This window comes from Nerophis lumbriciformis, linkage group LG17, assembly GCF_033978685.3.
Source record: "Nerophis lumbriciformis linkage group LG17, RoL_Nlum_v2.1, whole genome shotgun sequence".
Lineage (NCBI taxonomy): Eukaryota > Metazoa > Chordata > Actinopteri > Syngnathiformes > Syngnathidae > Nerophis > Nerophis lumbriciformis.
The window spans coordinates 35,663,535-35,735,623 of record NC_084564.2 but is presented as its reverse complement, the minus strand read 5'-3'; the positions used below and the strand labels follow the sequence as shown (position 1 = coordinate 35,735,623).

Genomic DNA, 72,089 nt, shown 5'->3' with positions numbered 1-72,089 from the left:
TTCAATATTTTTTTTAAATGTTTAGTTTGACAGCATTACTAATAACATCTCGATAATAATAAATTCATTACATTTTTACAATCTGCCGAGGGACATTAAAAAATATGCGGTGGGCCGTAATTGGACCCTGGGCCCACTTTGGACACCAGTGATCTAAATCTCTGTATGAATGACACAGAGTTGAATATGTATAATGATGAATCATGAAATGTATTCTGTGTTTTGTACAGGATTCAACATACAACCAAATGCTTGCTATCCCCATGGCGGGCCTCTCTCTGAAAACCAGAGTGTTTGCTGCAGTGAAGGCCACAAACCTGGACAAACGGTAACCGTAGCGCAGTTGTTTTTTTGCCGACCCACGGACGTGACGCGATTGAAAATATCTCAACGACCGCCCTTCTATAGCTACCCTGCATTAACGGCGGCCATTATGATATTATACGACACCGAGGCGCCAGACCGTGACAGAGAAAGACCCACCTGTGCTCTGTAGTTTGATGTCTATCTTTTGTCCCGATCTCACAGTTTTGTCCTCCTATAGTTGGAACATCTTGATGGACTACTGTTACACAACCCCCTCAGGGAATCCTAATGATGAACTCCGCTACGACCTTTTCCTGGGGTAATCCAGCGTCTTTCTCCTGACGATAAAGGCTGGATAAAACCACAAAAGGGCCGCTATTACCCATTCAGTCAATGCAACAGTGTCTTCTGAACATGTGCAGGTCATATCAGTGGTTTCTCCCTTCCACACAGCTGCTACAAAGACCCGCAGACTACCGTTTTCGAGAATGGGAAGAGCCAAATGGGCCGCTTCTCCTTTGAGGTGTTCCGTTTCGTGAAGCACAGACACCAGAAGATGTCCACGGTGTTCCTGCACTGCGTCACCAAGCTTTGCAAGACGGACGACTGCATCATGCTCATGCCGGTATACCTTCAAAGCTGAGCCGTGTCACTCAAAGTGTCCTATGGTCCGGTCTCGAGACTGCAAAGTTGTCCGACTGTTTGTTTGGCAGATCTGTGGGCGGCGCCGTAGGCGGGATGAAGGGGCGAGCAGCGGTTCCTCCCCGGCTGCGAGTGGGAACGCCATCATTAGCGCCGGACCCATTATTACCAGGAGTGGTATGAAGTAACTTTTCTTCTTGTTTTGGTCAAAAGCCAATCATATTGTTCCACTTTTCGATTGGGTACTAGCTGCAGTGGCACAGTACAAAAACGAGAGAGGAGCTACGCACATGGATGGTTGAATCGCCATTTCTGCCGTTTTTTTCCGGACTATAAAAACCTTTCTTTTTCTCAAACTCGACAGTGCGCCTTATTACCTAATAAAGCATGGCCGGAATAATTCTAGTTTTGCTTACCAACTTCGAAGCTATTTTATTTGGTACATGGTGTAACGATAAGTGTAAATGGTAAATGGGTTATACTTGTATAGCGCTTTTCTACCTTCAAGGTACTCAAAGCGCTTTGACACTATTTCCACATTCACCCATTCACACACACATTCACACACTGATTGTGGGAGCTGCCATGCAAAGCCCTAACCACGACCCATCAGGAGCAAGGGTGAAGTGTCTTGCTCAAGGACACAACGGACGTGACGAAGGGTTGTAGAAGTTGGGGATCGAACCACAAACCCTCAGGTTGCTGGCACAGCCACTCTCCCAACCGCGCCCCGCCGTCCCCCGTGTGACAAGTCGATGGCAGTCAAACATAAGAGATACGTCTACACTGCAATATGATGGCAGTCACACATAAGAGATACGTGTAGACTGCAATATGACCCATGTAAACAACGTGACGAGGTTGGAGGAGGTGGGGATCGAACCACAAACCCTCAGGTTGCTGGCACAGCCACTCTCCCAACCATGCCACGCCATCCCCCATGTGAAAAGTAGATGGCAGTCAAACATAAGAGATACGTCTAGACTACAATATGACTCAAGTAAACAACACCAAAATGTTATATGTTCCATTGAAAATATAGAACATTACACACGGAATTCAAAAATCTATCAAAATGTTTTAGTACGACTTTGGTAAGCTATGAAGCCGTACCGCTTAATGGATTGTACTGTGCTTCAACATAGGAGTATTATTATGGTGTGTGTATAAGGTAAGACATATTATCTAGCGATTTGTTTCGCAATATTATGCAAAATCAACTTTTCTTACCTTCTGGTACCTGCTGATCTGTATTTGGGATCTGCATAAGTCGTGAAAATTTCAATAAGCATCTTCGTTTTCTCTATCTTCTTTTTACCCATAAAAAGAAGATATTGCCATTTCTAATATAAAGTAGTGTAAAGTTCTTACTTATATCTGTCAGTAAACTCGCCATGAAAGCGCTAAAACATACCGGTGTAGTGAGTTTACATTATTCACCCAAGGAACTTAAGTTATTAGAGAGTTCTGGTCGGACGATTTTTTAACGGGACACATTTCCGGCGTTGTTGCTCCGTTATTGATTGAAGTAAAGTCTGAATGTCATTCAAACAGTTAGCTCCATCTTTTGACACTTCTTCCACACCCGTCCTTGCACGCTACACCGCTACAACAAAGATGACGGGGAGAAGACGCTGTCGAAGGTGAGCCACGTAAATAGGACCCGTCCACAAAACGGCACGTCAGAAAGCGTCTTGAAGATGATCTGTAAAACATCACCTATGCAACATTTTGACCAAAGAACTACCATTACATGTTATGTAGACCACAAGGAAGTGTTTTACATTTCGAACAAAAAATAAATAAAATGACACCTATAATGTGCCTTTTGTATGAAAATAGACCTGACTAGACCCGCTCATCGGCAGTGCGCCTTATATTCCGGTGCGCCCTATGGTCTGGAAAATATGGTACACAGGACTACACAATTCTCATTCTATTTATATTGCTTGTATTCAGTCACATGACGTTTTCTGACGCGTTCACTTTCAGTGGACAACGTGGTGGTCAACTTAACAAACATGGCTCCTGTGTGTGAACTAGATTTGTCGATTGATCTCATGGATTATCTGTCGGTAGCGTTCCCAGAAATTTCGAACTAGCTAGTGCCCCAGATGTCAATCTACAAGACTTGAAAAAGCATGGAGGTCTACAACTTCTATGTGTGTGGCTGGGTTAAGAAAATTGGTATCAAGACTCGGGTCTTTGCTCGAGTAAAACTGCATTTCATGATTTAACTTTGCGTCTTGCAAATATGCGTCCTTGTAGACAAACTGCGAGTGGCACTCGACAACCTTGATTCACTGTTTTTCATTGGTATGAATGAACTTTTCTTCTTGTTTTGGTCAAAAGCCAATCATATTGTTCCACTTTTTTGGCACCCTCTCATTGGGTCCTAACTACAGTGGCACAGTACAAAAACGAGAGAGGAGCTACGCACATTGATGGTTGTTGATAGTTCAACATAGAATCGCCAATTCTACACAGGACTACAAAATTCTTATTCTATTTCTATTGCTTGTATTCAGTCATGTGACGCTTTCTGACACGTTTACTTCCAGTGGACAAAGTGGTGATCAACTAAACAAACACGGCGACCGTGTGTGAACTATCAGAGTATGCAGTCGGCCTAGAACTTACCGCTAAAAGCAGATAGGAGGAAAAAAAAATCCAACAAAGCAATGGAATCGATCCCTATACTTTATCAAAAAAAGATTTGTCAATAGATCTCAAGGTTTGTCTGTCGGTAGCGTTCCCAGAAATGTCCAACTATCTGGTGCCCCAGATGTCAATCTACAGGACTTGAAAAAGCATTGAGGTCTACAACTTCTATGTGTGAGGCTGGGTCAAGGAAATGTGTATAAAGACTATATCGTTTTTGCTCGGGCAAAACTGCATTTCATGATTTAACTTTGCGTCTTGCAAAGATGCGTCCTTGTAGACAAACTGCGAGTGACACTCGATGACCTTGATTCACTGTTTTTCATTAGTATGAAGTAACTTTTCTTCTTGTTTTGGTCAAAAGCCAATCATATTGTTCCACATTTTTGGCACCATCTCATTGGGTCCTAACTGCAGTGGCACAGTACAAAAACGAGAGAGGAGCTACGCACATTGATGGTTGTTGATAGTTCAACACAGAATCGCCAATTCTACACAGGACTACAATATTTTTATTCTATTTCTATTGCTTGTATTCAGTCACATGACGCTTTCTGACACGTTTACTTCCAGTGGAAAAAGTGGTGGTCAACTAAACAAACACGGCTACCGCGTGTAAACTATCAGAATACGCAATGGGCCTAGAACTTACCGCTAAAAGCAGATAGGAGAAAGAAAAATCTAACAAAGCAATGGAATTGATCCCTATACTTTATCAAAAAAAGATTTGTCGATTGATGTCACGGTTTGTCTGTCAGTAGCGTTCCCAGAAATGTCCAACTATCTGGTGCCCCAGATGTCAATCTACAAGACTTGAAAAAGCATGGAGGTCTACAACTTCTATGTGTGTGGCTAAGTTAAGAAAATTGGTATCAGGACTCTCCCGGATAAATCGTTTTTGCTCGGGTAAAACTGTATTTCATGATTTAACTTTGCGTCTTGCAAATATGCGTCCTCGTAGACAAACTGCGAGTAGCACTCGACAACCTTGATTCACTATTTTTCATTGGTATGAATGAACTTTTCTTCTTGTTTTGGTCAAAAGCCAATCATATTGTTCCACATTTATGGCACAATCTCATTGGGTCCTAACTACAGTGGCACAGTACAAAAACGAGAGAGGAGCTACGCACATTGATGGTTGTTGATAGTTCAACACAGAATCGCCAATTCTACACAGGACTACACAATTCCTATTCTATTGCTTGTATTCAGTCACGTGACGCTTTCTGACAGATTTACTTCCAGTGGACAAAGTGGTGGTCAACTAAACAAACACGGCTACTGTGTGTTAACTATCAGAGTACGCAAGGGGCCTAGAACTTACCGCTAAAAGCAGATAGGGGAAAGAAAAATCGAACAAAGCAATGGAATTGATCCCTATACTTTATCAAAAAAAGATTTGTCGATTGATCTCACGGTTTGTCTGTCGGTAGCGTTCCCAGAAAAGTCCAACTATCTGGTGCCCCAGATGTCAATCTACAAGACTTGAAAAAGCATTGAGGTCTACAACTTCTATGTGTGTGGCTGGGTCAAGGAAATTGGTATCAAAACTCTCCCGGATAAATAGTTTTTGCTCTGGGGAAAATTGTTGTGGGCTCAAAAAACAACAAGAATCCAAATGCAGATCCGTAACAAATCTCTATTTAATAACAAAAAATCACTGGAGAAAATAAAACAGTTGTAACGAAAGATTAGCTTCAGGAAAACCGGGTCAAAAGTCTGTCCTCCACCAGAGGAAACACAAAAAACAGTAATTACAAAAGGTTCAGGGCAAAAGTCAAAGTTAGTGAGCTCAGGGCTAGATTCTACCGCAGGCAACGGACAAACTGGCACCAGCTGAGAGGGGATCCAGGGTTTAAGTCTGGTGGTTGATTAGCAACAGGTGGGCTCGGATGACTGGCAGCACACCTGGAACTAACGACAGGGTAGGAGACTTACAGACACAAGAGGGGAAGGGCGTAGAAAAACAAGAGGGAAAAAAGCAGGAAAACTGCCCTCATGACAAAAATTGCGATTCATGATTTAACTTTGCGTCTTGCAAATATACGTCCTTGTAGACAAACTGCGAGTAGCACTCGACAACCTTGGTTCACTGTTTTTTATTGGTATGAATTAATTTTTCTTCTTGTTTTGGTCAAAAACCAATCATACTGTTCCACTTTTTGGCACCATCTCATTGGGTCCTAATTGCAGTGGCACAGTACAAAAACGAGAGAGGAGCTACGCACATTGATGGTTGTTGATAGTTCAACACAGAATCGTCAATTCTACACAAGACTAAAACATTCTTATACTATTTCTCATTGCTTGTATTCAGTCACGTGACGCTTTCTGACACGTTTACTTCCACTGGACAAAGTGGTGGTCAACTAAACAAACACGGCTACCGCGTGTAAACTATCAGAATACGCAAGGGGCCTAGAACTTACCGCTAAAAGCAGATAGGAGAAAGAAAAATCTAACAAAGCAATGGAATTGATCCCTATACTTTATCAAAAAAAATATTTGTCGATTGATGTCACGGTTTGTCTGTCGGTAGCGTTCCCAGAAATGTCCAACTATCTGGTGCCCCAGATGTCAATCTACAAGACTTGAAAAAGCATGGAGGTCTACAACTTCTATGTGTGTGACTGGGTCAAGGAAATTGGTATCAAAACTCTCCCGGATAAATAGTTTTTGCTCTGGGGAAAATTGTTGTGAGCTCAAAAAACAATAAGAATCCAAATGCAGATCCGTAACAAATCTCTATTTAATAACAAAAATCACTGGAGAAAATAAATCAGTTGTAACCAAAGATCAGCTCCAGGAAAACCGGGTCAAAAGTCTGTCCTCCACCAGAGGAAATACAAAAAACAGGAATTACAAAAGGTTCAGGGCAAAGATCAGAGTTAGTGAGCTCAGGGCTAGATTCTACCGCAGGCAACGGACGAACTGGCACCGGCTGAGTGCAGATCCAGGGTTTAAGTCTAGTGGTTGATTAGCAACAGGTGGGCTCGGATGACTGGCAGCACACCTGGAACTAACGACAGGGTAGAAGATTTACAGACACAAGAGGGGAAGGGCGTAGGAAAACAAGAGGGAAAATAGCAGGAAAACTGCCCTCATGACAAAAATTGCGTTTCATGATTTAACTTTGCGTCTTGCAAATATGCGTCCTTGTAGACAAACTGCGAGTGGCACCCCACAACCTTGATTCACTGTTTTTCATTAGTATGAAGTAACTTCTCTTCTTGTTTTGGTCAAAAGCCAATCATATTGTTCCACATTTTTGGCACCATCTCATTGGGTCTTAACTGCAGTGGCACAGTACAAATACGAGAGAGGAGCTACGCACATTGATGGTTGTTGATAGTTCAACACAAAATCGCCAATTCTACACAGGACTACTATATTTTTATTCTATTTCTATTGCTTGTATTCAGTCACGTGACGCTTTCTGACACGTTTATTTCCAGTGGACAACGTGGTGGTCAACTAAACAAACACGGCTACTGTGTGTGAACTATCAGAGTACGCAAGGGGCTTAGAACTTACCGCTAAAACTAGATAGGAGGAAGACAAATCTAAAAAAGCAATGGAATCGATCTCTATACAAAATATTCCCAGAAATGTCGAACTCTCTGGTGCCCCAGATGTCAATCTACATTTATCATATTATTTTATCGTTTTTTTGTTTGTTTTTACAAAAATGTGCATTTTTTCCATTGGTTCAGGCAGTGTTTAAATACGGATTTGCCTATTAGTATTGGTTAAAATCTACACGATATCCATCCCTAATCATATGTGACCCAACTTACACTATTTTGTACAAATTGTACAATCAATGAGGCATAACAATGAAGATGATCAATTGCACATTGATAACAAAGAAGCAAGAGAATGGCTAAATGTTTCATTTCTTTCAGATGACACTCCTGTCAACAACTCTCAACTTGGTAAGTCAATTTATGCAATGTCACAAAATCCCAAAAAATATTGACAATTTCTCAGGGTTGGTGGTAATGATGATACAAAATATGATGATATACGTTAGGTGGAGTATTTTAAGTTTCTGCTGTTCTACATATCCCCCGTCCCACAGCATCAGGTGACCCCTCCCAGGTGATGAACCCAGTGACCACTTCGCTGATCTCAGGCGTGGTCATCCTAGGCGGGCTCAGCGTTGGCTTCGTCCTGCTGTCGCTCCACCTCCTGCAGAAGTCCCGCCTCCCCTCGGGCCCAGCAGCCTCAGGAGCTTGGAACCCTGGTTTTAAATGAATAAGTTAAATTATCAACATATCTTAGGGATTTGTACACACGCGATGAAATATGTGTCATATTGTTCCATGTGTCATCCGCTAAAGAGTTAGACTCACAGTAAATAACAGTTCTATAAGTGAGATAGATAGTTTAAGACAATTTTTTTTTTATAGAAAGAAGTCAGAAAAAATAAGACAACATTGCTTGTTTGGATGGGTGCATTCAAGTATAGCGATACCATATTGATTCATGAAATAAACAATGTGGCAGAAGCTTCTAAATACAAACTTTGCTGCAGTGCAGTGATTGTAGAACTATATTTAAGATGAGATTATGTTTTAGACTTTTAAATTTGTAGATTTTTTTTTTTATCCCAATAACACATTTGATTACAGTTGAATTGTAATACATGTTTTTTGAGCAAATAATACAAATAAAATACAAATACAATAAAATAGTGAAAAGCTTTTTTTTACTTAAGTTTTCCAGTGAATATCACAACGTTAATTAAATAAAATCATAATACCTACTTTAAAAAAAAAAAAGTATATATATATATATATATATATATATATATATATATATATATATATATATATATAGTCAGGTTCAAACACTGATTACATCTATTAAACAAGACAAGAAGCAAGGAATCAAACAGACAGAATTAAATTTGACTCAGTGAGGAGAAACGCGTACATCTGTACCCTTGTACAGTGACACTACGCTCTGCCGAAAGATTGTACGCCTCCTCTTTTATTTGGACGTTCCCTGATTACATGGCAACAGCTGTTTCTAAAGGGACGGGGGTCGTAAACAGCCATCACCTTTGATTACAAAACAGTTCAAAGAAAAGATTGGTTCAAAGAAAAGGTCGTAAATGAGTTCAAAGAAGAGGATGTAAAACAGTTCAAAGAAGAGGTGCCTGGAACTTTGGCAGATTCTGCTTTCTCTCCGTTTTCTAGTTCTCGGGTCAAAACAAAATTTTTCTGTGGATTACAATACATGAAACAGAACACCTTCATGTTGCTTCCCATCCTACACAGTGGAGTTTTACAAGCCTTCTTCCTGGTAGGTTTAAAGACAGCTTTTGTCTTCTCGCCGGGAACTCATGGCAACACAAAGTTACAATTATATATATATATATATATATATATATATATATATAGCTCTCAATTTACTGGTCGATCTGCGTTCCCATCCTCACCTATGGTCATGAGCTTTGGGTTATGACCGAAAGGACAAGATCACGGGTACAAGCGGCCGAAATGAGTTTCCTCCGCCGGGTGGCGGGGCTCTCCCTTAGAGATAGGGTGAGAAGCTCTGCCATCCGGGAGGAACTCAAAGTAAAGCCGCTGCTCCTCCACATCGAGAGGAGCCAGATGAGGTGGTTCGGGCATCTGGTCAGGATGCCACCCGAACGACTCCCTAGGGAGGTGTTTAGGGCACGTCCGACCGGTAGGAGGCCACGGGGAAGACCCAGGACACGTTGGGAGGACTATGTCTCCCGGCTGGCTTGGGAACGCCTCGGGGTCCCCCAGGAAGAGCTGGACGAAGTGGCTGGGGAGAGGGAAGTCTGGGCTTCCCTGCTTAGGCTGCTGCCCCCGCGACCTGACCTCGGATAAGTGGAAGAAGATGGATGGATGGATGGATTGATGGATATATATATATTTGTGGAAGCCTCTTGCTTTCGGGTTCTTCAGACCACCAGTTACCGACATGACAGCATGATACAAAGATTTATTTTTCAATAAATGTCTTTCATCTTGCTTTTCAGCCATCGGGTTGTGTCAGTCTTCTCTTTCTCGCTCGAGCACATGAGTGGTCTCTCCCAGAGTGTCGTCTGTCTTGTTCTCGCTATCTCTTATTCGTGCCCGTGTGTCACCAACCGCCATCACCAACAACAACAACCCCTCTCCTTCCCGACTGCTGCCTTTAACAGAGCGACAGGTGATCACACAAACACTCACAGCTGTGTCATTTACGCACCTGTCGCTGATCTCGAAGCCGGTCCTGACACGCCCCGCTTCACTGCAGGCCCGCAGGCCACGCCCCCCCACAATATATCTATTTTTTTTGTCCTGTCCAGCTACTCAGGCAAATCATATTGTTGATGGAGATGCCCATATTTGCTGTACAGATTTACTTTAAGTGTGTGATACTTCTTTTGTTGCCTTATTTGTATCTGACTTTATTAAATTGATTTATTTAATGTTTGGTGCAGCTGGACTGGAGCGGGAGGGGATAGAAAGAAGAAAAAAGGAAGCCAGAGGGGAAAATTGTGTGCACAAGGGGAGTATAAGACAAAGAGACAACAACAACCACAACATTAACAACAACAGAAGAGCATCAGTAAATACGATATGAACAAATATGATACGAAAAGTGATAGCAAAGAAGCGGTTAGTGAGGTAAATATTAATATTACAAATACCCATAGAAATAGCACTATTGACAATTAATAATAACAATAAATACCTCTATTATCAACAATACAATTGTTTCAAAAGCAACAAAAACATATATGTAATGATAAATTTAAATACAAAAGAAAGCAGATAAATGGAGGAGAAGAAAGAGAAACGAACTGTATTAACCTTGTAGATTGTTATAGTAACAATAGGTTAAGCTTTGTGAGTGTGCCATGTGTTACGTTAATATATGTTTGATGAAACGTGATTATATGCACGAGTGTATGTATGTATATGTACTTGTATATGTACAGTATATGTATATGTACATATATGTGTGTGTATGTAAGTACTGTATTTGAGTACGGTATGTATACAGGAGTGTATGTACCTATGTATGTGGGTAAGTACCAATGTATTAATGAATGAATATACATATGTGTGTATATATGTATGAATAATTGTGTGTATGTGAGTATGTATGTGTATTTGTATGTACAATATATTTGTCTCCCAGTGCGTGCGGGAGCCAAAGTACGGCCCCAACCATCCAAAGAGCCCAACCCAAAACAGCAGGTGCGGTGACCAGGGAACAAGGTACCACCGGCCCCATGCAGCCAGGCCGGCCAGCAATAGGGACCCCAGAGCCGGGCTTATTGTGCCGCCTGGCAGGGCCAGCAGCAGGACATAGACAGACGCGCCCAGCAGAGGACAAGGCACAGGACAAGCAGGGGACAGCCAGCCCCCCAAGCCAGCGAGAGACCACACCCCACACGGGCATAAAGGCCGGACGCCCCTCCCCGAGAGGCCCAGAGACTTCCCGCAGCCGGACGGGAAGACCACCCCCGCCCCACTATCAACCGAGCCCCCCGGAGAGGAGAGCGGGGTCCGCACCAGGCCACCTAACCTAAGTCGGCCGCCGTAGGACCGCCCAGCACGGGGCCGCGGGAACCACCCGCCACACCTGCAGAGACCACAACGATGGAGATGGAACGTCCAGCAACTGCCCTGACAAATCCTCTCCCTGAGGAAAGAGAAAAAATTATAAAAAAAAAAAAAAAAAAAAGATCACAGACATGCTGACACACAAGGTCACTAACCTAGCAGCTGGCCGACTTGCAGCACTGCAGAAAATTGAAAAAGTACTTTCAAATGTTAGTATTAAAAGGAATTGAATTGTTGTGTAAATTACTATTATTGTTATTATGAATATTATCAACAGCATGTTATTAAAATAAACACCACTTGAGTTAGAATGGGATAAGGATAAGCCTGTAGACAAAAGGTGGATGGAAATGATTAATTACAAATATTATAATGATTGGTAGTGGGAGTAGTAGTATAGCATTGTTGTAATTATCATTCTGTATAAAATTGTGCAAATTAAAAGTAGTGTTTTAATCACTTACCGTAACATACTCTAAAGATATTCCCCTTGCTATACTTACTGTCAAACTAAGCTAAAAAATGTCATTTTTAAAACTTTTTAAATCCTTTTTTATAACCCCCTCAAATTAGCTGCAAAGCAAATTGTACATATACATTTGAGTCTTGAGTAACTGACATGGTATAATAATGATTTCATTTGGGAGAATTTCTAACATTCTGTCACCATTTAGCTGTTTTGCGGCAGTTTTTTTTGAAAAGTTGCAGCAAAAGTTTTGTTTTGAGGCTTTTTTTTATTTTTGCTTTTTTTTTTTACTTCAGCCTTAGTAAAAATAAGCAGCATTGAAATGGACAGACACATTATCAATGTTGGTGTCCCTTGTAACCTTGACCTCAAAATTCACAGGAATTTACGGTAACAAAAAAATGGAAAACAAATACTTTATTGATGTTTGATGTAGACACTGGATGTAGTGATGCAGTAAAGGCACATACTTAGAGCTGTGCGTCAAATTACTGTACTGTTTTAATAATAATAACAATTAATAATAATTACAGAAAGAAACACTGCCAAAGTCATTATTGTCTACACTGTTGTCCTCAAGTTGCAGACATTTTTGGTGTTTGCCTTACACTTAAAAAGTGTTTATCCATCCTAAACATTCATTTATGTTCCAACACATTCTGTATTTTCCGGGCCATAAGGTGCACTTAAAATCCTTTTTTCTTTTTCGCGAAACTCGACAGTGCGCCTTATAACCCGGTGCGCCTAATGTACGGAATAATTCTGGTTTTGCTTACCGACCTCAAAGCTATTTTATTTGGTACATTGTGTAATGATAAGTGTGGCCAGTCATCGGCGGTCACTCGAACGAGTATGACGATCCTCTTGGTAGGGGTGTATCCCTTTATGGAGGATGTCTGTGCGTGACTTTGTTTAATGTGGGGAGACTGGTGCACAGACAGTCACCACACGATCCTTGACAGAATCGGGTCAGGGTCCAGTGGCATGGAGTACAAGACGACTGGGGACCCTTTTCTGCTGCAGCCTTCTTCCGCCATCGCGGCCGTTGTGGTAGTTCTTAAATCTACCGTCTTCCGCCTGCTCCGCCGTTGAGATCTTCACCGTATCCCTGGCTAGGGGGCAGTCAGGTACTAGGCCTTTGCCAAGGGCCACCTGGGGTAACAGTAGTAAAGGGGTTAACCTCCTAGTGCCCCAAGACCCCATAGAGGAGCCTCCACTACCGGATGTACTTTAACGTCATGACCAGTAGATGGCAGTCACACATAAGAGATATGTGTAGACTGCACTATGAGTCAAGTAAACAACACCAACACTCTACATGTTACATTGAAAATATAGAACATTACACATGATGCTCAAAAATCTATCAAAATGTTTTAGTAGGACTTTGGTAAGCTATGAAGCCGCACCACTTTATGGATTGTACTGTGCTTCAAAATACGAGTATTATTATGGTGTGTGTATAAGGTAAGACATATTATCTGGCGTTTTGTTTCGCAATATTATGCAAAACAACTTTTCTTACCTTCTGGTACCTGCTGATCTGTATTTGGGATCTGCATAAATCCTGAACATTTGTGCGCTTCCGCCTTTTTAGTCCGTGCCGACACTGTAGTCGATAAGCTTCTTCTTTTTATATCTTCTTGTTATGTGACATTCATCCTCCACTGTTGCCATCTCTAGTATAAAGTAGTGTAAAGTTCTTACTTATATCTGTCAGTAAACTCGCCATGGAAGCGCTTAAACATACCGGTGTAGTGAGTTTACATTATTCACCCAAGGAATTTTAGTTATTAGAGAGTTCCGGTCGGACGGTTTTTCACAGGACACATTTCCGGCTTTGTTGTTGCACTAGTGAGCCACGGATGAGGAGATGCTGCTCCGTTATTGATTGAAGTAAAGTCTGAATGTCATTAAAACAGTTAGCTCCATCTTTTGACACTTCTTCCACTCCCGTCCTTGCACGCTACACCGCTACAACAAAGATGACGGGGAGAAGACGCTGTCGAAGGTGAGCCACGTAAATAAGACCGCCCACAAAACGGCGCATCCTGAAGCGACTGTCAGAAAGCGTCCTGAAGATGATGTGTAAAACATCATCTATGCAACATTTTGACCAAAGAACCACCATTACATGTTATGTAGACCACAAGGATTAAATTAAATTACATTTAGAAAAAAATCATAAAAATATGACTCCTTTAATGCGCCCTATAATCCGGTGCGCCTTATTTATGAAAAAAGATCGAAAATAGACCATTCGTTGGCATCTTATTTTATAATCCGGTTTGCCCTATGGTCCGGAAAATACAGCACCCTTACATGTTTACAGCATTTGTGAACTGTTAAAGGGGAACATTATCACAATTTCAGAAGGGTTAAAACCATTAAAAATCAGTTCCCAGTGGCTTATTTTATTTTTCGAAGTTTTTTTCAAAATTTTACCCATCACGCAATATCCCTAAAGAAAGCTTCAAAGTGCCTGATTTTAACCATCGTTATATACACCCGTCCATTTTCCTGTGACGTCACATAGTGAAGCCAACACAAACAAACATGGCGCATAGAACAGCAAGTTATAGCGACATTAGCTCGGATTCAGACTCGGATTTCAGCGGCTTAAGCAATTCAACAGATTACGCATGTATTGAAACGGATGGTTGTAGTGTGGAGGCAGGTAGCGAAAACAAAATTGAAGAAGAAACTGAAGCTATTGAGCCATATCGGTTTGAACCGTATGCAAGCGAAACCGACGAAAACGACACGACAGCCAGCGACACGGGAGAAGCGAAGACGAATTCGGCGATCGCCTTCTAACCAACGATTGGTATGTGTTTGTTTGGCATTAAAGGAAACTAACAACTATGAACTAGGTTTACAGCATATGAAATACATTTGGCAACAACATGCATTTTGAGAGTGCAGACAGCCCAATTTTCATCAATTAATATATTTTGTAGACACACCCTTTTCCGCTGATCTGTCCACTTTTGGAGTTGATGTCAGCAGGCCAGGGAAGCTAGGGTCGATATTCTTCTCTTGATCATCTTCGGTGGCATAAGGGACGGTGTGAGCCAAGACATCCAGGGGGTTTAGCTCGCTCGTCTGCGGGAACAAACTGCCGCCATTGCTTGCCGTGCTACCAAGGTCCTTTGTCCCTGAATAGCTCACACACTCCGGCAGATTCAATGGGGGTCTGGCGGCAGATTTCTTTGACTTTATCGTTGGAAATGCATCTGCTTTGAGTGTCGCAGGATATCCACACATTCTTGCCATCTCTGTCGTAGCATAGCTTTCGTCGGTAAAGTGTGCGGAACGAACGTCCAAGTTCTTGCCACTTTCGCATCTTTGGGCCACTGGTGCAACTTGAATCCGTCCCTGTTCGTGTTGTTACACCCTCCGACAACACACCGACGAGGCATGATGTCTCCAATGTACGGAAAACAATCGAAAAAATGGTAAATAACAGAGCTGATTTGACTCGGTGTTTGAGAAAATGGCGGATTGCTTGTTGTGACGTCATCGCTCCGTTATTTAGAATAATAGAAAGGCGTTTAATTCGCCAAAATTCACCCATTTAGAGTTCGGAAATCGGTTAAAAAAATACATGGTCTTTTTTCTGCAACATCAAGGTATATATTGACGCTTACATAGGTCTGGTGATAATGTTCCCCTTTAAGAGTGATCTACGACTCCAATTGTTGTTGGTAAAAGAGAAACGATGAGTGATTATCATCACACATCAACATCTTTAACATGTAAATGCTGCCTCTTGGTAGGACAACATTGCAAATTAAAATATGTTCTTAATTAAATTACCGTGGTTGAATTCAGATAAAATGAATATATACATACAGTACAGACCAAAAGTTTGGACACACCTTCTCATTCAATGTGTTTTCTTTATTTTCATGACTATTTACATTGTAGATTGTCACTGAAGGCATCACAACTATGAATGAACACATGTGGAGTCATGTGTGACGATCTGTCACTTCACTTCTGGTGAAGTGTTTTTTTTTGTTATTTTTGTTAAGTTTTTTTACCTGAGCGCTCGTTTTGAAACATAGTTTATCTTCAATTTCGACTCTTTAAAATTCAAAATTCAACCGACAAAAAGAAGAGAAAAACTAGCTAATTTGAATCTTTTTGAAAAAATTAAAAAATAATTTATGGAACATCATTAGTAATTTTTCCTGATTAAGATACATTTTAGAATTTTGATGACATGTTTTAAATTGGTTAAAATCCAATCTGCACTTTGTTAGAATATATATAACAAATTGGACCAAGCTATATTTATAACAAAGACAAATCAGTATTTCTTCTAGATTTTCCAGAACAAAAATTTTAAAAGAAATTCAAAATACTTTGAAATAAGATTTAAATTTGATTCTACAGATTTTCTAGATTTGCCAGAATAATTTTTTTGAATTTTAATCATAGTAAGAAATATTTCACAAATATTCTTTGTCGAAGAAACAGAAGCTAAAATATTTATTATTCTTTACAATAAAAAAATAAATAAAAAATTACTTGAACATTGATTTAAATTGTCAGGAAAGAAGAGGAAGACATTTAAAAGGTAAAAAGGTATATTTGTTTAAAAATCCTAAAATCATTTTTAAGGTTGTATTTTTTCTCTAAAATTGTATTTCTAAAAGTAATAAGAAACAAAGTAAAAAATAAATGAATTTATTTAAACAAGTGAAGACCTATCCATCCATCCATTTTCTACCGCTTATTCCAAGTGAAGACCAAGTCTTTAAAATATTTTCTTGGATTTTCAAATTCTATTTGAGTTTTGTCTCTTTTAGAATTAAAAATGTCGAGCAAAGCGAGACCAGCTTGCTAGTAAATAAATCAAATTTAAAAAAATAGAGGCAGCTCACTGGTAAGTGCTGCTATTTGAGCTATTTTTAGAACAGGCAAGCGGGCAACTCATCTGGTCCTTACGGGCTACCTGGTGCCCACGGGCACCGCATTGGTGACCCCTGCCCTAGTATATACAATAATATAAACCAAGTCATTGTATTTCATTTAGGATTATTTCATATCTTCATTTAAATAAAAATATATTTTTATCTTTTTTAGATACAGTCAATAAATAATGTGAACATGTATCATAACATGGAAATCTAAGAGAACATGTTGTGGATGATTGTGGTCTGGGAATTTTTTTAAATGTATTTTTTTACACATTTTTATAAAAAAATTAAAAAAAAAAAAGTTTTTCCGACGTATTACATTTTAGACGCTTTCTCTTCTTAGTTATTATTTCTCCGGCTGTAGAAAAGACCCGCTCACAGGGCACAGAGGAGGAGTCAGTGCGACACAGTTCGCGTATCGGTCACGTGACCGAAACAGCTCATGATCGGTCACGTGACTTTCTAAAAGTGGTACGCGCACCGACACAGGGTTTTGCTCTATGAGCTCGACGCATGCGCCGATGCATCGGTGTTGCCGGACCCATCACTACCTGACATTATGTACTTAACAAAAAGGTGAAATAACCGAAAACATGTTTTATATTCTAGTTTCTTCAAAATTAGCCACCCTTTGGCTCTGATTACTGCTTTGCACACTCTGGGCATTCTCTCGATGAGCTTCAAGAGGTAGTCATCTGAAATGGTTTTCACATCACAGGTGTGCCTTATGCCGGGGTTGATTAGTGGAATTTCTAGCTTCATCAATGGGGTTGGGACCATCAGCTGTGTTGTGGATGAGAAGGTGTGTCCAAACTTTTGACCTATACTGTAAATGTAAATGCTAAATGTTTAAAAAGTGCATAAATCTGAGATATGCGTGAAGAAAATTGTGAATTATATTTATATAGCGCTTTTCTCTAGTTACTCAAAGCGCTTTACATTGTGAAACCCAATATCTAAGTTAAAACATTTTTAAACCAGTGTGGGTGGCACTGGGAGCAGGTGGGTAAAGTGTCTTGCCCAAGGACACAACGGCAGTGACCAGGATGGCAGAAGCGGGGATCGAACCGGGAACCCTCAAGTTGCTGGCACGGCCACTCTACCAACCGAGCTATACCGCCGCAATTGTGCCATCTGATCACACTTTGCTGTACCTGTTTCGTCTAAGAAAAAAACGTACATTTTAGGTGTGGTGAAATTATCCTCTGCATTTGACCCGTCCCCTTGTTCACCCCCTGGGAGGTGAGGGGAGCAGTGAGCAGCAGCGGTGGCCGTGCCCGGGAATCATTTTGGTGGTTTAACCCCCAATTCCAACCCTTGATGCTGAGTGCCAAGCAGAGAGGTAATGGGTCCCATTTTTATAGTCTTTGGAATGACTCGATGAACTCACAACCTACCGATCTCAGGGTGGACACTTTAGACAGCTTAGACAATTAGACAGTTAAGTACTGATCCGAGACTAATTTAATTGTCAAAAATGACAAACTAGCATAATTCGCAGGGAGTAGTTGAATATGCGTGTATTGGCGCAATCGGAAAATCCTGGAGGGACTGAGTTCTTCCTGAATGAGGGCAGGTTGTTATGGTTGGAGGAGGGAGTTGTGACGACAGAGTTCCACCGGGGGGCAATATTGCTCTATGTATTTATTATATGTATATCAACAATATAATATAATAAATAATGAACAACAATTAATGAAATTAAACAATGGATGTCCGCTAACTTCTTGCAACTCAACGCCAAGAAAACGGAAATGCTGATTATCGGTCCTGCTAAACACCGACATTTATTTAATAATACCACCTTAACATTTGACAACCAAACAATTACACAAGGCGAATCAGTAAAGAATCTGGGTATTATCTTCGACCCAACTCTCTCGTTTGAATCACACATTAAGAGTGTTACTAAAACGGCCTTCTTTCATCTCCGTAATATCGCTAAGATTCGTTCTATTTTATCCACTAGCGACGCTGAGATCATTATTCATGCGTTCGTTACGTCTCGTCTCGACTACTGTAACGTATTATTTTCGGGTCTCCCTATGTTTAGCATTAAAAGATTACAATTGGTACAAAATGTGGCTGTTAGACTTTTGACAAGAACAAGAAAGTTTGATCATATTACGCCTATACTGGCTCACCTGCACTGGCTTCCTGTGCACTTAAGATGTGACTTTAAGGTTTTACTACTTACGTATAAAATACTACACGGTCTAGCTCCATCCTATCTTGTCGATTGTATTGTACCATATGTCCCGGCAAGAAATCTGCGTTCAAAGAACTCCGGCTTATTAGTGATTCCCAGAGCCCAAAAGAAATCTGCGGGCCATAGAGCGTTTTCTATTCGGGCTCCAGTACTATGGAATGCCCTCCCGGTAACAATTAGAGATGCTACCTCAGTAGAAGCATTTAAGTCCCATCTTAAAACTCATTTGTATACTCTAGCCTTTAAATAGACCCCCCTTTTAGACCAGTTGATCTGCCGTTTCTTTTCTTTTCTCCTCTGCTCCCCTCTTCCTTGTGGAGGGGGGGGGCACAGGTCCGGTGGCCATGGATGAAGTGCTGGCTGTCCAGAGTCGGGACCCGGGGTGGACCACTCGCCTGTGCATCGGCTGGGAACATCTCTGCGCTGCTGACCCGTCTCCGCTCGGGATGGTGTCCTGCTGGCCCCACTATGGACTGGACTCTTACTATTATGTTGGATCCACTATGGACTGGACTCTCACAATATTATGTCAGACCCACTCGGCATCCATTGCATTCGGTCTCCCCTAGAGGGGGAGGTTACCCACATATGCGGTCCTCTCCAAGGTTTCTCATAGTCATTCACATCGACGTCCCACTGGGGTGAGTTTTTCCTTGCCCTTATGTGGGCTTTGTACCGAGAATGTCGTTGTGGCTTGTGCAGCCCTTTGAGACACTTGTGATTTAGGGCTATATAAATAAACATTGATTGATTGATTGATTGAACAATATAATTAATAAACTATGGAATGGAGTGTGACTAAATTCAAGAGTGTGCATGGTGTGAGACTATGTGAAGCAGTTATCTGTTGAGTGTTACCGGGAGGCGTTGTTCCAAACTGGCAGTCCAAGAGGGCGAGGCAAAAAGGATGTAAGCAGACGAAAGATCCAGGGGCGAGAGAAAGGCGTAAGAGTCCGTGTCCATGCGAAGGGGCGTCGAGGATTGAGGGAGGCAGTCAGAATCCAGAGGGGAACGACAGGAGTAACACTCGGGAAAGCACTGTGGGAGGACAACAAGGACATCAGAACACGGTGGGAAAACGCAGAGAGAAACAGAGAGAGCATAAGGCTTGTTGGCTTACGGTACACAAACGGTAATTAAGTTTCCGCCAGGATCCTTGGTTCCACTGGTCCTTATACAGCTTGCCCTCATCAGTCCCAGGTGTGCAGATTGCCGATCGCCCACAGCCTTGCCGGCATGTGGGCGTGATGCGAGCAGGGGCGTGTCTCGGCGCGTTGCCAGCGGAGGTGCTGGTAGACCCAGCTGCCGGGGAAATGCGAGTTTGAGCCCAAGCCGTGACACAGGTCTTGTCTTTAGATATTAGATTTTAAAACACTTGATGCCTGCCATAGTGATATTTTGCCATTTTGGCTGCATTGGTTTTCTTTGCAGAAGTTCAAGCCTTACATGCATGTCTGCTTCTGGGACAAGCACATCTCAGACCCCCCATTAATCCTAACTTTCAACAGCCATTATGTGAAGTCTTTCCAAGATGGCGCCGCTGTAGTGGCTGCTGGTGGCAGGAGCTCTGTGCTCTTGTGTCATCCTTTTGTGTTCCTGATGTTTCCCTCTTGTTTCCATGTGTTTTATTTTGCCTTTCGGTTGGGAGACCCTTTGGGACTGCGACAAGGGGTGGCATTTTGGGTGACTTCTGCGGTGCTTTTTTGTGAACTTCTGGATCTGCCTCCCGGGAGCCTTTTGGCCATGGAGACCAGCTGCTGGGTCTCTGCCACACCAGAGTCCGTTTGGAGACACTGGAGGAGATGTGGATGAAGAGACAGGGCTGCGGAGCTGGGACGGACAAGCTTCACAGTGTCTTGGCTGAATGAGCAGGTATCGGACACCTCGGTGTCCTTGGACGTATCCTAACTCATCCATGCAGACTGGACACAGGCTGAGAGTTGGTGGGCGGCCGAGGTTGGAGTCGGCTCTCATGGTTGCTTTGTTGGGTCTGCTCCTGTCTCTGGTCATGCTGCCTCCACCCCAGCAGACAATGGCGTGGAACACCGCAGAAGCCACCACAGGGCCTATGTTTTGTTGTTGTTGTTGTTGTTTTACTTTTGTGGCTGTGTGTAGAAGTGGCTGGTTGCATCAGCTCTGCTCTTTTAATATCTGTAATGTCCTTAATGTTTTCTTTGATGTTTCCCTCTTACACACGTTTATGTGTGCTATGGCTATGAGTTTGTTTTTCCTTGGCTTCCTTGGCTTCAGGCTTAAACTGAATTTGTATTATTTTTTTCTCACCCCGCCTGTCCCCAGCGTTTACCTGTTTCTCACCTTTTGTGTAAGGGGCGCCGGAAGTTGGCAGACCCGTCAGCGATCCTGTTCTGTCTCCCTGTAATGTTTGTCTGATCCTGAATGGGAATGTACTGAAAACCTTAATTTCCCCTCGGGGATTATTAAAGTATTTCTGATTCTGATTCAAAATTTTTTCTCTTTCTCTCTTTTTTCTCTATTTTCGGCAGAGGAAACTCATTTCGGCCGCTTGTACCCGTGATCTTGTCCTTTCGGTCATAACCCAAAGCTCATGACCATAGGTGAGGATGGGAACGTAGATCGACCGGTAAATTGAGAGCTTTGCCTTCCGGCTCAGCTCCAAAATGAGTTTCCTCCGCCGGGTGGCAGGGCTCTCTCTTAGAGATAGGGTGAGAAGCTCTGCCATCCGGGAGGAGCTCAAAGTAAAGCCGCTGCTCCTCCACATTGAGAGGAGCCAGATGAGGTGGTTCGGGCATCTGGTCAGGATGCCACCCGAACGCCTCCCTAGGGAGGTGTTTAGGGCACGTCCGACCAGTAGGAGGCCACGGGGAAGACCAAGGCCACGTTGGGAAGACTATCTCTCCCGGCTGGCCTGGGAACGCTTCAGAATCTCCCGGGAAGAGCTGGACGAAGTGGCTGGGGAGAGGAAAGTCTGGGCTTCCCTGCTTAGGCTGCTGCCCCCGCAACCCGACCTCAGATAAGCGGAAGAAGATGGATGGATGGATGATTCTGTTTCTGATTCTGTTTCCGTCATGCACAAGGAGAGAGGGAAATGAGTGGAGCAAGTACCAATAGCAACATCTTCCCGTAAGCGCTGAAATCTTACAAAGTGAGCACGTGAGGACTCTCTGCATTTTTACGTGCACACGTCATTGTGTTAATAACGTGATCAGGCTTTACACAAAAGCATGACAATCATCCTCCAACTTGACCCTAATCGGAGGGTTCCCTTCCCATGTGTGGATCATTTTACCATAGTCTTAAATTTAAACCTGCACAGACACCATGGATCACATTTAGAGCGTGAGATTAAGCGGAACAAAGAGCTGAGACATGATCATGTCATCCTCGAGATGATGCCAGCTTTAAAAGCCATCCCAAACACGTCCTTCTGGTCACATGAGTCACACAAAAAGCTCATCCGGGCCACTTTAAATCATCAGAAGACAACTATTGTGTGACGTATGAATAGCATCCATTCCCTCACTTTACAGAGTTTCATATTAGTGGGTAGAGGGGTGCATTCATGCACTCACTCACTCACTCACTCACAAAGACATTGTTCCAGCTTGTAAATTTAAAGAGGTCTGTGTTGGGTTTCATTATTTGCCTCCAGGAGACGACGACCGAGCCTGGGCCACAAAAAGGGAATTGTTTACACAAACCCCACCAATGTATCATTGACCCTTTTCCCGTCCAATCCTAAAAGAGTCGTGGCGTATATAAAACCCTCCGCCATGCTCTCTCATCACCAACCAGGCTGAAAGACTGAGGTAGGTCAATAGACGGCTTGGAAAAGTGGATTTTGCACCGTAATCCCAGATGCCTTTTATGGATTAATCTCCTTTTAGAAGTGTTTTGGGGTCTGACATTTGTGTTTCTCACACAGAGGGCAGAGCTGGGAGATGGCTTTAATCAGCTTCCTCGTACTGACATCCTTGTGTATCGCGGGCCGAGAGGCCCTCAGTTTATCTGACTGCGGGACGCACGCCAGACAACCCGGTGAGACAATGAGACCACCTGACCTTCAACCTTACTGCTTTGACTGCCTTCCCAAGGGTCATATTGGTTGGAGTCTAGATGCACGCCTTCAGGGAGGCTGTTGCAACACATACAGTCGCGATCAAAAGTTTACATACACTTGTAAAGAACATAATGTCATGGCTGTCTGGAGTTTCCAATCATTTCTACAACTCTTATTTTTTTGTGAAAGAGTGATTGGAGCACATACTTGTTGTTCACAAAAAACATTCATGAAATTTGTTTCTTTTATGAATTTATTATGGGTCTACTGAAAATCTGCTGGGTCAAAAGTATACATACAGCAATGTTAATATTTGCTTACATGTCCCTTAGCAAGTTTCACTGCAATAAGGCGCTTTGGTAGTCAGCCACACGCTTCTGGTTGAATTTTTGACCACTCCTCAGCTAAATTTGTTGGTTTTCTGACATGGACTTGTTTCTTCAGCATTGTCCACACGTTTATGTCAGGACTTTGGGAAGGTCATTCTAAAACCTTCGGTCTAGCCTGATTTGTTTACCACTTTTGACGTGTGTTTGGGGTCATTGTCCTGTTGGAACACCCAACCACGCCCAAGACCCAACCTCCGGGCTGATGATTTTAGGTTGTCCTGAAGAATTTGGAGGTAATCCTCCTTCTTCATTGTCCCATTTACTCTCTGTAAGGCACCAGTTCCATTGGCAGCAAAACAGGCCCAGAGCATAATACTACCACCACCATGCTTGACAGGAGGCATGGTGTTCCCGGGATTAAAGGCCTCACCTTTTCTCCTCCAAACATATTGCTGGGTATTGTGGCCAAACAGCACAATTTGTGTTACATCTGACATCATATGGACAAAGATAAGACCTTCTGGAGGAAAGTTCTGTGGAACAAAAATTTAGCTGTTTGGCCACAGGCGGGGACCACTGGTTTAGATGCACGGCTTTAGGCAGAACACATATCCATTTACCATATTATCTTCAAAGTATTTTAAATTAGGGCTGTCAAGAGAGATATTTTTTTAAACAGATTCATCCCACTTTTGAATTTTGATTGATCTTGATTAATCACAGTAAAACTTGATGGCAATAATCAGAATCAAAAAACACAGGACGAGATGTTGAACAGTCCCTTGTGCCAAATGTGGAGAGTACTCACTCGAGATTTCCTTGTTGTTGAGAGTGGTAGACAGACAACGTGGGGGTGTGGGGGGTGGGGTGTACTTGTGAGTTGTATGGGATATGAGACTTGGTCAGGGTTAAATTCCAGGACAATTGGACAAGCGACACATCTTCAGTAGTGTGCCCTTGCATCATTGGGTGTTTCGGCCTTCCAACACTATACACCCTCTACAAAGGTGGCCCGCCGAAGGATGATCAGTTCTCAGCTTGTGTCCCGTGCTCAACTGTTCCCGAAATTCACCCTGTTACACTGCTGTTTTTGGGGCCCAACCCGGGTCCTTCTGCTTGAGCCAAATCCACTGGCTGCTTCTTTCGGCTGCCTCTGAGACTGCTCTGATGGTCCTCCGCAGAGCCTGACCGTGACTGCCGAGTTCCCTCAGCAGTCTGATGGTAGACGACGCCACAAATCCTCTGCATCCCACTTCAACTGGACATACTTTGGTGTTCCAGCCACGCTGCCTCGCTTCTTCTGCTAGCTCTGAGTAGCGCAGCTTCTTACGTTCATAGGCCTCCTCCACAGAGTTCTCCCATGGGACTGTGAGCTCTATGACGTAAGCAGTCTTCACCGAAGGGGACCAGAGCACCAAGTCTGGCCTGAGGTTGGTAGAGGCAATCTCGGGTGGGATAACTAGCTGTTTGCCGATGTCTGCCAGCATCTTACAGTCGCGGGCCCTGTATAGGTGTCCTGCTTCTGGTTTGGTGGAAAGCTGTTGTCCCTCTCGGACAAACATTGTTGTCTTCATGGGATTAGATACTCTTGGTGGCAAGGAGTTGACGGCACTACGCATGCTCTCCAGGGCTGATGCCAAGCTCTTGAGGACCTGGTTGTGCCGCCAGGTGTATTTCACCTGCGTGAGGCTCGTCTTACATCCTGTCATGATGTGTTTGAGGGTTGCTGGAGTTGGGCAGAGGGCACAGATTGGATCCTCGCCATACCACTGATGGAGATTCTTTGGTGATGGGAGAACATCATTTGTTCTCCCATCACTCATAAATTGACTAAAAAAAAATAGCCAGATATTTTGACACAATTGTCATTTTATTGTCGTAATGTCGTACAGGATTTAAAAAAAAATATATACAGTACAGGCCAAAAGTTTGGACAACACAACTGATGGTCCCAACCTCATTGATAAAGCAAAAAATTCCACCCTATTTTGCCTCATTTGCTTCAAAACACTGTTAATGTTCTTTGTTTTTTCGTATCAAAGTGAATGACTCCATGCCTTCTTACCGTCAGAATACACAGATATTACAGTAATGTGCGGCACATTCGCCATTGACCTGGCCATCCAGATATGCCCGGTTGTCTACACCGGATACAACGAGAGCCTACTGATCCTCAACCGTATCATGAGCAATTCAGACTGTCAGGGTAGGCTCGACGCATCTGTGGAGCCCCCAGTGGTGAGATTCAGCTTCCCCATCCAAGAGGGAAACGCCTGCGGGAGTAATTTCATCGTAAGTCATGCGTCCAAGTAATTATTTGGATTTGAGATTTGTGTTACTGAATCATTTCAGCCCATCTATGCCAAGTATAAATAAAATATCCCGTTTCCAGACCACAACAGGAACAGGGGACAGGAATATTCTCCGACTTCTCCAACATCCAAACAGTCAACGTCAGTGGGGTGGTGCGACCTTACGACCCCACTATTGGAACAATCACCTACAACACCGAGCTCAAGTATTTCTACTCGTGCGCTTACCCTCTGGAGTACTTCATCAACAACACCCAAGTGGATGTGTAAGTATGCGGTGCTCAAAACAACACCTTGACAAAGTGTATAAACCAAGGCCGCCCCTCCTTATATGCAGATCACGTGCTGTGTGTAGGGCCCCGGCGATCCGTGCGGGACCTGGTTTTGCGTGAAGACGCGCATTTAAAATGTAATTAACGAGCGACAGGGCGCTTCATATGAAATTTGACTGCAAAAGAATTTTGCCAAAATTGCTTAGCATTTTATACCGTCCCTTGTGGCGTTAGTGCTGAACTTGTAAGTTCTGGGTTCGATCCTGTGGCAGGAAGGCATACTTGCCAACCCTCCCGGATTTTCCGGGAGACTCCCAAAATTCAGCGCTTCTCCCGAAAACCTCCCGGGACAAATTTTCTCCCGAAAATCTCCCGAAATTCAGGCGGGCCTGAGTGATGTGTCGACAGCCTGTTTTCACGTCCGTTTTCCCACAATATAAACAGCGTGCCTGCCCAATGACGTTATAACTGTAGAATGATGGAGGGAGAGTTCTTGGTTTCTTATGTGGGTTTATTGTTAGGCAGTTTCATTAACGTCATCCCAGCGCGGCAACAACACACAACAACAGCAGTCACGTTTCCGTCTACCGTAAAGCAGTTTGTCTGCCGTAAACAGCAATGTTGTGACACTCTTAAACAGGACAATACTGCCATCTACTGTACATGCATATGTGACATTAACATCTAGGGCTTTTAGAGAGTGCAGTGCACAACTGCGCACACAACAAGGAGACGGAGCAGAATGCATCATCAGAGAGGGTGTTCAGCATGATTAGAAAAATAGTGACAGAGAATAGAACAAGGATGGACAATTCAACCCTTAACTCAACAATGAGTAGATGAGTGTTATGTGTGTGTATATGTGTAAATAAATGAACACAGAAATTCAAGTATTTCTCTTATTTATATATATATATATAGATATAGATATAATAAATATATATATATATATATATATATATATATATATATATATATATATATATATATATATATATATATACAGTATATATATATATATATATATATATATAGCTATAATTCACTGAAAGTCAAGTATTTCTTATATATATATATATATATATATATATATATATATATATATATATATATATATATATATATATATATATATATATATATATATATATATATATGAAATACTTGACTTGGTGAATTCTAGCTGTAAATATACTCCTCCCCTCTTAACCACGCCCCCAACCACGCCCCCCACCTCCCGAAATCGGAGGTTTCAAGGTTGGCAAGTATGCAGGAAGTTTTGCAAATGTAATCATGTTCATTTGTTATTTTGCACTAAAAAAGTAATCATCAAACTAATTATTTCCCCTTAACTTGTTTTAGTACAAGTCAATCAATAAATATGTGTATTTATATAACCCTTAATCACAAGGAAAAACTCAACTCAATGGGACAATGAGAAACCATTGGCATCATTTTTATTTAAATTATGTTTACGGATGACGTTTTCCCCAAAATAAACACAGTTAGGATACTAGGCTTGTTTTATTAAGTTTCAGCACATTTTTAGTTCCAAAATGTGGGCAGGACTATATCAGCCTGCTGACGTCACATACAGAAGACTAAAGGGTGTAGTATGTGCGTTGGTAGCATCTTTATCCGTGATATTTTCACAAAGAATTTTAAAGAATTATCAAATTTTCCTGCCAGATACATTATTGCAAGTAGTAGCAATAGAACTAAAAAAGCTTTCCAAAATGTGAAAAATGCCGAAAATTATCAAAAATACTTACCCAGGTTTGAGTTCCATAAGTCCCGGGAAGAGCCAGCATGACCAAAATGTCAAAAAAATGCATCCAGGAATGACACACAGGGAAGCGGGGAAGAAAGAGGGGAAAACAGCCGAAAATGTGAAAAATGCCAAAAATGATCAAAAATATCTAGAGATATATATCGAGATAGTCTTCCCAACGTGTCCTAGGTCTTCCCCGTGGCCTCCTACCGGTCGTACGTGCCCGAAACACCTTCCTAGGGAGGCGTTCCTGGCCAGATACCCGAACCACCTCATTTGGCTCCTCTCCATGTGGAGGAGCATCGGCTTTACTTTGAGTTCCTCCCGGATGACAGAGCTTCTCACCCTATCTCTAAGGGAGAGCCCCGTCACTCGGCGGAGGAAACTCATTTCGGCTGCTTGTACCCGTGATCTTGTCCTTTCGGTCATAACCCAAAGCTCATGACCATAGGTGAGGATGGGAACGTAGATTGAGCGGTAAATTGAGAGCTTTGCCTTCCGGTATTTGGTATTAGTGTTCCTGAAAAAAGGGACCCAAACACACATACTTGGCCCCTCAGACACATATTTTTCTCTCAATGTGGCCCCCCGAGTCAAAATATTTGCCCAGCTCTGCGCTAGTAAATATCAGTTTTGAAGTGATCATGGACCAGGGCAACAAAAACATGGAACCAAGTGTTCAAATAATAGTCTTACATACCTTTAACCAAACTGTCTATGCGGGGGAATAGGCTCCATTTCTATAGGTGATGTCACACCAAAAGGGCATAGTGAGTCTGGCGATGGAAAGGGGCTGTTACAAGTCATCATCATCATCATCATTATCGGCGGTCACTCGAACGAGTATGACAATCCTCCTGGTAGGGGTGTATCCCTTTATCGAGGATGCCTGTGTGTGACTTTGTTTAACGTGGGGAGACTGGTGCACAGACAGTCACCACACGATCCTTGACAGAATCGGGTCAGGGTCCAGTGGCATGGAGTCCAAGACGACTGGGGACCCTTTTCTGCTGCAGCCTTCTTCCGCCATAGCAGCCGTTGTGGTAGTTCTTAAATCTACCGTCTTCCGCCTGCTCCGCCGTTGAGGTCTTCACCGTATCCCTGGCTAGGGGTCAGTCAGGTACTAGGCCTTTGCCAAGGGCCACCTGGGGTAACAGTAGTAAAGGGGTTAACCTCCTAGTGCCCCAAGATCCCATAGAGGAGCCTCCACTGCCGAATGCCCAGGACACAAGTACAGTTAGCCATCAAAAACTAAGTGATATTATGGGAAATGACTGCCAGATTCAAGCACGGTGGCTCACAATACGAAGGTCCTGAGTAGTCCTGGGTTCAATCCCGGGCTCGGGATCTTTCTATGTGGAGTTTGCATGTTCTGCTCGTGACTGCGTGGGTTCCCTCTGGGTACTCCGGCGTCCTCCCACTTCCAAAAACATGCACCTGGGGATAGGTTGATTGGCAACACTAAATCGGCCCTAGCGTGTGAATGTGAGTGTGAATGTTGTCTGTTTATCTGTGTTGGCCCTGTGATGAAGTGGCGACTTGTCCAGGGTGTACCCCGCCTTCCGCCCGATTGTAGCTGAGATAGGCTCCAGCGCCCCCCGCCACCCTGAAGGGAATAAGCGGTAGAAAATGGATGGATGGATGGACTGCCAGATTCATTTTCAGGAGCAACAAGTACATTAAAAGAGCTTGTTGGTAAAACGTTGGTCAACCGCACGCTACGGGTCCTTTGAATTCAAGTTTGAGTAAATTAACATATAATATAAAACAATGCTACATGCTTTGGGCCCTAATATGGCCATGGACAGACGGCCCTGATATAAACATTACTATTCCTTTCTAGGTCGTCCTCCTCCATTGCCCTGAAAGACAACAATGGAAGCTTCATCAGTACCCTCAGCATGACTTTGTACCAGGTATCACCCTTCTTCCGGACCAACACATTTTATCACCAACTCTTCCTTAAAGAGCTTATGTGTTATTGGGTTTGTCAACTCGTGCCTTCTTTGTCCAGGATGAAAACTACACCACGCCTCTCATCATGCCACCGCAAGGTGTGGAGCTGCGAAAGAAGATCTACGTGTAGGTCATCGCCTCCAACCTGACGTCGCAGTAAGAACTTATCATGCTGTTGTCGGCTCTTTGAATTGATCAGTTGGTTTGATATTTCCTGATTGGCTGCATGCAAGCTTTATCCATCAATACTACACGTCTTGATATTGTAAATTTGAGGATTCCACCTGTGACCTGGAGTCTCTGACTCGGTGCTGGGGAACTCATTCTCTCTCCACAGGTACTATGTGCTTCTGGACCGCTGCTATGCTTCGGTGTCCCCGCATCCGAACAACTCCACCTTCTTTAATCTCTTTGTCTCGTAAGTCCAAAGAAAGCAGAAACCACAACACAAACATTTAGTTTATGACTGTTTTACACCAACTATTTTATTAATTACTGGATTGGTTCGCAGCCGAGTGTGAAGTGACTGGGATGAGAATCAGCACCTCCAAGTCCGAGTCCATGGTTCTCGCCCGGAAAAGGGTGGAGTGCCATCTCCGGGTTGGGGAGGAGACCCTGCCCCAAGTGGAGGAGTTCAAGTACCTCGGAGTCTTGTTCACGAGTGAGGGAAGAGTGGATCGTGAGATCGACAGGCGAATCAATGCGGCGTCTTCAGTAATGCGGACGCTGTATCGATCCGTTGTGGTGAAGAAGGAGCTGAGCCGGAAGGCAAAGCTCTCAATATACCGGTCGATCTACGTTCCCATCCTCACCTATGGTCATGAGCTTTGGGTTGTGACCGAAAGGACAGGATCACGGGTACAAGCGGCCGAAATGAGTTTCCTCCGCCGGGTGGCGGGGCTCTCCCTTAGAGATAGGGTGAGAAGCTCTGCCATCCGGGAGGAACTCAAACTAAAGCCGCTTCTCCTCCACATGGAGAGGAGCCAGATGAGGTTGTTGTTGTTTATTGAATCCCCATTAGCTGACGCCAAGGGGACTGCTAGTCTTCCTGGGGTCCATAGAGGAGCATGCAAAATTAAAATACAAAGAATACATACATTACCAAACATTATACCAGGGGTGCTCATTACGTCGATCGCGAGCTACCGGTCGATCGCGGAGGGCGTGTCAGTCGATCACCAGCCAGGCATTAAAAAAATAGTCCTAAAAATGATCGATCATAAATCTTCACTATGACGTCACTTTCGTCACTTGATTGACATTCACGGCACCCGAGGGTCTTCTGAGATGACGCTGGCCGCTGCCAGCTCATTAAAATTACCGACTGGAAGGCGAGAAACACTTTATTTCAACAGACTCTGGCGCCGTACCTGTCGTCAAAACTCCAAAGACGGACTGCACAGTTGCGCTACCAAAATAAGAGTCTCAGAAAGCTGGCGTGCACAAGCTAGCAAGCTACGGAGTTTGCCGACAATGTATTTCTTGTAAAGTGTATACAAAGGAGTACGGAAGCTGGACAAATAAGATGCCAAAAACCAACCACTTTCATGTGGTATTGGACAGAAAGGAGGACTTTTTTTTCTCCTCCATTCGAAAATGCGGACATTATCAGCACCACTGCATAATCAATGCAAGTCATCAGAATCAGGTAATACACCAACTTATATTCTTGTCTTCATGAAAGAAAGGAATCTATATGTGTTAAACATGCTTGTATTATCTTTAAACACCTTTAACTTATTAACAATATTAACTATATGTGTTAAACATGCTTGTATTATCTTTAAACACCTTTAAGTTGTTAACAATATTAACTATATGTATTAAACATTCTTGTATTATCATTAAACACCTTTAATTTTTTAATAATATTAACTATGTGTTAAACATGCTTGTATTATCATTAAACACCTTTAACTTGTTAACAATATTAACTATATGTATTAAACATGCTTGTATTATCATTAAACACCTTTATTTTTTTTAACAATATTAACTATATGTGTTAAACATGCTTGCATTATCTTTAAACACCTTTTACTTGTTAACAATATTAACTATATGTATTAAACATACTTGTATTATCATTAAACACCTTTAATTTTTTAACAATATTAACTATATGTGTTAAACATGCTTGCATTATCATTAAACACCTTTAACTTGTTAACAAAAACATATATTTCATAAATAAGTAAATGTAAATTATATATATGAATGAGGTAGATCCCCACGACTAGATCAATTGAAAAGTAGCTCGCCTGCAGAAAAAGTGTGAGCACCCCTGCATTATACAATGGAAAAATACAACATAAGATAAAAAAGCTAAAAACCCAGTATTAAAAATTCCCGTCATGTGGGCAGCTGCAATAGGTGTATATTCAAAACTGTCTTGAATGACAATTTACTTTGTAAGAGATTAATGTGAGATGGCAACCCATTCCAGAATGATTTACATCTATACATGACTGTATGTTTGAGGAGATTGGTCCTGGGAGCAGGAAGTGCCAAATAGCCATTGCTGGCATTCCTAGTGTCATGAATATGTGTGTTAGTTGATTTTAAAAACTGTTTGTAAAAGTAATCTGGTGATTGATCTAAAATGATAGTTCTAAAGAACATAAGGAGACTACAATGCATCTTTTGTTCAACAGACAACCAGGACAGGCGTGAATGCATAAATGAAATATTAGTGCGCAAAAAACATTTAAGTACCAGTCTAGCCGCTCTGTTCTGAACAAGTTACAGTTTGTTCAGGTCAGACTTAGATTAGATTAGATTTAGATTTAGATTTATTGGTCCCCTTGGGGAAATTCATTGTCACTGCCGTACATTTAAAGACTAGACATTACACATCACACACAAAAAAAAATAATAAAAAGACATCATACAAGACTAACACACATTTACAGGCTTGTCAGACGGGTCGGCCGGGCCTGCTGTTAAGGGCGGCTATAGCTGCAGGGATAAGGCTTTTCCTGAGGCGGGCCCTCCGGAATTTGATAGTTCTGTACCTGCGCCCTGATGGTAGTGGGATGATGTATTGGTGTAGTGGGTGAGTGATATCCTGGACTATTGTTTTTGCCAGTCGGGTGATGGACCTGTGGTTTAAGTCTGAAATGTTGGGTGTGGGTAGGCCGATGATTTTAGCTGCTATGTTTGTAATGCGTGTGAGTTTGGTCCGGTTGGTTACAGAAAGCATGGTGAAAAAACATGTGGAACAGTACAGAAGGATGGGTTGAACAATGCTTTGGTAAAGTAATAACAGGAGATGAGGTGCAACGTATAGTCCTTTAAGTTTTCGGATGGCTGACAGTCTTTGTTGACTTCTTTTTTGAATGTCCGTGGTGTGCTGATCAAAGGTGAGTTTATTGTCCAAGGTTACGCCCAGGTATTTGAAAGTGTCAACTGTTTTAACTGTTTATGATGATGGGGTTCTGAGGTGAGGGGGGGTTGAACCATATTTCTTTTGTTTTATTGACATTGATTTCCAGATAACTGGCTGTGCATGACTCTGTGAAATGTTTGACTGTGTTATGATAGTCCAGGATGGATTGACTGTTGGAGAGGAGTGCGAGAATGGCTGTGTCATCTGAGTATTTTAAGTATGTTGTGGTGGGTGAGATGCTACGGCAGTCATTGGTGTAGAGTGTGTACAGGAAAGGGCTCAACACACATCCCTGTGGGACCCCGGTGTTGATGGTAAGCATCGGGGATGTGCTTGAGCCCACCCTTACTGCTTGCAATCGGTCGGTGAGGAAGTTGTGGGTGAGGTGGATCAGCTGAGGGGGTATGTTGAGCTGGTGTAGTTTCCGGATCAGTAGATGCTTCTGTAGGGAGTTGAAGGCGGAGCTGAAGTCCACGAAGAGGATCCTGGCAAAGTTGCTTGGGGAGTCCAGATGCTGGAGGAGGAGATGCAGCAGGCAGGCCACAGCATCCTCTGTGCCCCTCCTGGCCCTGTAGGCAAATTGGAGGGGGTCCAGGTGTGGGGTGACAACTGGAAGGATGATGTGAAGCAGCAGTTTCTCCAGGCACTTCATAATTATGGATGTCTTAGTCGTAGCGGACCATATTATAGGACAGTAATGAAGATGACAGAAAACCAAGGACTATATGACTTGACCCATTGTTGAGGATGTTAAGAAGGTGGATCACTTCCTGACCATGGCTAAACCTCTTCCCATTTTCATTGAAATACCATCAATATGATGGGACAATGACAGTTGACAGTCTAATAGCACACCAAGCAGTTTTGCTTTTTTAACCTGACATTGAAATATGATGCTGAGGGTCATCAACAAGCATATGCCTGGATCCAAAAAGAATGCTTTTTGTTTTGTCAATATTCACGACAAGTTTACTATCATTTACCCAGCGTGACACTCTCTCCAGGTGTCAAGACGTGGACTATGGTGTGTTTGTTTTCCCGAGATGCAAGTAAAGCTGGACTGGTCATGGCGTGAAGGTGAATACATATTTATTTAAAACCATACTTGCCAACCTTGAGACCTCCGATTTCGGGGTTGGGGGTGGTGTGGTCGGGGTGGGAGGGGGCGTGGTTGGGGGCGTGGCTAAAAGGGGAGGAGTATATTTACAGCTAGAATTCACCAAGTCAAGTATTTCATATATATATATATATAATATATATATATATATATATATATATATATATATATATATATATATATATATATATGTGGGGAAAAAAATCACAAGACTATTTCATCTCTACAGGCCTGTTTCATGAGGGGGGTACCCTCAATCGTCAGGAGATTTTAATGGGAGCATTCGCATACCATGGTTTATATACATATATGGGACGGCGTGGCGCAGTGGAAGAATGGCCGTGCGCGACCCGAGGGTCCCTGGTTCAATCCCCACCTAGTACCAACCTCGTCATGTCCGTTGTGTCCTGAGCAAGACACTTCACCCTTGCTCCTGATGGGTGCTGGTTAGCGCCTTGCATGGCAGCTCCCTCCATCAGTGTGTGAATGTGTGTGTGAATGGGTAAATGTGGAAGTAGTGTCAAAGCGCTTTGAGTACCTTGAAGGTAGAAAAGCGCTATACAAGTACAACCCATATAGGGCACAGAGTGGGTGGGTACAGGCTGGCCTAGGGGCGTGGTGATTGGTTCATGTGTTACCTAGGAGGTGTTTCCGTCTATGGCGGCATGTTGTTACAATTTCGCTGCGCTTGTTGAGGGATGACAGGTCTGGACGGTAGATAATAAACAGTTTCTCTTTCAAGCATAGGTTGCATCTTTTATTACCACTATTGTAAGGTGTGCTGGATGCAAGAATTTGCCATGTTATTGAATATTCAACATTATTGTCTTTGAGGTCCCAAATGTGTTTGCTGAGTTCTGTGGTATTTCGCAGGTTTTTGTTCCTGAAAGAAGCCTTGTGGTTGTTCCATCTGGTTTTGAATTCACCCTCGGTTAATCCTACATATGTGTCGGATGTGTTAATGTCCTTGCGTATTACCTTAGATTGGTAGACAACTGATGTTTGTAAGCATCCCCCGTTGAGGGGGCAATCAGGTTTCTTTCGACAGTTACATGCTTTGTTGGTTTTGGAGTCGTTCTGACTGGGGGTCGACGGCTCATTTGCAATTGTTTTGTTGTGGTTTGAGATGATTTGTCGTATATTGTTAATGCAGCTGTAACTCAATTTAATGTTGTTCTTGTTGAATACTTTTCTTAGGTTGTTGTCTTTGGGAAAGTGTTTGTCAATCAGGTTGAGGAATTTGTGTTCAATGTTCGTTGAGACGTTTTTGCTGTATGGAGGGTTGTACCAGATGATGCCGTTTCGTTTTCTGTTCTTTTTTGGCTGGTTTCCTGGCGTGGGTTCATAGGTGAGGGTGAAATTGTATCCGCTTTCATCAAGGGCTTTTTGGTACGGGGGGGTTGCTTGGTCAAATTCAGCTTTGCTAGATGACAGCATCGATAGCCTTTTATTGATTCCGGTAGGTATTCTTTTCGTGGTGGTGGGTGGATGGTTGCTGTCATGGTGCACTCCAATACGTGCACCATACGGTATCGAGCACTATTTTTTGGATAACCTTATTAAGACATATATATATATATATATATATATATATATATATATATATATATATATATATAACAAATACTTGACGTTCAGTGAATTTTAGCTATATATATATATATATATATATATATATATATATATATATATATATATATATATATACATATGTATATATATATATATTTATTTTATTATATGTATATATATACGTATATATATATATTAATTTTATTATATATATATATATATATATAAATAAAAAATAAATACTTTAATTTCAGTGTTCATTTATTTACACATATACACACACATACCACTCATCTACTCATTGTTGAGTTATGGGTTGAATTGTCCATCCTTGTTCTATTCTCTGTCACTATTTTTCTAACCATGCTGAACTCTGATGATACCTTGATGTGTGGCACGCATCAAAGTGCTTTCATCAAATGCACTAGATGGCAGTATTGTCCTGTTTAAGAGTGTCACAACATTGCTGTTTACGGCAGACGAACTGCTTTACGGTAGACGAACTGCTTTACGGTATATAAAAACGTGACTGCTGTTGTTGTGTGTTGTTACCGCGCTGGGAGGACGTTAATGAAACTGCCTAACAATAAACCAACATAAGAAACCAAGAACACGCCCTCCATTATTCTACAGTTATAACGTGATTGGGCAGGTATGCTGGTTATACCGGGAGATTTTCGGGAAAAAATTTGTCCCGGGAGGTTTTCGGGAGAGGCGCTGAATTTCGGGAGTCTCCCGGAAAATCCGGGAGGGTTGGCAAGTATGTTTAAAACACTAACAAACTACAAAAAAAGGAAGCAAACAAAAGGTGCGCACAAGGGCGGAAGTACAAAAAACTTGGCTAATGAAACAAAAACTAGTACAAAGGCAAAACTATGGACGTAAAACTAATAAACACTTACTGTGGCATGGCATGAAGCATGAATAACAAGTGTCAGGAATGTGCAGAGCTAGACAGGGGTATGAATCCGGGATTTCGCCAGAACGACGAACTGAAAACAATGAACTTAAATACTACCGACATGATTAACGAAAACAGGTGCGTGACTCAAAACGTGAAACAGGTGCGTGACGTGACAGGTGAAAACTAATGGGTTGCTATGGTGACAAAACAAAGCAAAAGTGCACAAAAAGTCCAAAAACAAAACCGAACATAACTAAAACAAAACATGATCACACAGACATGACACCAGGTCCTGATTTCAGTTATTTTCTAGGTCATTTAAGGTAGAGGCAGTACTGTATAGAGTTGTGTCATCTGCATACATAACCATATTGGTGTTTGTTGTAACACAAGGAAGATCATTAGTAAAAATAATGAAAAGAAAATAACCTAAGCACGCCTTGAGGCACGCCGCAGTAATTGTACTTGCTACCATTAAAACACACTCTCTGTGATCTTCCTGATTGATAGCTCAACATACAAGAAAGTGACATACTATTAAAACCATATTTTCTCAGTTTGGAGATCATTATGTTGTGATTTCCGACATCGAATGCCACACTAAAGTCAATCAGGACAGTACCAACCATCTTCTTGACATCCATTTGTGACAGCCTGTTAGGAACTGGTCAAGGGGGTGACCCCGGGATGCAGAGACGAGAGGCAAGTTTGAATAACAAAAAGGGAATACATTTAATGAGTCCAAAAAAGTGTAACAAAAAGCGATGGGGGCAGAAGTGCACACCATGAATACTCAAATGAAAACAGGTTCCTCAGTGGTCGGCAGGGGGAGAAGCCAGGGCACACTAAAACACAGGGTAAAGTCCTTGTTGCCTCAAGGAGGCTAGGAAACAAACACAACAACGTTAGGAATTACAGGACTAAGGAAAAGCAACATACCAGGACTGACAAGGCGAAGCAGGCACGTGCACGTGGAAGGTGCAGGATAAATTAACCGACAAGAGCCAGCTGTGGGAGGTGAGCTTAAATAGTCCTCGGTGGAAATAGGTTGCAGGTGTGCCTTAGTGTCCGCCCCTCGCTGGAGACTAATGAGCTGCGGAAACACATCACAACACAAGAGAAGGCAGGGAAATAAAAACACAACACAGCCAATCATCAGTCAGCTGAGCTAGAGCGGTAGATGTTGAGTGACCTAAGGTGGTTCAAGCATCTGGTCAGGATGCCACCCAAACGCCTCCCTAGCGTCCGACCGGTAGGAGGCCACGGGGAAGACCCAGGACACGTTGGGTAGACCATACTTGCCAACCTTGAGAACTCCGATTTCGGGAGGTGGGGCGTGGGGGCGTGGTCGGGGGTGGGGCGGGGCGTGGTTAAGAGGGGAGGAGTATATTGACAGCTCGAATTCACCAAGTCAAGTATTTCATACATATATATATATATATATATATATATATAGAGAGAGAGATAGATATCTACATCCTGAAAATATGCAAACAAACTGTGTTTAGATAATTGATACCTCAAACTTGCATAAATAAATATTAAGGAATATAACATAACTTGGCTTCTGAGAGTTTCAAAATGTATTGAATAAAATACTAAAGTTGTTGATAAACAAGCAATTATTTTAATAATTAAATATGGTCATTTTAAATGAATTATTATGATAATTTAAAATCAATTATTTCAAATATGTTTATTTTAATGTATAATTCTATGGCTGGATGTAATAAGGAGTCACGAAAAAATACAAATAAAAATACAATTAATTTTGATGTTTTTAGCAAAATATAGTAAAAATGTATTTAGTTTTTTTTTTTTTTAATTAATAAATATCTATTTATTTTTAGGTAAGATAAACATAATAATACAATGTATCTCTAGTCTGGATGATTTAGTTCTTGTCACCCTGTTGTCCTCCCGTAGTGAAAAAAGGCTGTCCTCACTCAGGTCCGCATGGAGCTGGAGGGGGCGTGGCCTCCAGCTCCGGCTGAAAATCGGGAGATTTTCGGGAGAATATTTGTCCCGGGAGGTTTTCGGGAGAGGTGCTGAATTTCGGGAGTCTCCCGGAAAATTCGGGAGGGTTGGCAAGTATGGTTTAGGGCACGTCCGACCGGTAGGAGGCCACGGGGAAGACCCAGGACACGTTGGGTAGACTATGTCTCCCCTGGCTGGCCTGGGAATGCCTCGGGATCCCCCGGGAAGAGCTGGACTAAATGGTTGGGGAGAGGAAAGTCTGGGCTTTCCTGCTTAGGCTACTGCCCCCGCGACCCGACCTCGGATAAGCGGAAGAATATGGATGGATGGATGGAATATTTTATTAATTGTCTTCAACTTTTCTATAGACGGTTGAGTCCTTGTCTGTATGACAAACTGAGGCTTTAGGTTGAAGACTTGGGGATGAGGTTACTGTAAACCAGGGGTCGGGAACCGTTTTGGCTGAGAGAGCCATGAAAGCCAAATATTTTAAAAAGTATTTCCGTGAGAGCCGTATAATATTTTTTTAACAATGAATACAACTAAATGCTTGCATTTTTAAGTAAGAATACAATTTTTAGAGTATAATAAGTCTCTTATTTTACCATTAATGCGACTTCTGGTGGTGCATGGTTTTGCTGATGGCTTTGTAGTCTGGTTGATACGTGGTTGTTTTCAACACTGTGATTACCAGCGGAATTATTCATCACTTATCGTGTTTTGCAGTGTCAGCTAAGATTTATCTGAGAGCCAGCTGCAGTCATCAAAAGAGCCACATCTGGCTCTAGAGCCATAGGTTCCCTACCCCTGTTGTAAACCTACAGGGTTATTTAATGCACAACGTGGTAACTACAGTAGGGAAGGGATTCATACGGCCCCACTCCTGGAGTACCTAATCAACAACACCCAAGTGGATATTGCAATGCAGTCTGCTGGAAATGATGGAAAGCGCCACATTACATAGCAACTGACGCTGTCCTCAAAGTTGGAATTGCAACAATACACATTCAACACTCTACTCCCAATTGGCGGCTAAAGTGGATACTGCAACCCCCCAATTTGTCACGTTTCATGTGTCAGGTAAACAGCGACGCAATGGGATCAAATGAGTTAAATTTCTCACAGTCTTCCTATCGTTAATGCACTGCCCTGTATGTATACGTGCCACAAAGGGACACTTGTGAGGTTCACCTCTCATTTAAAGGTGCTCCATTGACCAGCTGACCACCATCCTGGAGAACGGCGACAGCCAAAAGGCCCGCTTCCACTTCTCGGCGTTCCGTTTCATCGAGCAGCAGAACGAGACCATCTCCACCTACTGTCTCCATTGCATCACTCGACTCTGTGAGCCGAGCACTTGCAGCAGCTTCAAGGTAATGGAATGTTTACAGTTTGTGTTTTAAAACCGAAAACCCCATGAGATCTTCAGCTTGAAACTGATTTTTGATCCACAGCAATGCAACAGGAGGAGGAAAAGGACCGTGGAGACGACCGAGGTGAAGGACAGCATCGCCGAGCCGTCTGTGCTCACCATGCCAATAAAAGCCAAGACTGATGATGGTGTGTACCCTTGTAATTATCTTTCTGTACCCTTGGAATTTAACCAACATTTTATTGCTGTCCGACGACAACCACGTCATTACAATTTTGTCACTTTTTATCTCCATTGAATCTCCACTCAGTACTAAAGACATACAAACCCCGTTTCCATATGAGTTGGGAAATTGTGTTAGATGTAAATATAAACGGAATACAATGATTTGCAAATCCCTTTCAACCCATATTCAATTGAATCCACTACAAAGACTAGATATTTGATGTTCAAACTGATAAACTTTATTTTTTTTTAGCAAATAATAATTAACTTAGAATTTCATGGCCGCAACACCTGCCAAAGTAGTTGGGAAAGGGCATGTTCACCACTGTGTTACATGGCCTTTCCTTTTAACAACACTTTTAACAAAACTTTTGGGAACTGAGGAGACACATTTTTTAAGCTTCTCGGGTGGAATTCTTTCCCATTCTTGCTTGATATACAGCTTAAGTTGTTCAACAGTCCGAGGTCTCCTTTGTGGTATTTTAGGCTTCATAATGCGCCACACATGGTCTGGACTACAGGCAGGCCAGTCTAGTACCCGCGCTCTTTTACTATGAAACCACGTTGATGTAAAACGTGGCTTGGCATTGTCTTGCTGAAATAAGCAGGGGCGTCCATGGTAACGTTGCTTTGATGGCAACATATGTTGCTCCAAAACCTGTATGTACCTTTCAGCATTAATGGCGCCTTAACAGATGTGTAAGTTACCCATGTCTTGGGCACTAATACACCCCCATACCATCACACATGTTGGCTTTTCAACTTTGCGCCTATAACAATCCGGATGGTTTTTTTCCTCTTTGGTCCAGGGGACACGACGTCCACAGTTTCCAAAAATAATTTGAAATGTGGACTCGTCAGACCACAGAACACTTTTCCACTTTGTATCAGTCCATCTTAGATGAGCTCAGGCCCAGCGAAGCCGGCGGCGTTTCTGGGTGTTGTTGATGAACGGTTTTCGCCTTGCATAGGAGAGTTTTAACTTGCACTTACAGATATAGCGACCAACTGTAGTTACTGACAGTGGGTATCTGAAGTGTTCCTGAGCCCATGTGGTGATATCCTTTACACACTGATGTCGCTTGTTGATGCATTACAGCCTGAGGGATCGAAGGTCACAGGCTTAGCTGCTTACGTGCAGTGATTTCTCCAGATTCTCTGAACCCTTTGATGATATTACGGACCGTAGATGGTGAAATCCCTAAATTCCTTGCAATAGCTGGTTGAGAAAGGTTTTTCTTAAACTGTTCAACAATTTGCTCACGCATTTGTTGACAAAGTGGTGACCCTCGCCCCATCCTTGTTTGTGAATGACTGAGCATTTCATGGAATCTACTTTTATACCCAATCATGGCACCCTTCTGTTCCCAATTTGCCTGTTCACCTGTGGGATGTTCCAAATAAGTGTTTGATGAGCATTCCTCAACTTTATCAGTATTTATTGCCACCTTTCCCAACTTCTTTGTCACGTGTTGCTGGCATCAAATTCTAAAGTTAATGATTATTTGCAAAAAAAAAATGTTTATCAGTTTGAACATCAAATATGTTGTCTTTGTAGCATATTCAACTGAATATGGGTTGAAAAGGATTTGCAAATCATTGTATTCCGTTTATATTTACATCTAACACAATTTCCCAACTCATATGGAAACGGGGTTTGTACTTTCAAAAACAGTACAGGCCAAAAGTTTGGACACACATTCAATACGTTTACTTTATTTTCATGACTATTTACATTGTAAATTGTCACTGAAGGCATCAAATTTATGAATGAACACATGTGGAGTTATGTACTTAACAAAAAACGGTGAAATAACTAAAAACATGTTTTATATTCTAGTTTTTTCAAAATAGCCACACTCTTGGCATTCTCTCGATGAGCTTCAAGCACACCTGTGAAGTGAAAACCATTTCAGGTGACTACCTCTTGAAGCTCATCTGGCAAAAGAAACAAATCAAAAACAAAAATATCCACTGCAGAAGATGCTGGTTATACTGTGAAAATAAGCTAAAAAAAACATGTTTTACACACAATGTTGCACTTCAGACATCATTGGGACTTCCCTTTTCCACCCCGAAGCATTTTGGTCTTGTTGAATAAATATAAGTCAAATGCGCCAGAGAATATGCATTTTTACCAATTACTCATATTAGCCCTATGGCAAACGACATAAAAAAGGAAAACATTTGTTCCTAAAGACCAACAATGTTTGATTATTGAAAGCCATCAAAAATGCTGTTTCTGATGATCGACTTGTAACATTTTTTTTAGTCGTTTAGACTTTGCAGTTTTTTGTTAAAAATGTCACACTTTAGGAAACAATGCTTTGTTTGTTGTTTTGTTGTAACTGTAAATGTCTGACCCAATTCAGGGCCTTATAGTAGTATTAATTACTGATAAATATTAATACAAATACTAATAATATTAATATTACTACTACTAATAATAATAGGCAAAAACATACAGGGGTACTAAAAAATATTGATTCACTTCCAAATTGCGATTCTTATTTATTCAAATTCTAAATCGATTCATTATTTTCAAGAATCCATTAAAAAAGCCCAAATTACGTCCTGGTCCTGTGTCCTGGTTCTAACACCAGTTAAGGTTTGTGATGTGGTTTTTGGGAAGCCTTTTAAAGTACAACTTTTTTAAATGTTTTATTATTAAAAACAAATGACATACAGTATTGCTATTAGCAGTGTACGACGTTATTTTTACTCGTAACGAAAGAAAGCAACAACCAGAAGTCAACACTAAAATAAACTTGGTATCAAATAGGAAGAGGCAACATCACACAGCAAACAACACACATGTCAGTGCACGCACACACACACACACACACACACACACACACACACACACACACACACACACACACACACACACACACACACACACACACACACAAATTCTTGTATTTGTTACCTTCTTTAGACCTCCGTACCACCCTTTCTAGATATACAAAGATTTGTATTTACAACATTAATAATATATACAAACTATGCAAATATAAAAAAGGTACGCTTTTAGTTAATATAATTTTTTTGAGTTTTTTGTTTGTAATTGTTTTTTAATCTTAATTATTTACTTCAAGTTATTACAGTATGTCTCTACATACATATTTGTTTTATTAATTTCGGCCAAAGGGGCCGCATTTCTATTTCTTACACACACTTGTTATTTCATATGTTGCTCAGAGGGGGAAGCACTTCAAATGTTTACACACACTTGTTATTTCATATGTTGCCCAGAGGGGGAGCTCTTCAAATGTTTACACACACTTGTTATTTCATATGTTGCTCGGAGGGGGAGCACTTCAAATGTTTACACACTTGTTATTTCATATGTTGCCCAGAGGGGGAGCACTTCAAATGGTTACACACACTTGTTATTTCATATGTTGACCAGAGGGGGAGCACTTTTAAAACCGACACAGTCAATTTGAAAAATCCCTCCTTTTTGGTACCACCCTCATTTTAATAGATTTCACCACCAGGTGTGCAAATGAGACATTCTCTATTAAATGCAATGGTTTTCCGTATCAGGACCATGATTTCGGTCCTAACTTGTTCACCGGTCCTCATATGGAAGGTACTTTTCCTTGTTGATGTCTCAAGAAGGGTAGAAATACAAGATCACACACACACACACACACACACACTCCTACTACTACTACAAGCGAATTATTGCAATCCTTCAATAGCCTGTTTGTGGGCAACAGCCATCAACGCATGTTCAATCTCTGTATTAACTAGCGCTAACACAATCCAGTGAAAAGATTCCACACAACTGTTATGTATTTTACTATGTACTGCTTTTATACTTCCTGTATTATGTATTATTACTTTGAACTGTTTTATATTTTAATTTTTAGCCTGTAAAGCAGTGGTGTCAAAGTCAAGGCCCGCGGGCCAGATCAGGCCCACGAATGAATGATCCATGGCCCCCGGGATGATATTTGATTAGTATTAGATCCGGCCCGCAGGCCACAGCCGCCTGCTGCTGTTTTGCACGCACCAATACTCCATCAGTGTTGGCGATAGGAATTTTCAAAATGTCATCAAGTCATAAAAATGGGGTTCCACAGTAAATTTTTGGGGTCCCACTTTTTTGTGACCGTTTCAAAAACAAATGATAAATATATGCATTATCCTTTTATATCTCAAATTCTATAATGTGTTTTGGAAAAAAAGTTGTCATAAACGTTACTTAATTCACGAAAAAAAATTATACAAAACACATTTTTACGCATATTTAAATGTATTCAGTCATAAACATTCATTCACTTTCTTCTTTCCTTCATGGATCTAAATTTTACCGCTGCCGGTATTTTTTTCTATATTTTTATTGTAATATTTTCAGAATGTGTTTGTTCTATTTTTGACCAAAGTAAGACAAAGAAAACAATCTGAAGTTGTCTTTATTTTTTAGTTTTAATGCCATGATTTTAATAGTCCGGCCCGCGTGTGTACAGATTTTCCTCCATGCGGCCCTTGAGCTAAAATGAGTTAGACACCCCTGCTGTAAAGCGTCTTTGAGTACCCTGAAAAGTGCTATACCAAATAAAATGTATTATTATTATTATAATTATTATTATTATTATTCACTGCTAAGCTAACACAGTTAAGCTAAAATGCTGCTCTCGCTGATGTCACACGTCATTTGGCAACAGGCACCGTCTTTTAAAGGCGCGCACACACACTCTGCTCTCATGAAACGTCTTCTCAACTGCATAAGACTGATATTTTAAGTATTTTAAACACGTAAATTACTTTCCCTAGTAATTCATTACATTTATTAAAGAGTAGTTCCGTTAGTAATGAAATTACTTTTGTCATGATCCGTGGTCTGGATGATGTTTTTGTTATTTTCTGTTAGTTTTGGACTCTTTTAGTTCCTGTTTGTGACACCTCTTGAGTTTGGTTTGGTTGCCATGGCTGCTTATTGTTTTCACCTGCCTCTGGTTAGTGGTCGGCACGCTCAGCTGCTGTCAACCACTAATCAGAGAGCTTTTTATTCACCCTGCTCGCCACGCTCAGTCTGGCTTCCTTGTTTGCGAATGCAACAGTTACGTTGGGTATTCCTTGTTTTCTTGACTCCAAGTTCATGTGCTAAGCTTCGCCATAGCTCCCACGCGATCAGGACGGTTTTTGGTATTCTTTTTAGTTTTGCATGATTTATGGACAATAAATCATTCCTACCTCACGCTTTCGTCCTGAGTTTTCCGTCTGCCTTCCTGGGAGAACGACATCGCATAAAGATGTGACCCCGCCGTGACAGCAGGAAGCCAGCATTCAGTTCCCTCGCAGCGGAGGTCGAGGAGATGGTTGAAGGTACAGTACGTGGGAGGTGTTGCGGGCAATGGAGGCTGAGACGCTCCGCCATTCCCCCATGGAGCGCCAGGACCTGATGTGGGGTCTTAACGGCAAGCTTGTCCCGATCAAATCATGCAACACACAAGAATACCAAAAACTGTCCTGATCGCATGGGAGCTATGGCGAAGCTTAGCACATGAACTTGGAAGTTAAGAAAACAAGGACTACCGCACGTAACTGTTGCATTGGCAAACAAGGAAGCCAGACTGAGCGTGGCAAGCAGGGTGAAGAAAAAGCTCTCTGATTAGTGGTTGACAGCAGCTGAGCGTGCCAACCACTAACCAGAGGCAGGTGAAAACCTCTCCCTGCGGTCTGGAACTCTCTCTAGGGGTGGGCGGAGGGAGGACAGGAGGGGGGCAGAAACTTCCCCTTTAAATTGTCCCAAATGTTTTTCTTTATCCCCCACCTGGGGTTGTGTGGGCGGAAAAAAAGAAAAACATTGTGACGGGGGCGGGACTTGAGTCTTGGGGGGCGGGGCATGAAATCTGGGATGTGGCTTGGACTGATTAGATCTGATTTCTAAAAACATGTTTTGATAATGTTTTATCAAAGACATGGCATTAGAGTCTTTTGCTGGAGGCGGGTGATCAAAACAAAAAGTATTGAAAAAAAAATCCTGGTCTGTGATGTCATCAGGGCGAAGCCGGGCTGGCTGCTGCTTGCTTCCGCCCGGAGGGGGAGGGGCTTGTGGGAGCGGCGTGTCCTGCCGGCTCGCGGAAGTCTTTCCTCGTCTTTGGCGACGTTTCCGGGACGGGAGCGACGTGCCGATCGGCACCAGCTTGCCTCCATTCCCCCACATCATCCACCTGCGCTCCCTGGGGGAAAAGCTCAGCGTCTCTGCCTCCAGGGCGTGCAGCACCTCCCAAGAAGCCTCATCCAAACTGTCCAACTCGTCCAACTTACGTGCGAAAAAGCTATCTTGCTGACGACATAGTGTCATGACTTGGTCCTGGGTGTTTGCTTTTCCGGGATGCAACGGAAAGTTGGCTCGGGCGAGAGGGGAATGTAAGTACATTTTTATTTAAACACTATAACTACAAAACAAGGAAGTAAACAAAAGGCGCGCACAATGGCGGAGAACCAGCTATGAAACCAAAAAGACTCTAAACATGGAACAAAAACTTACTTTGGCATGGGACATGAAGCAGGATCTACGAGGATGAAGAGTGTGTAGAGCATAATTGTGGGATGTCGTCAGAACGACAAACTGAAAACAATGAACTTAAATACTATAGACATGATTAACGAAAACAGGTGCGTGACTCAAAACGTGAAACAGGTGCGTGACGTGACAGGTGAAAACTAATGGTTGCTATAGTGACAAAACAAAAGTGCACAAAAAGTCCAAAAACAAAACCGAACATGACTAAAACAAAAACATGATCACACAGACATGACAGAACTAAAAGAGTGCAAAACTAACAGAAAATAACAAAAACATGATCCAGACCACGGATCATGACAACTTTTTGGGAAAGTAACAAGTAACTATAATTAATTGCTTTTCAAAAGCAATTTTCCTGAACGCTGGTCATTAGTCGGCCAGGACTGGAAGGTTTACGCCTCATAATGAAATACTCTCTTACTATTTTCTTGCAGCCACTGAATCCAAGGAAGAGGGTAAGCATATTTTCCTCAGGACACTGCTCGGCGAAAATAAACATTGTTAACATTTTCTGCGACGTGTTCCGTTCTTTGTTGCGGCGAGTGGGACAACAAGAGCGCGTCGGTCGGCCTGGGTATCGCCGTAGCCGTCCTTGTTGTCATAGGCGTGACGGCCATGTTGACGGTCACGACTTTTTATCGAAAGCTGAAGCGGCTCAGCTAGCAGCCGCCAGAACTTGGCCAAATTTGATGAATTGGCGAAAAACCAAAATGGGCGGAACTCCATGGTGACAGATCATGGGAGCACTATTTCCTCCATAGTTATGGAAGGTGAAGGCTTACTGTACATCAAACATGATTTGACATGAATCCAAGTGGAAATAGCTTCATGTGCATGCATCCTGACTGAGTCGCTGCTCTATTTTTTCGATGGTACACTATATTGCCAAAAGTATTTGGCTACCTGCCTTGACTCACATATGAACTTGAAGTGCCATCCCATTCCTAACCCATAGGCTTCAACATGATGTCGGTCCAACTTTTGCAGCTATTACAGCTTCAACTCTTCTGGGAAGGCTGTCCACAAGGTTGCGGAGTGTGTTTATAGGAATATTTACACCATTCTTCCAAAAGCGCATTGGTGTGGTTGGTGGAGAAGGCCTGGCTCTCAGTCTCTGTTCTAATTCATCCCAAAGGTGTTCTATCGGAGTTCAGGTCAGGACTCTGTGCAGGCCAGTCAAGTTCATCCACACCAGACTCTGTCATCCATGTCTTTATGGACCTTGCTTTGTGCACTGGTGCACAGTCATGTTGGAAGAGGAAGGGGCCCGCTCCAAACAGTTCCCACAAGGTTGGGAGCATGGAATTGTTTAAAATGTTTTGGTATCCTGGAGCATTCAAAGTTAATTTCACTGGAACTAAAAGGCCAAGCCCAACTTCTGGTGCAGCATGGCGTAGTGGGTAGAGCAACCGTGCCAGAAACCTGAGGGTTGCAGGTTCGCTCCCCGCCTCTTACCATCCAAAAATCGCTGCCGTTGTGTCCTTGGGCGGGACACTTCACCCTTTGCCCCCGGTGCCACTCACACCGGTGAACTGAATGATGAATGATAGGTGGTGGTCGGAGGGGCCGTTGGCGCAAATTGCAGCCACGCTTCCGTCAGTTTACCCCAGGGCAGCTGTGGCTATGAAAGTAGCTTACCACCACCAGGTGTGAATGATTGATGGGTTCTACATGTAAAGCGACATTGGGTACTTAGAAAAGCGCTATATAAATCCCAGTTATTATTATTATTATTATTATTATTATTATTAACTCCTGAAAAACAACCACACACCATAATTCCTCCTCCACCAAATTTCACACATCCTAACACTTTGTGGCTGAGTTGCTGTTGTTCCCAAACTCTTCCATTTTCTTATAGTAAAGCCGACAGTTGACTTTGGAATATTTAGGAGCGAGGAAATTTCACGACTGGATTTGTTGCACAGGTGGCATCCTATGACAATTCCACGCTGGAAATCACTGAAAGCGGCCCATTCTTTCACAAATGTTTGTAGAAACAGTCTCCATGCCTAAGTGCTTGATTTTATACAACCTGTGGCCGGGCTAAGTGATTAGGACACCTGATTCTGATCATTTGGATGGGTGGCCAAATACTTTTGGCAATATAGTGTATTTCATGATTTCATTTGTCTGCTTTAACTCTTAACTGGTGCGAGTTATAAGTCGAGGAGCATTTGTATTTAATCTATTAGAAGATTGCCATTCACCTGCCAACATCTCATTTAATGCAACAGCAGATCTGTTAAAGGTCCCCCATTGTGCAAAATTGATTTTTTTAAAGACAGGAGTCTGTTTTGAGCACAGAAATCCATCATATCCCTCGAGAGCGGCAACAATTATTTGAGTAAATTGATTAGAAAGAAGCTTTGTTTTTATATTCTGCTGCTTTGATAAATCCTTTTATAAATGTTAAAATGATAAAAACTGATCAAATCCGGAGTGCATGCAATGCCCGTAACATTAGATATGCTGACATAGTGTTGTGATCTGTGGTGGCAAACAGTGGAGAGTTTTTTTTTTTTATATAATTGTTTTTTCATGCAAACATGTTAAACGTGCAATTTCAATGTTGATGATGTGCATTTATATATATAAAAAAATGGCAAGCCGAAAACACGCTTTGGGGCTATATGCCGTATTTTTCGGACTATAAGGCGCACTTAAAATCCTTTCATTTTCTCAGAAATCGACATAACCTGATGAGCCTAATGTACAAAATAATTCTGGTTGTGCTTACCGACCTTGAAGCTATTTTATTTGGTACATATGGTAAGTGTGACCAGTAGATGGCAGTCACACATAAGAGATACGTGTAGACTCCAATATGACGCCAGTAAACAACACCAAAACTCTAAATGTTCCATTGAAAATAAAGAACATTACACACGGCACTCAAAAATCTGTCAACATGTTTTAGTACGACTTTGAAGCCGCACCGCTTGATGGATTGTCGGCCCATTACCGCTACCGTAGTCAGAGATACAAGTATTATTATGGTTTATGTATACGGACCGCAGACATATTATCCGGAGTTTTGTTTCACAATATTATACAAAACCAGCTTTTCTTACCTTTGCTGAAGTGTATTTGAGATCTGCATAAGTCCTGAAATTTTGCGCATGTCCTCCACTGTAGTCCGTGCCGATAGCGTAGTCGATAAGCTTCTTATTTTTCACTATCTTGATAGTCCTCCGCTGTTGCCAATTCTAACATAAAGTAGTGTAAAGTAGGGACGGCGTGGCGCAGTGAAAGAATGGCCGTGCGCGACCCGAGGGTCCCTGGTTCAATCCCCACCTAGTACCAACCTCGTCATGTCCGTTGTGTCCTGAGCAAGACACTTCACCCTTGCTCCTGATGGGTGCTGGTTAGCGCCTTGCATGGCAGCTCCCTCCATCAGTGTGTGAATGTGTGTGTGAATGGGTAAATGTGGAAGTAGTGTCAAAGCGCTTTGAGTACCTTGAAGGTAGAAAAGCGCTATACAAGTACAACCCATTTATCATTTATTATCTTACTTATATCTGTCAGTAAACTCGCCATGAAAGCACTAAAACATACCGGTGTAGTGAGTTTAAGGAACTGTCATGATCCGTGGCCCGGATCATGTTTTTGTTATTTTCTGCTGGTTTTGGACTACTTTAGTTCCTGTTGTTGTGCACTCTTGAGTTTGTTTTGTTACCATGGCTACTTATTATTTTCACCTGCCTCTGATTGGTGTTCGGGACGCTCACCTGTCTCTCGAGCACTAATCAGAGGCATTATTTAAACCTGCCTTTGCCAGTCAGTCGGCCTGGCTTCTTTGTTTCCTACACGCAACTGCTACGTGAGTATTCCTGTCTCTAGTCTATGCTAAGTGGTAGCCTTAGCTTCCAGTGCGATTGGCACATTTTTCCGTCGGCTTGTTTCCTGTTTTTTGTACCTCATTGATTTCTCAAGAATAAATCATGTTCCTACCTGCAAGTCCTGTCCGGAGTGGTCCGTTTGCATCCCGGGGGAACGAACCTTGCAGCAAGCAGCAACCCCGCCGTAACAGGAACTTTAGTTATTATAGAGTTCCGGATGAGGAGATGCTGTTCCGTTATTGATTGAACAAAGACGGCTGAGAAAAAACGCTGCCGAAGTTGAGCCACGTAAATAAGACCGCTCACAAAACGGTGCATCCTGAAGCGACTGTCAGAAAGCGGCTTGGCAATGATCTGTAAAACATCATCCATGCAATATTTTAACCAAAGAACCACCATTACATGTTATGTAGACCACAAGGAAGTATTTTACATTTAGAAAAACTAATAATAATAATATGACCCCCCTCCTCAATCTCGTTACCCTGCGTAATGACTATAAAGCTGATTCTGATTCTGATTAATACGCCTTATAATCCGGTACGCCTTTGTATGAACAAAGACCTGAATAGACCCGCTCATCGGCAGTGCGTCTTATAATCCGGTGCGCCCTAAGGTCCGGAAAATATGTGTAGTGTGTTTTACCCGAGTACTCGATTAATCCAACAAACTAATCCATATATTACTAAACTAATCGATAACTGCAGCCCTATACATCACTCACTTGTTTGCTCCACTTTTGAGAGATGAGGCGCTTAAACGGTAGCTTTTGAAGTTCCAGGTTCTCAAAAACGTCATAAAGGAGCAGCAAGTCTGTGGAACGCTCTCCCTGACCACCTGAGGGCACCACAGACTGTGAATGCTTTTAAAAAAGGCTTAAAAACCCTTCTTTATAAAAAAGCCTTTTTTTTTTAGACATATGCATACTAGTTCTAGCTATTTGGCTGTTCTAGTTTTTATTTTTATTTATTTTTTATTATCTTTTTTTTTTTTTTTAAATACACTGTAGCACTTTGAGGTTGTTTACTCAATGTAAAGTGCTTTTTACAAATAAAATCTATTATTATTATGATTATTATAAGACTTCAATGAGGACACCTTTAAAATAAAAAAAATAAAAAATAAAATAAAAAAAATAAAAAACAGGCCTCACTACACATCTAAAAAATAAAGCCTGTTTTTCTTCAGCAAATAAGATAGCCTTGCATATACTGTAAGAATTTAAAAATGTGTTTTTATTAAAGCTACACACTAAATGTTTGGCTACAAGTGTGGGACCTATGAGACATATTTGTAAATATTAAAGAATACTATGGTTTAGAACCTTTAATGTAGTAATTTATATACATAATGTGTGTTTTACAATAAGGTAATGTAATGTAATCTTGTCATAATGCAACACAAAGCTCGTACATTACAGAAAATATGTTACTGTGTAATTTGGTGTCTTTTTTTATGTCATACATGTATTGTACTATTAAAGCTTGCATAATAAAGTCTTCCAGCATCAGACACTTTGTAAATCTCTATTTTTAGTCCACACAAACATTTGCTTAGAAAATAACTTATTCTTTGGAATGATTTCATGTTTTGTGTTCTTTTATGGTTTTGTTTAAAATAAGATTTCCATTGGAAGAAGGTAAGGTCAAGCAAGTGTTTGCAGAGTTATGGTTTTATTATTAACTCTCCACTAGAGGGTGTCTAATCACCATTTTCTAAAATGTGTTCTTTGTTTTTATTGAGCTGTCCCCTCCACAGTTCACTTGATGAAAAAAAGTTGATATTATTGACCAGTGCTTTGGATTGGTAAGCAACCAAAAATCATAAAAAAAACAGCAACATAGCACCATGATGGATTTTGGAAAAATAGGGGGGATTTTTAGTGTATTTTTTGGTCTTTCTTTCTCATTTGTTACCCTAATTTATTACATTTAATAATATATATAATGCATTGAAATACATAGTTACATATATTTTTTTGTGTAATTTAAATTGATTCAAATGAAAATGATCATTTATTTACTCACTTGTTATAACCCCAGAAGGGAAATTAAATTAGATCACTAAATAATTAATCAATATTGAATTAAAAAAATAATTATCATCGTTAATAATTAATTACTGGTCTTAGATCCAATCTTGCAGAACAAGCATATAGGATTTGATGATCAAAAACTAATAATTACCTACGAATGAATTACTATTTAATATGTAAAATAATTCATTATTGGTCTTAACACAGAAAAAATACTATTTTATTAACCTTAAATTATTAAATTTTTATATATATAGTTTTTACAGCATCAAATAATTACTGTATGTGATAGTTTTAAATATAATTTAAATACATTTGATCTAATTATATTATTTGTTTTATTTACTTTTTATTATTGCAGAATAAAAATGTAATTAAATTATTTTAGAACAAGTTTATTTCTTATAAATGATTAATAATGACCTGCAAATGTATTATTATTTGATTTTGAATTAATTATCATTATAAATAATTCATTATTGGTCTTAAGGCATCAGGCTGTTTTTCTAACCTGGATTTATAACAAGTTTGAGAATATATACAATACATTGAAAGATATAGCTATGTCATGTCTGTGTGATCATGTTTTGTTTTAGTTATGTTCGGTTTTGGTTTTTGGACTATTTGTGCACTCTTGTTTTGTCACCATGACGACCGATTAGTTGCACCTGTTTTCACGTTCGGTCTCACACACCTGTTGTCAATCATGTCTGTAGTATTTAAGTCCATTGTTTTCAGTTAGTCTGCCTGGCAACATCACACGTTATCATCACTCTGCTTCATGCCATGTTCACAGTACCATGCCATGCTAAGTTTTCGTTTCATGTTTACAGTTTTTTGCCTTTATGCAAGTCTTTTGTTTTCATTAGCCAAGTTTTGTACCTCCGCCATTGTGCGCGCCTTTTGTTTGATCCTTTTTTGAGTTAAAATATTAAACATGTACTCACATGCCCGTCTTGCCCGCGCCAACTTTCCGTTGCCTTCCAGGAAAACAAACCCCAAAGACCAAGTCCTGACAAGCTATAGTTTTTTCAAATATCAGCAAATTATTAAAATTAAATTTATATTGATTTAAATTAAGTTTATTATTTACTTACTCGTCATAATCCCTGAAGGAACATTTAATTAAATTCTTATCGAACGAGTATAAGGGATTCTTTTGCATGGTTATGGTGAGAGTTTACACAATGGATGTCCAAATTTTGAGGCTGGGGCCACTTGTGTCCCCCAGCTGTAATAAAACATTAAGATGGACCACCCTGAATAGAAACATAACATAAAAGGTTTCAAGTAAAATTTTAATTACCTCAATTAATGAGCTTGATTGTTTTATGTGACGGAGCTCTTAACTGAACACACATGTATCCAGTTGATTCCTGATGCTTCACCCTTCCAGTCGTATTCATCTCCTCTGCTCTGGCTCCACTCCCGCTCCTTGTTCCTGTGGCTCTGCTCCGGTGCTGCCGTGTAGTGTTTACTTGTGTACAATTTCCGTTTCTCTGCACCTTTTGTGTGCGTCCGGAGTTGTTTTTCTTCACTCCTTTTTGAATGCGCCTTTTGTTATTATTTTTATTCTTTCGTCTATCCGTCGGTGTCCTACTACTACTACTCTTTGGCAGCTGTTTTCACTAAATTCCACTTACGCAATGCTTATCACCTGGTGAGAATTAAGGAGGGGGATAAGTGGAAGACCGCATTTAACACCCCTATGAGGCGTTTTTGTGATGATCCATTGCTTGGATCATGTTTTGTTTCAGTTTAAAGACTCCCTTAGTTCTGTTTTCAGCACCCCTTGGTTTGTGTTCTTGGTTGCCATGGGTGCTGATTATTTTCACCTGCCTCTGATTAGTGTTCGGAATGTTCACCTACTCCCAGGCACTAAACAGAGAGCTATTTATTCCTGCCTTTCGCCACACTCGGTCTGCTTCACGCAACAAGTTACATTACTATGCTCTTTGATTCCTGGATCTATGCTAAGTTTTCCCGTGCAATCGGCACACTTTTCTTGTATTTGCTTGTATTTTCCTGCATTTTTGCATTATGGACTGATTTATGGAAAATAGATAATTGTCCTACCTGCACACAGCCACCGCATCTTGGGAAAACGACCATCGTATTACCATGCGATCTGATTGTAACAGTTTTGAATATTTAATAATGCCTTTTGGCCTCACTAATGCGTCTGCGGTATTCCAAAATCTAAATAACAACAATGTCTTCAGGGACATGATCAATCAATTCTGTTTTTCTGACCTTGGTGACATTCTTATTTTTTCCAGAAATCTCCAAGAACATGTCCACCACGTCCGTCTGGTCTTACAGTGATTATTGGAGAATCGGCTATACGTCAAAGCTGAGAAGTGGAAATTTCATTGGCCATTGGTGTCGTTTCTGGGGTTCATCTCAGACCTGATCCTAGCAAAAATGTAGGCGGTTGTCTAGTGGCTATCTCCTACATCAAGGAAGCACTTAGAAAGGTTCTTGCATTTCCGTAACTTCTATCGGCCATTTATCTGCAACTTTAGTGTCACATTGGGTAGGTGACGAACCCCAAGATGTAGAGAAGGCAGGCTTTGTCCAGGAAAACATGATTTAATTTAACACTAAAACAAGAACAAACAAAAGGGTGCAAACAAAAGGCGCGCACAAGGCGCAGAACAAACTTGGCTATGAACAAAAACTAGCACAAAGGTTAACTGTGGACAAGAAACAAAAACACTTACTGTGACAAAAAGGAACCATGACATGAGCAGAGTGAACAGAAGTAGACACCGCTACAGCGACAAGTATTAATGACATTGACAATCATAATGACAATACTCCAGTCCTGACTGGAGGGCAAAGCAGGACTAAATAGTAGCTGGCTGATGGACACCAGGTGTGGCCGGGTGCCACTCAGCCACAGCTGAGCGGAAAAGCACTCAGGGATAAAAGCAGGAAATAAAGACAAAATAAAAGCGCTGACAGGAAATAAAGACAGACAAGAGGAAAAACTAAAACTTAACCAAACTGTCAGGGACAAGCATGACCCCCTTCCGATAATGGATACCAGAAGTTCTATCAACCGCCCCCCCCCCCCAAAAAAAACAGTCCAAAGTCACGGGAGGGTGGAGGGAGGACAAGGCGGTGGGCCGCCAGGCCAGGTGTCCCCGTAACCAGCGGGGAAGAGTCAGGTGGCGACGGCGAGTAGAACGCCGCCGCAATTGGCGAGGCGGTCGCCCGTGAAACGACCACATCTGTGGCCGACAAGAGTATGGTGGCAACCCCTGCTGGCCCATTGAAGAGGATGGTGGCGACCCCTGCTGGCCCACCGGAGAGGATGGTGGCGACCCCTGCTGGTCCACCGGAGAGGATGGTGGCGACCCCTGCTGGTCCACCGGAGAGGATGGTGACGACCCCTGCTGGTCCACCAGAGAGGAAGTTGGCGCCGTCTGTTGTAGACCCGCCGGAGATGATGGTGGCGCCGTCTGTTGCAGACCCGCTGGAGATGATGGTGGCGCCGTCTGTTGCAGACTCACTGGAGATGATGGTGGTGTCTGCTGGCCCACCGGAGATGATGGCGCCATAGGTTGCAGACCCACCGGAGATGATGGCGCCTTAGGTTGCAGACCCACCGGAGATGATGGTGGCGTCTGCCGGCCCACCGGACTGCATGGTGGCGTCTGCTGGCCCACCGGACTGCATGGTGGCGTCTGCTGGCCCACTTGTGTGAGGAGTAGCTGTGCCTCCTCAGTTGCACAGCTACTCATAGGCCCCCCCTCAAGGGACGGATCCCAGACGTCCCCGGATAGGCCCACAGACGACAGGGGTGGGTGGGAGAGGGCTTGAAAAGCGGCCAAACTTTTCTTTAATTTAGCCATTATCCCAAGAATCCTGTCAAGCCTCTCCGCCATCGAAGTCTCTGCGGGATTCGTGTTAGGAGGCTGGAGTATTCTGTCACATTGTGTAGGTGACGAACCCCAAGATGCAGAGAAGGCAGGTTTTGTCCAGGAAAACATGATTTAATTTAACACTAAAACAAGAACAAACAAAAGGGTACAAACAAAAGGCGCGCACAAGGCGGACAACAAACTTGGCTATGAATAAAAACTAGCACAAAGGCTAACTGTGGACAAGAAACAAAAACACTTACTGTGACACGAAGGAACTATGACACGAGCAGAGTGAACAGAAGTAGACACAGCTACAACGACAAGTATTAATGACATTGACAATCATAATGACAATACTCCAGCCCTGACTGGAGGGCAAAGCAGGACTAAATAGTAGCTGGCTGATTGACACCAGGTGTGGCCCGGTGCCAATCAGGTGGCACCGGGCTGAGCGGAAGAAGGAAATAAAGACAAAATAAGAGCGCTGACAGGAAATAAAGACAGACACAGAGGAAAAACTAAAACATGACCAAACTGTCAAGGACAAACCTGACATTTAGCAGCAAAGCTGAAACTCTGACGACTTATCCACTAACATAACTTTCAGATGGACCCCAGAAGCTGAGACCACCCTTTCTTTGCTAAAACAAATGTTTACTAAAGCACCCATTCTTTAGCACGTTGATCCTTTTTTTCACAATTTTTAGTCAAGGTTGATGCGTCGGATGCAGGAGTTGGAGCAGTTCTGCCCCAGCATTCCCCGGTCAACCAGAGGCTTCACCCTCGTGCCCTTTACGTGTCGCTTTACAGCGGCTATAAGGGAAATAGAGAGATCCTGGCCATCATTCACGTGCTACAAAAGTGGAGGCAGTGGTTGGAGGCGACTGCCACGCCTTTCCTGGTCGTCACTGATCATAAGAACTTGGCATACATCATCAGCGGTCACTCGAACGAGTATGGCGATCCTCCTGGTAGGGGTGTATCTCTTTATGGAGGATGCCTGTGCGTGACTTCGTTTTACGTGGGGAGACTGGTGCACAGACAGTCACCACACGATCCTTGACAGAATCGGGTCAGGGTCCAGTGGCATGGAGTACAAGACGACTTGGGACCCTTTTCTGCTGCAGCCTTCTTCCGACATTGCAGCCGTTGTGGTAGTTCTTAAATCTACCGTTTTCCGCCTGCTCCGCCGTTGAGGTCTTCACCGTATCCCTGGCTAGGGGGCAGTCAGGTACTAGGCCTTTGCCAAGGGCCACCTGGGGTAACAGTAGTAAAGGGGTTAACCTCCTAGTGCTCCAAGACCCCATAGAGGAGCCTCCACTGCCGGATGCACTTTAACGTCATGCCCAGGACACTTGGCATACATAGGGACTGCTCAAAGACTTAAATCCCGCCAGGCATGTTGGTCTTCATCCAGGATGTCTCTGTACTTTGCCTCTATCCTAAATAGTCTCCCAGCTCCTGCCGCTGAAAACCATCCCCACAGCATGATGCTGCCACCACCATGCTTCACTGTAGGGATGGTATTGACCTGGTGATGAGCGATGCCTGGTTTCCTCCAAACATGCCGCCTGGCAATCCCGCCAAAGAGTTTAAGCTTTGTCTCATCAGACCAGAGAAATTTGTTTCATATGGTCTGAGAGTCTTTAACCCTTGTGTAATGTTCATATTGTTGTTACTCAGCCAGCGTTTGTGGGTCTGATGGACCCGTTGCATTTTGTGGCTTTTAATGCCTCACAACCAAACACTTTTATGTTAAAATACTAAACAGATGTTTATTGGGATAAGATAAACATCTGTTCAGTATTTTAACATACAAGTGTTTGATTGTGAGGCATTAAAAGCCACAAAATGCAACGGGTCCATCAGACCCACAAACGCTGGCTGAGTAACAACAATATGAACGTTGCACGGAAAATTTCTCTGCCAGTTTCTGCATCCCACAGGGATTCTTCTCTTGTGTTTCTGCAGTTGCGGTTCCCACACAAGGTTGCAACATTGTTTGTCAACACTGTCTGCTCTCATTTTCTCGCACATTTGACCCTCTGATGTTCTGTGTACCTACACTCTGTCCTCCTCCTGTCTAGGCCTGTTGTGTGTGTGTGTGTGTGTGTGTGTGTGTGTGTGTGTGTGTGTGTGTGTGTGTGTGTGTGTGTGTGGTACACAGAACATCAATTTCCACACATCTATTAGCCCCGGGTCCAGTGGACCCGGACATCTTATATGTATTAGAAATGTGTAAGGGGGGTGTATGGTGTGTGGTCATTAAATATGTATTCTGATATATGTTCTTCACAGAAAATGAGCCAAAGTCAGTAAGTCTCAGTTTGAAAAATTAATTAATTGTATCATTTTTCTTTTAATAAAAAATGAAAACGGGTCCCACCATTCAAAGGCTAAGGTGCATTTTGGCAATCTTTTTACTAAAAAATGGCTTCTGTCTGGCTACTATATCATACAGGCATGGTTGGTGGATTGCTGCAGTGGTGGTTGTCCTTCTGGAAAGTTCTTGTCTGGTCACAGAGGAATGCTGTAGCTCTGACAGAGTGAGTTATTGGTCTCTTCCCAGACTAGACTAAGATGAATGCACCAATGTACAGAGACATCCTGGATGAAAACCAACACTTCCCATCCTACCTGATGGAGCTTGAGAGGTGCTGCAAAGAGGAATGGGCGAAACTGATCAAAGATAGGTGTGCCAAACTTGTGGCATCATGTTCAAAAATACATTTAATACATTAGATAACCTTTTCACATTATCGGTTATTGTTTGCAGAATTTTAAGAACAAAAATGAATTAATTCCATGTTGGAATAAGGCTGTAACATGACAAAATGTGGAGAAAAAAAATGAAACACTGTGAATACTTTCCAGATGCACTGTATGTATTATTGCATTCGACTTGTCTATTTTATTTCTTTATTTTTATGCTGCTGTAAAAATTGACATGCTTTGGGTGAGGTGTCTTCCTTCACTAGACCATAGGGTCTTCTTAACCTATCCCGCACATCGTTTTGCTTTACAGTGTATATTGTTCTTTTTTTCCTCCCAGTGTGTGTGTGCAAATAAGAATAAATAAAACAACTAGATGAGGCAATTCCTGAAGGAATTGCGTGTGAATGCTCCAATGCTGAAGTTGAACCGAAATGCTGGATCTGTTTTTTAGAACTGTTGAAGCAGAGCACACAATTCCCAAAGAGGCTGGATATTTTGAAGTTGGAACAGTTTGAATCAGATGAAAAATGTGGGAGTTGTGGAACTTTGAAGAATGTCTCATTGATTTCAAAGGGAAATTCCCAAAAACGTAGGATTTCAGGAAAAGCGGGAATTTTGGGGAAAATGGTAAAAAAACTTGAATGGTCTGAATGAGTTGGTGTTGGAATTGTTCAAATCGGTCAAGAAATGTTGAAGCAGTAACATGTTGAATTGAAAAATGGTATTACGGAATTCCTGACATTTCGGGAAAACGAGGAATTTTTCCAGTTAAAAAAACAACTTTGTTTTTTGTCCTAATTAAGAGAAATGTTTTGACGGTGAAACGGTTGAAGTGGGTTGAAAAATGTTGGGGGAGTAGTCGCCAGGAAAAAGGGTGGAAAAGGGGCTTTGGAAAACCAGGAATTCTGGAAAATCCTGCAATTGTTTTGAACTTGGAAAAAATGATCGTTTAAATTTCCAGAATGGTGGAATGTGTTGAAGGTGGAATGGTTTGAATCGGTTGAAAAATGTGGAAATGGTGGAAATTTAAAAAATGGCCAATTCATTATGAATGGGAAAAATGTCCCGCAAAAACCTGGAATTCTAGGAAATTTGGGAATTTTTGGAACTTGCTGAACAGTTTGAAGTTGGATGCTTTGGAGCATTCACACAATTAGCCGGGAGACAGCTCTTATCTTAAACACTCTTAAGTTGAGATATTACTATAATAGGAGAATGATGGAATGTTACCAGATATCACACTAGTACCAATTGCGTTTTTATCTGTACCGTAAATGCAGTGGCAGGCGGTGCGTTCCTCACCTAGGCCTTCACCTCTCAAAATACCGTAATTTATGTCACCACATCGACACGACTGGAGATACTATACAGAAACACACTTGTACACTACTGCGCATTGAAGCCCCTCAACAGTGTACAAAACGGTCTATTCTTCTGCGCATTTAACATTCAATAAACCCGCTTCAGCAATTAAAACACATCTTATGTGGTACTGTCAAAATTAAAATAATTGTATAAAACAAATGAAACATGAAAACATTAAGAAATAAAATATTTGAACTCACAATTTGTAGGACCCATTCAAAGCCGTATAAGCCAGAGGTACCGCTCGTAGTCGGTAGTTGGTTGTAGTCGGTTGATTCGCGTGAAAGTCGAGGGCAAAGCATTTCACCGCCGGGATAGCTTCCGGCGTCGGCCGACCTCGTCTCACAAGATGTAGTTTCTCCTAAGTATCGCTCTTGAAAATGGTCTTGCAAATACATATCTGCCACCTAATCAACATGTTGCTCTCCTTCTTCGTGAGTACCGGTGAGTTTTCTGTGGCTTTCTATGACTCGTATGGCTCCGGTGCCACTTCCTGTTTTCGCAACTTGTGATTGGATACTCACTTGGAACTCCCAAGTGAGTATCCAATCACAGCATAAGGCCAGCTAAGGCCTTAATGACAACAATCCGTGATCTGATTGCGAGTTTGTTGTGACTAAATGTAACGTGTTTATGTTTGCATTGCAAATGAGGTTTTTTCCCTTGGACTCAGTCTGGACCCCCTCCTGCGGATCCAGCCTTTGACTGATATTTTTTTACTCTCCCCCTTTTCCCAATATCAACATTTTCTCACCTTTTTTTAAGGAGCGCCGTAAAAATGGCTGCTCCGTCGGCGTTCTTGTCTTGTCTCCCTGTAACATATGTCTGCTCTTAGTGGGACTGTGCCGAAAATATACTTTTCAGTTCTTATGTGTCTTGTGCATGTTAAGAATTGACAATAAATCATCTTGAATCTATGGCGGGGGTCAGCAACCCGCGGCTCTTTAGCGCCGCCCTAGTGGCTCCCTGGACCTCTTTCAGAGATATGTGAAATTGGAAAAAGATGAAGAAAATTTTTTATTTTTTGTTTTAATATATTTTCTGTAATAAAACAAACATGACACAAACCTTCCTAATTGTTAGAAATCCCACTGTTTTATATTATACATGCTGATGAGAGTATTTGACAAGCATCGTTTTGTCCGACTAATTTCAGCCATCATTGAACTCATCGTAGTTTGTTTACATGTACAACTTTATCCGATACTGCCACAGAATGATGTGTTTTATGCCACTCGTTTGTCTCATGTTGTCCACCAAACGTTATATACTGTGCGTGAATGCACAAGGGTGAGCTTTGTTGATTTTGTTGATTTGCTGGAGTGCTTATCAGGCATCTTTTGATCAATCCATGACTGCAAGCTAATCGGTGCTAACATGCTAAATAGGCTAGCTGTATGTACATATTGCATCATTATGCCTCATTTGTAGGCACAGACAGCAGGGACATCGTTTTGGCTCTAGGTTTATTTATATATATATATATAAACAAATTATATAAATACAAAATGAAGTGTGTAATTAATCCAAAATGTGTGTGTATGTGCGTGTGTGCATGTGCGTGTGTGTGTGTGTGTGTGTGTGTGTGTGTGTGTGTGTGTGAGAGACTATGTGTTGGGATTAACTGAAGAGTGTTACCCAAAAGTGTTTAGCGAGAGGTGCGGAAGTCCGGGGGGGGGGGGGGGGCAAGACAAGCTTGGAGGTCCGTGAGACGGGCAAGAAGTCGGGGGCAATAGCGAGGCATCAAAGTCCGTGTCCAGGCGAGAGGTCGAGATCCAAGAGGCAGCCAGGAAAGCAGAGGGAATACGGGGAGACAAGACACACAGCTCGTGACGCGGGAACGGAGGTCCGCTGCTGGGAGGCGATAAGGAGGACACGAGACAAAATGAACACGACGGGGGAGAAAACACAGAGAGAGAAAGGATGCATAGAGTTTGACAGGTTTGGCTTACTGTACAGGACAGGTAGCACTGGCTTAAGAAGCCCAGGAAGCTCATCAGCGACATGTGTGACGAGTGCTGATTGATTGCAGCTGTGCACCGGCACAGCTTCTATAGGAGTGGCACGCGCAGGTGCGCTCTTGGACGTGCGCTCTTGGAGGCGCGCACAGATGAATGCGCATTGGAATGGGCCCGGGCCGTGACATATTTTAGAGATATTTAGAAAAAGTGTCACGTCGCGGGCTCGATCACGCTTGTCATCTGCAGCAAGGGCAGCCAGCACCTCCGTTGGCTTCACGCCAGGACATGCCCCTGCTCGCGCTGGCCGCATCACGCCCAGACGCCGGCAAGGCTGTGGGCGATCAGCAATCAGCACACCTGGGACTGAAGAGGATGAGCTGTATTAGGACCAGTGGACCCAAGGATCCTGGGCCGGAACGCAATCCTATGTTACGTATGCTTCCCGTGTCTTCCGTCGTCGAGCTGTGTGCCTCGACTCTCCTGTGGACTTTGGACTGCCTCCCGCGATCCTCGACCCCCTATTTCGACATGGACCCTTTGGATGCCTGGCTTCCCCGACAACCTGCCTGTCTCATGGACCTTCTTCTGCTTAGCCCCTTTGGACTTGTCTGCTTCCTCATCCAACAATTACGGTAATACACTAATCATTCATACACTTAGTCTCATGCCATACACCCCTTGGGTTTTGTCACACACCATTACCGTGTTAATTAATTTAGATTATTGTTTGTTATTATGTATATAGTGAATATACATAATAGGGCTGCGAATCTTTGGGTGTCCCACGATTCCATTCAATATCGATTCTTGGGGTCACGATTCGATTCAAAATCGATTGTTTTCGATTCAACGCGATTCTCGATTCAAAAACGATATTTTCCCGATTTAAAACAATTCTCTATTCATTCAATACATAGGATTTCAGCAGGATCTACCCCAGTCTGCTGACATGCAAGCAGAGTAGTAGATTTTTCTAAAAAGCTTTTATAATTGTAAAGGACAATGTTTTATCAACTGATTGCAATTAATGTAAATTTGTTTCAACTATTAAATGAACCAAAAATATGACTTATTTTATCTTTGTGAAAATATTGGACACAGTGTGTTGTCAAGCTTATGAGATGTGATGCAAGTGTAAGCCACTGTGACACTATTGTTCTTTTTATATATATATATATATATATATATATATATATATAAATGTCTAATAATAATGTCAATGAGGGATTTTTAATCACTGCTATGTTGAAATTGTAACTAATATTGATACTGTTGTTGATAATATTCATTTTTATTTCACTACTTTTGGTTTGTTCTGTGTCGTGTTATTGTCTCCTCTCAATTGCTCTGTTTATTGCAGTTCTGAGTGTTGCTGGGTCGGCTTTGGTTTTGGAATTGGATTGCATTGTTATGGTATTGCTGTGTATTGTTTTGTTGGATTGATTAATAAAAAAAAATAAAAATAAAAATAAAAAATAAAAATAAAAATAAATAAATAAATAAATAGATTTTTTAAAAATGAGAATCGATTCTGAATCGCACAACGTGAGAATGGCGATTTGAATTCGAATCGATTTTTTCCCACACCCCTAATATATAATAAAGTACATGGAGCTATACCGCCCCCTTATGGAACTGTGCCGTCACTACTCCTCCTGTAAACGTAACAGAAAGCAAATAAAAAAATACTTTTATCTTTAATTATGATCATGATTTCTGGTTATGGTAGGCCAGCAGAGAAGTCCTTGCTGACCCTGACGGCACACCACTGACCAGATATCACACTCAAACCATTTGTTTTGTTACCTGCACCGTAAAGGTTATGATGAGATGTTTTTTCTTTAGTCTCGACCGAAAGTTTATTGTCTCTTGGTGGACGACCCTGACTTAAAACCCCAGCTCTAATAGTTTATTGGTCTTACCTCACCGGACGATTGCGCAGTACAGGCGGCGTGTTGCTCGTCCTCTTTTTTATTTATGAGCTGAAAATGTGGACGTGTCATCTTGTGCATCACGAGAAGAGCAGCTGACCAAGTCTATGACAAGACGACCCACTCTGGAACATGAATGGGGGCTAGACCAGCTGAGCTTTGTCCATTAAGGCATCAGTGAGAGCATGTTCAGGATGAATCCCCTTTTATGACTTCCCTGTAATTTAATTAAAACAACGGGGATATAGACGCACGCTCGGCCGCTCTCCAAATGGAGCGGACATTAACCTTTGGATTCAACTGCTTTGCCCTCTAAAAGCGTTTGCGGCCTTGAGAAAGGGGAGAGTGAAATTTGTAGTGAACCTGATGCTCGTGTTGCAAACGACAGCCCATATTTTATTTTAGCGGTTGACTCCTGGTGTCTCGTCATCGTGAGCAGCATTTGAAAGGACGCCATTAAATACTGTCACTTTTTGTATCTGCGGGACACAAAATCCACCAGGATAACATCATTGCTTTTTAGGCTTGTTTTTATTCCGGTCAGCTGGGTTGAATAATTGCTCTTGTCATGTTCGCTCTAATTAAAAGGCATAAGAGTCTTTCTGTAGGCTGCAAGATGGAAGATTCATGAAAAATGAATGGACCAGCTGGAGGAGGGGGACTGAGTAAACATCCATGATGATGGGACTGGAGCACAATTGTAATTATAATGGCAATGATAACAAAGCCGCATGTACAGTAGAAAGGTGAAAAGGTTCCAGCTGAACTGCTGAGCGGGTGGAAAACCCACAAGAAGGTGTGCTTATTCTATTAACCTTTAGTGATGAGACAGAGAAAGTAGGCGGTTGCAGGTAAAGCAAAATGCCGTGTTGGAGTCGCCTTAAAGGAAGCAGAAAAGGACTTCTATAGCAGCCTCAATAGAAGGTGGACGTGCTTAGCATAAACCCGACTTATGCCAAGAGACTGTTGGAAAGCTGTTTATCAAAACATTTTGACCATTTCATTTCACCAAATCAAAGTATGGAAATAGACAACACTTAGAGGACTAATTTTAGAGCCAAAAATAAAAAGCAAGTATGCTCAAAAAGGTTAATTATGTCTTCTTTTTCATATATGTGGAGGGGAAGTGCAGTCAGCGCTGCCTGCAGGAGGAAAAGTCACCGCCGCTGTCCATGGCACTGACGGCGAGACACAGCTGGCAGGTGATTATATTTCACATGTGGTACTTGTTAGTCTAATCATCTGTTGTCTTTAACAGTAAGCGGCCGGGAGCAGAGCGGGAGAGAGGATTGGGAGTGACGGCAACGTCACGACATGCCGAAAAACATTTGGAAAGGTCTTGTAAAAAAAAAACATTAAAACTTTGTTAAACCTGCACGCTTGGCTCCTGTGCCGTGTCTACAGCGGAGCTGCTAGGAAGCGACTTCCACAATATGCTTTTTCAAATGTTCTTGTAATCACACCATATTTTTGGTATTTTAGATGCAATCTTTACCTAAAAAAAAATTGTTTTTAAATAAAAATAAAAAAATATGTTGGGCTGCATTGTACAATAGGCAACATATTCTGGGACCTCATCAAAAAAGTATCGTCTCTACACGCAGGTGTCAAACTCAAGGGCCGGGGGCCAGATCTGACCCGCCACATCATTTGCAAAAGCCCGGAAATAAAGTTAAAGTACCACTGATATGAATCACCAAATCACCAAACCGCTGCTGCTCACTGCTCCCCTCACCTCCCAGGGGGTGGAACAACGGGATGGGTCAAATGCAGAGGGTAATTTCACTTATTTTTATAGTCACACACACACACTAGGCATTTGACCCATCCCCTTGTTACACCCCCTGGGAGGTGAGGAGAGCAGTGAGCAGCAGCGGTGGCCGCGCTCGGGAATCGTTTTAAAAATGTTTTGGGGTGATTTAACCCCCAATTCCAACCCTTGATGCTAAGTGCCAAGCAGGGAGGTAATGGGTCCCATTTTTATAGACGTTGGTCCGACTCGGCCGGGGTTTGAACTCACGACCTACCGATCTCAGGGCGAACACTCTAACCATAAGGCCACTGAGCAGCATCCATGCAGACTCGACACTGGCCGAGATATGATGGTGGAGTTGGTTGCTTTGTTGAGTCTGCTCCTGTCTCTAGTCATGCTCCCCCCCACCCCAGCAGACGATGGTGTGGAACACCGCAGAGGCCACCACAGTGTATATGTTTTTTTTTTGTTGTTGTTTTACTTTTGTGGCTTTGTGTAGAAGTGGCTGGTTGCATCAGTTCTGCTCCTTTAATGTCTTTAATGTCCTTTGTGTTCTTTGATGTTTCCCTCTTACACACATGTTTATGGGTGCTATGGCTCTGAGTTTTTTTTTTATCTACCCAGGCTTAGACTGATTTTTTTTTCTCAATATTGTGGTCTATTACAGCACATTTGTCAATACAAACAAGTATCATGTCATGTCTGTGGGTATCATGTTTTGTTTTAGTCATGTCCTGTTTGGTTTTGGTCACTTAGTGCCTGCTTTTTCATTCTCTTGTTTTGTCACCATAGCAACCATTGGTTTCACCTGTTTCACATTTTGAGTCGCGCACCTGTTTTCACTAATCATGTCGCCAGTATTTAGGCTTGCAGTTGTCAGGAAGTCAGCCTGGCTGTGGTAATCTGAAATCTCCTTGTTCATTTCTGTTGTTGTTTGCACACAATGTTCACTCTCTCTCTCTCATCCTCAGTATGGAGTGCAGCTGGTGCGAGGCAGCAGCACACACCTGACATTGATTAGGAGCAGCCTATTTAACCTGGCTGCTGACGGCCTGTGAGCGCCGGAACTTTGTTACTGCTTGCTACCTGTTTATCTTGCCAGAGAACTCACTAGTTCGTCGTGTGCCCTTCATATCAGGTTTGCCTGTATATTTCCTAGCCTTGTCTAGCGTTTTCATTTTGTACTTTGTTTATCTATTTACTTCTTTCATGAAGTATGTTTTCCTAGCCTTGTCTAGCGTTTTTAGTTTGTACTTTGTTTTATATTAACTTCTTTCATGAAGTATTTTTTCCTAGCCTTGTCTAGCGCTTTTAGTTTGTGTGTTATCTCTCGTAGTAGTTTTTTTACATGGTGTGTTTTGTTGTGTTTACCACCATCGCCTTTATTTTGCTACTTTGTGCTTCCTCCTAAATAAAAGGAAGAGCTATTGTACACAATAAGTCTCTGCATCCTTGGGATCCACCCTACCAATTCCTAACACTGGCGACATTAACTCTGTTATCCCTGTTACTCCATTGATTACGTGTTCCATGCCATAGTTCCATGCTTTTCAAGTAAGTGTTTGTTTATTCATGTCAGAGTTAGCAAGTGTTATTTATTTCATGTTCATAGTTTTTGCCCCAGTGCTAGTTTTGTTTTCTTAGCCAAGTTTGTACTTCTGCCTTGTGCGCGTTTTTAGTTTGTTCTTTTTGTTATAGTAAAATTAAAATATGTATTTACCTTCAAGCCAAGTCCAGTGTAGTTGTTTTGCATCCTGGGAAAGCAATCGTCGCAGTAATTTGCGCTGCCATAGTCCACGTATTGACAGAAAGCCGCAACCCCCGGCTAGGCCACCTCCACCTGCACCAAAGCTAGCGCCAGCTCCAAAGCTAGCACCACGCCAAGACCCACCACGCCAAGCTCCGGTACCTGCTCCACGCCGCCAAGTGCCGCCAGTAGCTGCTTCACGTCGCCAAGTGCCGCCAGTAGCTGCTCCACGCCGCCAAGTGCCGCCAGTAGCTGCTCCACACCACCAAGTGCCGCGAGTAGCTGCTCCACGCCGCCAAGTGCCGTCAGTAGCTGCTTCACGCCGCCAAGTGCTGCCAGTAGGAGCTCCACGCCGCCAACCGTCGCTCGTAGCAGCTCCACGCCGCCAAGCGCCACCCGTAGCAGCTCCATGCCGCCAAGCACCGCCAAGCCAAGACCCTCCAAGCCAAGACCCTCCAAGCCAAGACCCTCCAAGCCAAGACCCTCCAAGCCAAGACCCTCCATACCAAGACCCTCCATGCCAAGACCCGCCATGCCAAGACCCGCCACGCCAAGACCCGCCACGCCAAGCTTCGCCGCCTGACGCGTCACGCCAAGCTTCGCCGCCTGACGCACCACGCCAAGCTTCGCCGCCTGCCACGACGAGGACACGCGCAAATTTCACGCCTGCCACCATGACGACGCGCCCGCCTCCTAGTCGGCCACGGAAGTGGCCGCTACCTGGTCGTCCGACACGCCAAGTGCGCCGACCTCCTCGTCGGCTACGAATGTGGCCCTTCCCGGGTCGCCCACCTCGTCAGGTACAGCGGCGTTCTAAGCATCGCCGCCACCTGATTATGCCCCGGTGGATTCAGGGACACGTGGTCTGGCGACCCAACGCCAAGTCTCCCTCCCGCCCTCCCATGACTCTTGATCACTGTTTTTTTTGGACATCTGGGATCTGTCCCTAAGGGGGGGGCTCTGTCATGTCTGTGGGATCATATTTTGTTTTTGGTCATGTCCTGTTTGGTTTTGGTCACTTAGTGCCTGCTTTTTCACTCCCTTGTTTTGTCACCATAGCAACCATTGGTTTCACCTGTTTCACATTTTGAGTCGCGCACCTGTTTTCACTAATCATGTCACCAGTATTTAGGCTTGCAGTTGTCAGGAAGTCAGCCTGGCGACATTAACTCTGTTATCCCTGTTACTCCATTGATTACGTGTTCCATGCCATAGTTCCATGCTTTTCAAGTAAGTGTTTGTTTATTCATGTCACAGTTAGCAAGTGTTATTCATTTCATGTTCATAGTTTTTGCCCAAGTGCTAGTTTTGTTTTCTTAGCAAAGTTTGTACTTCCGCCTTGTGCGCACCTTTAGTTTGTTTTTTTTGTTATAGTAAAATTAAAAGATGTATTTACCTTCAAGCCAAGTCCAGTCGAGTTGTTTTGCATCCTGGGAAAGCAATCTGCGCAGTAATTTGCGCCGCCATAGTCCACGTATTGACAATCAAGTTATTATAGTTGCATACTACTTACATATACAAAATCTCCAAGCAGGTCACACTGAGGGTGGCCGGATAAACAACTTTAACACTGTTACAAATATGCGCCACACTGTGAACCCACACCAAACAAGAATGACAAACACATTTCGGGAGAACATCCGCATCGTAACACAACATAAACACAACAGAACAAATACCCAGAACCCCTTGCAGCACTAACTCTTCTGGGACGCTACAATATACACCCCCCGCTACCACCAAACCCTGCCCCCCCAAAACCCCACCCCATCTCCCGAATTCAGAGGTCTCAAGGTTGGTAAGTATGCTTACAATGCAGTGTTGGCCTATAAAACATATTTTGTTTACATTTAGTTAAAAGATATTATTTACAAAAAGCCATGGCAACTTGTTCAGGGTGTACACTGCCTTCCGCTCAGGTGCAGCTGGGATAAGCTCCAGCCCATTCGCGACCCTGAAAGGGACAAGCGATCGCAATGGATGGATGGATGGATGGAAAATCACTTGGTGTCAACGTTAACGCACGTGACTAATATAAAAAAATGTTGCATTATCATAAATGACTGAAGATTAATCACAGTGTTGGTTTTGACCGCCCGAAGGTCAGTGATGACAGCTCGAGCGATGTGCTCTGCACCTTTCAAAACAAACTCGGACGGAACTTTAGATACATCTGAGGTACTTAGTTGGTATTGCATCAACAAACCTTCATATGTTATTGGTGCATATCAAGTTTAAAATACCATCTTAAAGCGAAACATGAAACATTTCAGAGTGTCCTATTTATTGTGTGCAGCCTAAAGCACACCTGTGGAATAATCATGCTGTTTAAAGAGCATTCAGATTATCTTTGCAAAGAAGAAATGCTCACTAACACAGATTTGTAAACAATATTTGAGAGGAATAGATGTCAGAATAATTGTATCTGAGTTATCACAAAACTTTGTGTTTCAATAAGTTCCCGGCGAGAAGACAAAAGCTTACTTTGATCCTACCAACTAGAAGGCTTGTAAAACTCCACTGTGTAGGATGGGAAGTAACATGACGGTGTTCTGTTTCTTTGATGTATTGTAATCCACAGAAAGATTTTGTCTTGACCCGAGATCTACAAAGCGAAGAGGAAGCAGGACCTGACACCCATCCAGGCACCTTTTCTTTGAACTGTTTTACAACCTTTTCTTTGAACTGTTTTGTAACCAAAAGCAGTGGCTGTTTACGACCCCCTCCCTTAAAAACAGCTGTTGCCATGTAATCAGGGAATGTCCAAATAAAAGAGGATGCGTACAATCTTACGTCAGAGCGTGGTGAGACTGTGCAAGAGTACAGTCCAGACATCTCTCCTCAATTTAGCCAAATTTAATTCTGTCTCTGTTTAATTCCTTGCTTCTTGTCTTGTTTAATAGATGTCATCAGTGTTTGAACCTGACAACAGGTCTCTTGTGTATACAGTAAAAGTTGCAGCTCTTTGAGTTCAACTCTTGAAAAATGGGAGCAAAAACAAAAGTGTTGCATTTATATTTTTGTTCAGTGTAAATGTGACATGCGACCGAATTCAATACAACTTACCACTTGCGACGGGGGCGTAGGAACGCAAAGGTTAATTTTTATCTTTATTATTAAAACGTTTTTTGGAATTTATGTGACTAAATGGGTTTGCAAATTATGCTGACAATTTCCATTGTGTAAAAATGTGTGGGCAGAAATAGTCGGTGCTTCAAAACTCAAGGCCCACTTTTGGTAAATTAAAACTTATGCAAGGGATGGTGTCTCAGAACCGGCCAATGAAGTCTTTTAAAGCAGCACCTGGGCAAAACACCGTCCTGATAATCTTTTCAATCCGGCCCGAGAGATGTTTAACAAACTGAAATTTTAAACACACGCATTTTGTTCCCAAATGTATTTTCCAATAAATAGCCAGCATTATTTGATGTAATAAAAAAGTCACGCTCACAAAATGTGAAGGTAAACAATTCAGTTAATGTATTTTCTGAACTATAAAATGCACTTAAAATCAACTTTTTTCCTCAAAACTCGACAGTGCGCCTTATAACAGTGTGCCTAATGTAAGGAATAAGTTTGGTTGAGTTTACCCACTTCGAAGCTATTTTATTTAGTACATAGTGTAATGATAAGGGTGACCAGTAGATGGCAGTCAAACATAAGAGATAAGTGTAGGCTGCACTATGATGGCAATATGACTCACAACACCAACATGTTATATGTCCCATTGAAAATATAGAACATTACACACTGTGCTCAAAAATCTATCAAAATGTTTTAGTACGACTTTGGTAAGCTATGAAGCCGCACCGGTTGATGGATCGTCCTGTGCTTCAACATAGGAGTATTATTATGGTGTGTGTATAAGGTAAGACATATCATCTGGCGTTTTGTTTCGCAAAATTATGCAAAAGCAACTCTTCTTACCTTCTGGTACCTGCTGATCTGTATTTGGGATCTGCATAAATCCTGAAAAATTGTGCGCGTCCACCTTTGTAGTCGATAAGCTTCTTCTTTTTCTCTATCTTCTTGTTATGGGACATTCATCCTCCGCTGTTGCCATTTCTAATATAAAGTAGTGTAAAGTTCTTACTTATATCTGTCAGTAAACTCGCCATGAAAGCGTTAAAACAAACCGGTGTAGTGAGTTTACATTATTCGCCCAAGGAACTTTAGTTATTAGAGTTCCGGTCGGACGGTTTTTCACGGGACACATTTTCGACCTTGTTGTTTCCGGATAAAGAGATGCTGCTCCGTTATTGATTGAAGTAAAGTCTGAA

At 42.2% G+C, this 72,089-nt stretch overlaps 1 protein-coding gene and 1 pseudogene across 1 annotated transcript in view; both read left to right on the top strand.

Annotated features, from left to right (window-relative positions):
* Window positions 1-8,064, top strand: part of LOC133614281 (zona pellucida-like domain-containing protein 1) — a 36,051-nt gene extending 27,987 nt beyond the window's left edge. Inside the window, exons 5-10 of the mRNA XM_061972128.1 lie at window positions 231-328; window positions 545-625; window positions 760-931; window positions 1,020-1,125; window positions 7,518-7,547; window positions 7,694-8,064. Of these exons, the coding sequence (XP_061828112.1) occupies window positions 231-328; window positions 545-625; window positions 760-931; window positions 1,020-1,125; window positions 7,518-7,547; window positions 7,694-7,869 (663 nt within the window). The 3' untranslated portion in view covers window positions 7,870-8,064. The remainder of the gene's footprint in view (window positions 1-230; window positions 329-544; window positions 626-759; window positions 932-1,019; window positions 1,126-7,517; window positions 7,548-7,693) is intronic.
* A 14,462-nt stretch (window positions 8,065-22,526) lies between these two features.
* LOC133614303 (zona pellucida-like domain-containing protein 1) lies at window positions 22,527-64,150 on the top strand (annotated as a pseudogene).
* Window positions 64,151-72,089: the final 7,939 nt, after the last annotated feature.